This window comes from Taudactylus pleione, unplaced genomic scaffold (assembly GCF_031769625.1).
Source record: "Taudactylus pleione unplaced genomic scaffold, aTauple2 ptg000500l, whole genome shotgun sequence".
NCBI lineage: Eukaryota > Metazoa > Chordata > Amphibia > Anura > Myobatrachidae > Taudactylus > Taudactylus pleione.
Window position 1 is genome coordinate 2,728,733 of NW_028284902.1, and position 72,089 is coordinate 2,800,821.

At 43.4% G+C, this 72,089-nt stretch overlaps 1 pseudogene; it reads left to right on the top strand.

Moving 5' to 3' along the window:
* Positions 1–31,876: 31,876 nt before the first annotated feature.
* LOC148501838 (5S ribosomal RNA) lies at positions 31,877–31,994 on the top strand (annotated as a pseudogene).
* Positions 31,995–72,089: the final 40,095 nt, after the last annotated feature.

Sequence of the window (72,089 nt, forward strand, 5' to 3'; positions counted from 1 at the left end):
CTCCAAGGATATGGGGATGAGCCCCAGGCTTCAGCGTAAGCCTGTGGTGCTCGGAAGAGGGGGGACCCTTTTTTGGGGGGTCCCCGACTGCCCCGAGATCACCGGCTTGCGCTGACCGACTTGGGGTGTAATGCTTTGGACCTGGAGCCCCGGTGATTGGGTCTCCGGGCTGTGGCATTACACCCCAGTTGGTTGGGTCTGGTGCTGGTCTTAAATATAGGGGGTACCCCACGTCTTTTTTGCCCCCTATATTTAAAACCAGCACTAGTCCCTGCAGCCTGGTGTTGGTTTCTAAAATACAGTGGAACCCTACACATTTTGTTCCCCGTATTTTTAGAAACCACCACTGGCTGGCAAGCCTGGGGCTGGTTTCGCTTTTGGGGGGGACCTTATGTCATTTTTTTTGTTAATTTTTTTTACAGCTTAAAAAAAACGGGAATTTTTGGGAAATATTCTAGGGACCCCCCTAAAGATGTGTAGACATGGGGGATCACTGTTGGTACCCCCATTTTTAACTACTGAAGGGAGTCTGGGTTTCTAATAGCTGCGGCAGGGAAAAAGACCTGGCAAAGCTATTTAAAAACCTGACTTTCTTTTGCAAGTAAAGACAGGGGTACCCATAGTGATCCCCCATGTCTGGACATCTTTAGGGGGGTCCCAGGCATATTTCCCGAAAATTCCCATTTTTTTTTCATAAATGGGGTCTAGGGTCATTTTTAAAAAACAGGGATAATTTTTTAATTAACTATAGCAAGTGAAATAAAGTTTAGATTTGGGGTTTAGGGGTGCAGGCTTATAAAAATTAGTCTGTACTTTTGGCAATGCCCCCTTAAACCGAAATGTTGCAAAAAAAGAGGGTGACAAAAAAAAATTTCAAAAAGCCAAACTAACGAAATTAATACTGGTGGGGTCCCCAAGTATGTGGCAGGTGTTTTTTTTTATTGCGCAGAGTAGTGGCAGGTGTATTTTTGCAGAATTTTTAAAATTACCTTTAGGGACTTAAAAATATGCTAGAACCCATTTTCATGTACCCAAAATTTGATGGGACCACTTTTAAAAACGAAAAAAAAAAGCTAAATGCTCTTCTGCATCACTTCTTCAGTGTCGGGAAAAAAAAAACCCAGCCGCAGCTATTTAAAAATCCCGACTTTCTTTTGCAGGCAAAAACGGGGGTACCCATAGTGATCCCCGAGGTCTGGACATCTTTAGGGAGTCCAACAATTATTTCCCAAAAATTCCTGTTTCTTTTCGCCAATCCAAGTATCTCCGGGTCCCGTTTTCGCCTACTTTCAAATTGAATATGGGGATACGCGGACAGGTGCGCGATACTTTAACGCCTGGAAAACAGGCGAAGCCAGCGTTAAGTTAACACGGCTCCGCTCAAATTGAATACGGGCCTTAGACTGAATTATAATGAATTTGACTTATCTTTGTGAAGATACCAAGTTGTTTGGAATATAGCATCTTACAGTAATATTTATATATGGTGATAATCTTTTCATTACATGTCAATGCTTATATAGTCACATGTATTATATCATATTTATGCTTATACAATTAAAGTATACTTATGCATTACTTTTCTTGAATCTGCATTTTATTAATATATTGGACTTTCCCAATGGTGACAGTGCTACATTCGTACAATTTTTATACATAATAAACAAAAAGTAGCGCTAGAAATGTTAGAACATAAAAATTATGAAAACAAGGTATAGCAATCGTCTAGATATAAAAAAAATTACAATTTATTCATATACATAAATGATTGTGCCAAAGAATTAAAAATACAGAAAATTAATTTCTGTACAGTAGAAAGGACACTGATCTCACCCACAACTTTTTGTCCATACTTTACTTGGGTATGCACAGCTTCTGAATGAAAACCACTTAGGAGGCCAAAATAAACAGCATAGGACAGTCCGCTGCATATAGATGGTAATATTCACCGATAGAGGGATGTCCCTTTTAGATGTTGATCATCCGGTAATAGTCTGGGTCCTCAAAAGATACCGTGTTCATATGTGATAATGTCCCAAATTGTAGTATGCAGGCTTACTCCCAGTGTGCTGGTCCTTTAAGGCTCCATATGATTAGGATAGTGCAATAGTCCTTTAAGGTTCCTCCAATATGTAGTATAGAAAAGTTGGGGTGATGATCCTTGGTGGCACTAACGCGTTTCTCTGCCCCAAAGTGCAGCTTAATCATAGGTACCATAATCATATTAGTTGGTTTTGATTCTGTGCAGTATCTATTTTTGTCTTTTTGGCCCATTTTCTGCTTTGTCTAATGGGTCATTTGAAGTTGCTAAATATTGAGCTCGAATATATATGTATACTGAAGGCTTCTCTGAAATACAAAAGATATGATACTTGAAACTCGACAAGACACTGCATACAATTACTATATGGTTTTGATAAAAACGTGTTCATTAAAGAATATCTTATTTATATTTTCACACAAGCTTTTGATGACCTTATCAAGCACGATGAAAAAGCTTTTGACATCTTAAAATCTCAGTATCAAGAAATATTTGCAGCCTTGCCATTTGCTGACAAGCAAAAGTAAGACTGTAATCTGTATCATCTATATAATTAGCGAGAAAGCGTATCTGTAGGTCTGTCTGTCTATCGGTCTGTCCTCTATGCACGGCCAGAGTTTCGGATCTAGCTCCACTAATTTGACATGGTGGTTTAGTTTGACCAGGATTAGGTTTTTGCCTAGGTTAGAACTTCGTCAGGGCCACACACTGTTGCACAATCCCTAAAAATGTGGACGCCAAATTACACAGGTTCCAGGGCTGGCTCAAGTGGAAATTGGCAGTATGACAAAAAACAGTATGAGAGTTACAAATGTATCCTTTTAATCCTTTTAACCTCATAGTCCTAGCAAGTATCAAACTTTATGACTCATGCAAGTTCATAATAAATCCAGAGTTAGTCCTTTTTAAAGTGACCATATATATTAGTCAGCCATCTGAGTTTGCATGCAAGGGCATACATAGAACTTTGTGGGCCACATAGCAAGATCTGCCCCCCCAGAGATAAAAATAAACACATACATTTGCCCACACACAGAGGGCCTGATTCAGAGCCGGACGCTATTTGCGGCCGCTCGTTCAGAAAAAGGGGCTGGCTATTTAAATTAAGCGCTCGCTCTTTGCGGTCTGTAGACGCCTCTATGTCTGAAAGAACCGAACGAAACATGCGCTCACTATTTTGGAAAAAACGCCCCCTGGCTGCTCGCATCCTACGTCGTCTCCGCTATTTATTTGATTAATCGAGTACATCGAAAGGCGTATGAACTGCTCGCAGTGCTTGTGGTTGGATTTTCCTACCAAAATCATGCGAGCATTTCAGGCTAAAAGACAACCAAGTGACGTGGTCAAAGACGCTGCTTTGTTAATTATGCACACCCTTAAAATGCCCATTTTGACCGTTTGGCATGCCTGCATTCGGATCTCCACTCCCCCGTTTTCAAGCACCTTCCCCTGTTACCACCCACAAATGCCTCATCCTGTCACTCAAATTTTGCGAGCACACGATTTTCGACTGCACTGACTGGTTCGCGCATGCGTACTAAAACCCATACGCATGCGCAGATGTGCGAACATCGCTCGGAGCGAACGAGCGGCCGCTTACTGAATCAGGCCCAGAGCCCATTCATGTTATGCCCCACAGTAGTACCTCTTATACACATTATGCCATGCAGTAGCAGTGACCCTTATACATAATGCCAAACAGTAATGTCCCTTACACTCCATAGTAATGCCCCTTACACATTATACCACACAGTAATGCCCTTTACAGATTATGCCGCATAGTAGTAGTGCCCCATATTACTCCACACAAAAGTAGTGGTCCTTACACATTATGCCGCACAGTAATGCCATTATAACATTATGCCACATAGTAATTCCCCTTAAAATTATGTCCCCCAGGGCCAGACTGGGACTAAAAATAGGCCCTGGCATTTACAGCACACAGGCCCACCTCACGTTAGCACCTAGCATAAACTCCTCCCTTTACTATTCCTGAATGCTCCCACTCTATGCACTAAGAATTATAATTAATATTAGAACAACATACAAGTGTACATCATTCTGTGTTAAAATACACACAACAGAGTTTACCCTGCAGTGGATTCAAACAATTTCCATAGTCAGACATACGGTTGGATTAATTAGGTAAAGTTGGCACTTCATTAGTGGAGGTCATAAGGTTTTGCTAGGCTGCGGGAATGGCAGAGTGCTGGGGGTTTGCCGGCCATGAGGGGGTGTCCCTGGGACAGGCATCCAATTTGCCCTGTTTGGGGGTGTGTGCAGAACTTACTAGTGTTCATGCTAGGTCTGGCACCAGACCTAGAAAGGGGCACTCCTGTGCGTGCTGAAAAAGGGGACATGCCCACAAGAAAAGGGGCATGTCTTTAAGACGCACCCCCTTTCCATCATTCTTGGAGGCATGCATGACACTTACGGACATGCCGGCTGCCCCAAGCGCTCCTATCTCAGTGAATAGATGCCGGGTGTTTACGCCCCACATCCATTCACCGGAGGTGATCGCTGCACCACTATTTTCCCCAGCCGTGGGACACTGAGGCCAGTGGGTGGGGACGGCACCCGCATGATTTTTTTAATGGGGCATCTCTAAGAGGGGCAGGGTCCCGTTAAAACATCCTTGGAACGCTACTTACAGAGGTGATGGGCTTCCCCCAAGCTCTACCAATTATGGTGAATAGAGGCCATGCGCATAGCATCTATTCACCTGGCAATGACCAATCACAACTTTTCCCACCAGCGGGACACTGCGGCCCGCGGGTGGGGAAGGCTGAGGGCATGCTGTTCTAGTGGGGCGCCGGTAAAAGGGCAGGACACATTTTGCACTTTTAAAATTTGGCAGGGCGCGGCCCCCTGCTAAAACAAGCTAGCGGGAACACTAGGTCATACACACAAAGTAAAAAAAAAAGTAATTTTCCCAATTGACAAATCCCTATCTTAGCATCTGTAGTGTCACAAACCACTGCACTACGAGTGCTGTGCGAGGCAAACGCCGGGTGAACGTTCGCTGAATCTTCTGCTACCTCCTTTCCATCATTCTGGGATTACTCCGGATTGGCTCCTGCATCTATATCCTGCTGGTGCGAATACTGCTCCGATGCCGGCGATAGAGTTGTCGTGTTTCCTATTCTGGCTTTGTCTCCTGTCACACAGTCGAGCTCCAGTTGTCCTGCCTTCTATATTGTTAATAGTTAGTTTGTGTAATCCAGGCGGCACAGTCCACAAATCTGTCCTCTGCCGTTCATGTCATCCAGGTGGCACGGACAGTACTCTGCGTCCGGAGTATGCACTACAGCATCAGCTGCTTGTGTCAACCTGGCGGCACAGGCCGCACTACATCGTTAGCCGCTTGTGTCAACCCGGCGGCACAGGCCGCACTACAGCGCCAGCTGCTTGTGTCAACTCGGCGGCACACGCCGTACTACCGCGTCAGCCACTTGTGTCAACCCGGCGGCACAGTCCACGCTACAGTGTCAGCTGCTTGTGTCAACTCGGCAGCACAGGCCGCACTCCAGCTACTTCAGTGTGCAATCCTACGTACCAACACCAGTGACTTCATTACAGCACTGCCCTTCTGCTGATGCACCTTGCCAAGTTACTTCAGCCCTCAAGGCTGCTGCACGGCCCAAAGGCCGCTTCATAATCTACGGCCCACAAGCCACAGCTAGCCAAGGCATACCAGCCCTCAAGGCTGCTGCACGGCCCAAAGACCGCTTCATATTCTACAGCCCACCGGCCACAGCTAGCCAAGGCATACCAGCCCTCAAGGCTGCTGCATGGCCCAAAGACCGCTTCATATTCTACAGCCCACCGACAACAGCTAGCCAAGGCATACCAGCCCTCAAGGCTGCTGCACGGCCCAAAGTTCGCTTCATAATCCACGGCCCTCAGGCCCACTTACATCATACAGTACTTCTTGAACATCCACCATTATTCCACATTGTGCAAGCATATAATGACATTTGGCATATTCAATTAGAACATTCATCAGATTAGACATAGTTTATTCTTGTTAGCCTCTTTCTTGCTTGGCAGTCAAATAGAAAGAGATTCCTTCATGAGATGCTTATTGTTTGGCTTCACTATATTTGGTCCATATCTTTCTCTTAGCCCACAATTATACGTACTTGGTCAAGTTCTTGTACAATTCTTCAGATAAACACTTTTATAGGGAGTTGTCCTTAAAGACATCTCAACTCATTTTACTTGCTAAGTTTTACTAAGCAGCATGGCTGTACAAAGGCCTTACTGAATTGCATGAGCTGCATTCACTATAAAGCATATGTAAATATGGAATTATGTAAACTATAATGTTTCTTATAAATTAAGCTTCCACACCACCTGTGGTAAATTGAGTTGATTGCACATGATTTTGAAAGGCATTCACCTGTCTATATAAGGTACCACACTTGACAGTGCATGTCAGAGCACAAACCAAGCATGAAGTCCAAGGAATTGTCTGTAGACCTCCGAGACAGGATTGTATCAAGGCACAAATCAGAAAAATATCTGCTGCTTTGAAGGTACCAATGAGCACAGTGGCCTCCATCATCCGTAAATGGAATAAGTTCGGAGCCACCAGGACTCTTCCTAGAGTTGGCCGGCCGTCTAAACTGAGTGATCTGGGGAGAAGGGCCCTAGTCAGGGAGGTGACCAAGGACACACTGAGGTGGTCACTGTGTCAGAGCTACAGCATTCCTCTGTGGAGAGAGGAGAACCTTCCAGAAGGACAACCATCGCTGCAGCAATCCACCAATCAGGTCTGTATATTAGAGTGGCCAGACAGAAGCCACTCCTTAGTAAAAAAGCACATGGCAGCTCACCTGGAGTTTGCCAAAATGCCGCTGAAGGACTCTCTGGTCTGATGAGACAAAGATTGAACTCTTTGGTGAGAATGCCAGGCGTTATGTTTGGAGCAAATCAGGCATCGCTCATCACCAAGCCAATACCATCCCTACAGTGAAGCCTGGTGGTGGCAGCGTCATGCTGTGGGGATGTTTTTCAGCGGCAGGAACTGGGAGACTAGTCAGGATAGAGGGAAAGATGAATGCAGCAATGTACAGAGACATCCTGGATGAAAACCTGCTCCAGAGCATTCTTGACCTCAGACTGGGGCGACGGTTCATCTTTCAGCAGGACAATGACCCTAAGCACACAGCCAAGAAATCAAAGGAGTGGTTTCAAGACAACTCTGTGAATGTCCTTGAGTGGCCCAGCCAGAGCCCAGACTTAAATCCGATTGAACATTTCTGGAGAGATCTGAAAATGGCTGTGCACCGATGCTTCCCATCCAACCTGATGGAGCTTGAGAGCAGTGGCGGAACCAGGTGGGGGCAATTGGAGCAATCGCCCCCCCTAGCACAGTTTGTCCGACCTTTATCATCTCTTTCCTCTGCATCATTAAGTTCAGAGGAGAGAGATGATAATGGCTGCCGGGCTGTGCTGTGATCGGAGCTCCCGTCTCCCAGTTAGGGGGATGTGTCAGTGACAGGCTGTCACCTGACCCAGGAGCCGGGGAGGAACTGATCACAGCCGGCTCCTCACACCTTGTGATCAGCTGTGTGGTCTAAACAGACCACATGCTGATCACTGCTAAAAAAAAAAAAAACTTACCTCTGTCCAGGGACCGAAGATCGGGGCTGCGGTGATGTCCTCCCTCAAGTCAGCTGGTCTCCCGACTACTGCACTGTGACCCTGGTCAGCTGCTGCATTAAACAGCTGACCGGGTCACAGTCCAGGATGGGAGAGCAGCTGACCGAAGCCCGGAGGGAGAACATCACCGGAGCAGCGGAGGTGAGTGAAATTAAAGGGGGGGAGGGGGGTTGCCGTGAGGGGTGGTCGCGGGGGGGAGGGGGGGTTGCCGCGAGGGGGGTAGGTCGCTAGGATGGGGGGGGCGGAATTAATCATTAACTCGCCCCCCCTAATACAACAGTCTAGATCCTCCCCTGCTTGAGAGATGCTGCAAAGAGGAATGGGCGAAATTGCCCAAAGATAGGTGTGCCAAGCTTGTGGCATCATATTCAAAAGTACTTGAGGCTGTAATTGCTGCCAAAGTTGCATCAACAAAGTATTGAGCAAAGGCTGTGAATACTTATGTACATGTGATTTTTTTTATTAAATTTGCAAAAAATCTCAAAAAAACTTTTTACACATTGTCATTATGGCGTATTGTGTATAGAATTATGAGGACAAAAATGAATATATTCCATTTTGGAATAAGGCTGTTAACATAACAAAATGTGGAAAAAGTGAAGCACTGTGAATACTTTCCGGATGCACTGTAGCCATCATTACCCTACTTCTTATGTTTATTGGGCAGTAATTCACAGTACAGTGTATAATCTTATTCTACATGCATGATGTACCTTGCCCTGCCACTTGTCTTGTTCATTATGGTTAGTGTAACATTGGTGCACATTTTCTGGTCTCACAGTCTGTTATGCTGGTGATTTCTGTATTATGCATTCTATTTTTCAGGCTCAATGAAATTACAGAAATGTATCACATGACCCTGAAAGAAATCTTGGATTATCTCAGGGCCACATTTATGTACCACATATTTCTGGCAAAGGATAGGGCTGGAGCCATTAGTTTCATGCAAACTCTGGAGAAAAGGTAAGAAAATGAGAAACATGAGCCGAGATAAAACAATGTTGAAAAAGTAAAGTGTGCCCAACATTTCAGTCTAATGGGGAAGTTATGTATTACTGAGATGAAAGGGATAACTGAAATACTAAATGATGTATACACTTATGCCTTTCATGCCCATTATCTTACCCCATAGAAAAAAGACTGTATGAGGGTCTTTGTAATGTCTAAAAACTGTATTTCATGAGCATACACCTATCATTTGTAATTTATCAAACATTAACACTGCAAAGCAACATATAGAGATGATTAGTTTATAGGAGCATTGGTGAGCAGACCTGGGAGGGTCTGAAAAAACAATATCCTGACCCGAACACTCTCTCAAATTACCGTCCTATCTCCCAGCTCCCATGCTTCTCCAAGCTACTTGAGAGACTTGCCTACACTCGCCTCACACACTTTCTAAACTCACACAACTTATTGGGCCCACTTCAGTCTGGCTTTCGTTCCCAACACTCCACAGAGACAACACTAAGGGCCTGATTCAGAGCCGGACGCTCTGACCAGAGCGCTTGCTCTGAATCAGGGCCCTCCTCCATGAAAATGGAGCGGCCTCCTGGCCGCTCGCATAGCTGTGGGTGACCACCCACAGCAGATGTGAGCGGCCAAAAAGATGGTCGCGATGGTCTTGACCATCGTGACCATCGGATTTGCGACGGAGACCCTGCGGTAGGGTCTCCCTGCCACAAGCCCTGGAGTGATTTTGGCTCTATCAGACACTAGTGATGTCAGTGGGGCCGGCTTCAGACGGTAGGCTTTCCCGCCACGCCCCCGGCACGCCCACCAAAGGGGGCGTGCTGTCAATCAAAATCGACAGCACGCCCCCTTTGGTGCGAGACCCGGAGCGATGGAAAGCCCGCTGCTCCCCGGATCTCGCACATGCACACGAGGGAGCTCCCTCCGTCGTGCGCATGCGCAGTGGGGAACATCGACCCGCTTGCGAGCGTACTGCCGCTCGCGAGCGGGTCTGAATGACCCCCTAAGGTAGTTAATGATCTGGTCACTGCCAAGGCTAAAGGCTGTTGCTCACTCCTAATCCTTCTAGATCTCTCTGCTGCTTTTGACACTGTTGGCCACTCTCTTCTCATACAAACACTACAATCCCTAGGTCTTAAGGACACAGCCCTTTCTGGATTCTCTTCCTACCTATCTGATCGCTCTTTTACTGTTCATTTTTCTGATTCTGCCTCCTCTTCGCTACCTCTATCAGTTGGAGTACCACAAGGCTCTGTCTTAGGTCCTTTGCTATTCTCAATCTATACCACCTCTCTTGGCAAACTAATCCGCTCTTTTGAATTTCAGTACCATCTGTATGTGGATGATACTCAAATCTACCTATCCTCCCCAGATTTATCACCATCTGTATTGGTCCGTGTCACTGAATGTCTTTCTGCCATTTCATCTTCGATGTCATCTCGCCACCTGAAACTTAATATTTCTAAAACAGAATTAATTATATTTCCACCGGCCAATAACAGTTACCAACCTGATCTCTCTATCACTGTTGATAACTCGACAATCCACCCTGCCCCACAAGCTCGCTGCTTTGGTGTCATCCTTGACTCTGAACTCTCCTTTGTTTCCCACATTCAATCTGTCTCAAAATCATGTTACATACATCTAAAAAACATATTCAGAATTCGACCATATCTCACACAAGACACCGCAAAAACTTTAATCCAGGCACTCATTATTTCCCGCATTGACTATTGCAATTGCATTATGAATGCAGCTGCAAGGCTTATCTTCCTTGCCAAACGTTCATCGTCTGCTGCCCCACTCTGTCAGTCCCTCCATTGGTTGCCGGTTTCCTACCGTATTCAATACAAAATACTTTTACTTACACATAAGGCCATTAACCAAACCACACCAACATATATCTCTTCACTCATCTCAAAACATTTATTATTATTATTTATTTATTAACAGTTTCTTATATAGCGCAGCAAATTCCGTTGCGCTTTACAATTTACAATTGAAAATATCTCCTAACCCGACCTCTGTGCTCAGCACAAGATCTGCGTCTCTCATCCCCACGCATTACTTGCTCCCATTCACGTTTACAGGACTTTCTTCGGGCTGCACCCACTCTGTGGAATGCCTCACCAAGTACAATATGACTTACTTCTAGTCTCCAATCCTTCAAGCGTTCCTTGAAAACTCACCTCTTCAGGCAAGATTATCAGATTCCAGTACCGCCCACATAACCTTCATAACTTCCATGTCTAATTTCATCCCCTTTCACAGTCCACACATAACCTCACACATTGGTCCTGATTCAGAGCCGGACGCTCTGACCAGAGCGCTCGCTCTGAATCAGGGCCCACACACAGCATATACGAGCGTGCAGGATTATGGTCGCGATGGTCTTGACCATCTCGACCATCGAAACAGCGAGCAAAAGCCTGCGGTTGGGTTTTTCAACCGCAAGGCCAGAAGTGATTTTGGCTCTATCAGAGCCAAAATCACTCCCACTGACATCACTAGTGATGTCAGTGGGCCGGCTTCAGACGGTAGGTGTTCCCTTGGGGGGACCATCGACCCACTTGGGGACCATCGACCCACTTGCGAGTGGACAGCCGCTCGCGAGTGGGTCTGAATGAGGGCCATTGTCTTTCTTTCACATCCTCCTGAAATTTGGCCAACATTCCTGTGTGACTGGATCATGCAGCCAACCAAGAAACTCTGCATTCTGGCTGGACCAAATTGCAATATACAGCACCTATCCTTATGTATCAATGCCTATTTCCCTATAGATTGTAAGCTTGCGAGCAGGGCCTTCCTACCTATATATCTGTCTGTTATTACCCAGTGTTGTTCTATTTATGTTTCCAATTGTAAAGCGCAACGGAATATGCTGCGCTATATAAGAAACTGTAAATAAATAAATAACATAAAGAGCATATTTACTAATAAATAATGCAGTCCCTGCTGATCAATGATAATAGCAGTATAAAATGTAATCTAATGAGGAAATGCTGTACTTGATACATCAGAATTGTTTGACCATTGGAAGACAATTACGGTTATTTCTCCCTCACAGGATGGCTGACACCATGGGAGAACTGTCTGGTAAAGAAACCCTGGAGTTCCACATGAATTTCTTCTGTATCCTGGCCTGCAAATCCTAACGTTATTTCTACCATTATTGTTGTATCACTGTGGGTCATATAAACAATGATGTTTTACATATTTTACTTATTGGGTGTCTACTGATATTAATGCTTTTAATTATATTTGCTATTGTATAACAAAGAAATTGTAAACTTAAAACAGGGGAGTTATAAATATATATAGTCTGTTCTCTAAATACCATTTTTTGGGGATGATCCAGAGCTGGCTGCGATGTTTGGGGCATTGGAGGCTGCATGACTTCCTAAGTGACCGTTATATAATCCTGTGATATTGTGAGTTCTCAGTTATTGTCTGGCTGCCCCAAAATATCAGAAATGCTGGGAAGATAGAACCCAGTATCGCTGTAAAATGTAAAATTTCCCTGCTGTTCCTTTAGAACTGGCAGCAGGGAAACCATGTTTTAAGAGCTGGTATCTCCAGGAAAAGAATGGTTAATAAAATGTGGACACGAATGACCAAACAACTTCACATTCTGTTAGGCGAAAGCTGTATATGCTTGAGAATAGATGAGTCCTGGGTTTTTTGTTGATTGGCTGGCTTGACAGCCTTGTTACTAGATAGATTAGCTGCTATTGGTCAGGTGGTTGATTATCTGACCAATGAGTGAATTGTGGGTGTGTTTAAAAGGTATGTATAAAAGAGGTGGTTGTGCATGTAATCAGCCTCTGTCTCATTTCTGGAGCCCACCTTCCCGCCCAAAACTTTGTTTGCTATGCTAACTTTTTATTCCTTGTTCAGGGAAGGTGCAGCATGGCAGGAGAACGCTGCATCTCAGTGGCTTTATTGTGGCGCAAGAGAGCGTTGTAAGGGCGCTGGACATCGATGTATATGGCGAGTTTGTCCTTCTCTGTGCGAGGGGACCCGAGCGCTTTTATACGGAAGCGCTCGGACTAGGCTCAGGAGGGAGGCGAGTCCTTCGCAGCGTAGGGGGAACGTTTCAGTCGTTCCCCATGTATGTCTCCAACTAGAAAGCTAGAACTGAGGACCTGATTCAGACCCGCTTGCTAGGATGCGTTTGCTTGTAGCTGGCCAATTTTTGCATTGTGCGCATAAGTATATATCACAGTGCGCCTGCGCGAACTAGTGCGAGAGATCGGGAAGTGTTCACTCACTGTGCATAGACAGCCCAGCAGAGTGAGTGATAGGAAAAGCCATTTGTGGGTGGTAACAGGGGCAGGCCACTAGAAACGGGGGAGTGGAGGTGCGAACGCATGCGTGACTGAGTTTCTTAACGCCGTTTCAGAGACGTGCATAATTAACAGGCAGCGTCACAGTACATGTCACTTGGTTGTATTTCCCACTGAAGTGCTCGCAGTGCTTGCAGTAGGGTATAGTCAACCACAAGCATTGCATTCGCTTCCGATGGTCCTCGATGTACCGATGGTTGCATACACTTCCTGGAGATGACATGCACAACTGGGCATCTTAACACAGGCTGGTGGGCATCTGCATACACAAAGCGATCGCACACCAAGAACCAAGACATAGTGGGCGTGCTTATGCCTTGCCTTGCTGTCACTTAGCTGAAAATTTCTAGCGAGCGAATCTGAATCGAGCCCTGAGTATGCAGCGTCTCCTGGCCACCTCGTTTAGGTGAATTTATTAATTGGTAAATAAAAGCTGTGACCTTTTAGCCAAGCTGTTACTGTGTCCATCTCTTTATTTATTAGTTAAGTTAAGTGTTAAGTTAAGTAAGGTTGTTTAAGGGATTAATTAGCAATAAACCAATGGAGGTCTTAATATAATTCATTGGTTTGACTCCAGATATAAATATATTTAATTTTTCATTTTTTAATCTGCATAACATGCTTTCTAAAACAGATTCATAGTATAATACAGTGAATATATTTGCATTCAAAGAAACAAAGACACACTAAAATTAATAACATATAGACTAGTACAAGGAATCTGTAAATGTTGCAATATTGCTAAACTGGATTTATTCCATGGAAATAAAATGAAATTCTCAGTAAAAAGTGATCATGGGGACCATTATTTATTACCTTGTTTCTTATCGCCAGTTACTATGGCAATTGTCACGATCTGGCTAAGGTGATTCTCTGCCACAGAATTAGAAGACGTGGACCCAGGTTGAGGAGGATACAGGAGGCGAGGGGCCTAGATTAGTGATTTCCTCATCCACCAGTACTGGATGTTGGCGAGACCTGATCAAAGGCTCGGAGTCTAAGTTACTGGGAGGTGTTCACCAGTGACCCCTCCAAGCGGGATTTGGGTTTAAGTTGCACCCAGTAAGCAGGTCGTGGCCCTTTTGTCAGGTATCCTGCAGTGGGAAAATGGAAGAACACTATCACAAGGGAAAGCACAGGAGAAATGTATTGGAGGTTTGTACTTAAGTGGTGTATTAAGTACACACAGTGGTTCCAGTAGCAATGCTGGCACAGGAGATTAGCACTAGGAGATAGTACTTTGATAATGTACTGAGGGCCTGATTCAGAGCCGGACGCTCTGACAGAGCGCTCGCTCTGAATCAGGGCCGTCCTTCTTGTTTTTTAGAGCGGCCTCCTGGCCGCTCGCATAGCTGTGGGTGACCACCCACAGCTATAGCGAGCGACCAGGAAGATGGTCGCGATGGTCAAGACCATCGCGACCATCGGGCTTGTTACGAGACCCTTGTGGTAGGGTCTTGTTGCCACAAGCCCCAGAGTGCTTTCAGCTCTAACAGAGCCGAAAGCACTCCCACTGACATCACTTGTGATGTCAGTGGGGCCGGCCCCAGACTGTAGGCATTCCCATGGGAACGCTTCCATCTGGGCAGCCACGCCCCCGGTCCGCCCACCAAAGGGGGCGTGCTGTCAGTCAACATCAACAGCATGCCCCCTTTGGTACGAGACCCGGAGTGACGGATTGCCCGTCGCTATCCGGGTCTCGCGCATGCGCATGACGGAGCCGGCTCCGTCGTGCGCATGTGCACTGGGCCACCATAGACCCGTTTGCGAGCGCATAGCGCTCGCGAGCGGGTCTGAATCAGGCCCTGAGTACACACTTGATCGCTTCAGATGCAGAGCTGGCACTGGAGAATGATATTAATAGATGGCACTTCGATGATGTACTAAGGGCCTGATTACAGACCCACTCGCAAGCGCATAGCGCTTGCAAGCGGGTCGACGGTGGCCTGGCACACGCCACGCACGTGCGCAAGCCCCGTAGCGAGTGAGAACTTCACGCACTCCGGGGCTCGCAACAAAATGGGGCGGCTGCCCATGTTGATCAACTGCTCACCCCGTTTTATAGGCGGGGAGGAGGGGTGGCTGCACAAACGGAGGCGTTCCCGATGGAACGCCTGCCATTTGTGGGCGGCCCTACTGACATCACTCGTGATGTCAGTAGTGGACTTCTAGCTCTAGAGCAGGAAGTCCACTCAGGCTTGCGGGAGCCGAGACCCTACCACAGGGTCTCGTCGCAAGCCCGATGGTCGTGATAATCGCGACCATCTCCAGCCCATTCGCACAAGCTGTGGGTGGGCACCCACAGCTTAGCAAGTGGGCAGGAGAAAAAAAAACGCCCTGATTCAGAGCGAGCGCTCGCAAACAGCGAGCGGCTCTGAATCAGACCCCAAATACGGACACTGTGGCTTCAAACGTAGAGCTGGCACAGGAGATAGGTATTATGAACTGGTACTTGGATGATGTACTAAGGGCTCGATTCAGACCCGCTCGCTAGATGAGTATGCTCGTTCTCAGAGTATGCAAATTCGGCTAAGTGATGGCAAGGCAGGTGAACGCACGGCAAGGCATAAGCACGCCCACTATGTCTTGGCGTGCGATCGCTTTGTGCATGCAGACACCCACCAGCCTGTCCTTAAGATGCCCACTTGCGCACGTCTTCTCCAGGAAGTGTATGTAACCATCGGTACATTGGGTACCATCGGGAGTATTCGCAGGGCTTGAGGTTGACTAACCCCTACCGCAAGTACTGCAAACACTTCAGTCGCATTGAGCGATTTTGCGCAAACTTGCATGCGTATAAGTTGCAGTGCGCATGCGCGAATCAGCGATGGCAAAGTGCTCGCTCTTAGCCCGCAGACAGGAAGCTATTTTGAGTGATGGAATGTGCCCTTTGTGGGTGGTAACGGGAAGGTGCTTGTGAACGGGGGAGTGGATGTGCGAACGCGGGCGTGTCTGACCGTCAGAATGGAGTTTAATGGGTGTGCATAATTAGCAAAATAGCATCATTACACACGTGATCAGTGAGATCCGTGAAGGCTTCTGTCTCCCCAGAAACATAACCAGCCCCTGGCTCTGTACAGCCTGTGCTGGTTCAAAAAATACAGGGGCCACAATGCCCTGTATATTAAGTACCTGCACAGGGCTTTTCTGATCCGGTCCTGGTTGTGGAAAAACAGTGGACAAAATGAGTAGGGTTCCCATGTAATTTCCATAATCAGCATCAGACTCTTTCTAGCGGGGGAGGGGGGGGTAATTCCACAACCAGGGAAACCCTTTCACCAGGTTCCATGGCCAAAGCATTACCCCTGAACACTAGTCAGCCCAGGCCGGGGATCCCTGGGGAGGTGGGGACCCCCCCAATAAAGGCACCCCAGGCCTAGGCTGATAGCCCGGGGCTATCCCCGGCACCCCTTTCTGGTGGGTGCCGGGTTGATAGTGTAAATGTGTTGTGTAAAATAGAAGTGTTAATGTTGTCTTTTGCTGTGGAACTACACATCCCAGCAAGCCTCCCCCGCTTGCTGGTACTTGGAGAACCACAAGTACCAGAATGCAGGGCATTACGGGCCCGCTGGTACCTATAGTTCCACTGCAAAAGAAATATTAAAATAAAGACAAGACACACCGTGAAAGTACAATTTTATTTAAACACACATGTACACTCACACTCACTGTCACACATATTCACCAAGTATTCCTGATGCCATCATGTACCCTTCTCCAGTAGGAATCCTTAGGGGTACCTTTAATAAAAAATCCATACTCACCTCTCTGATGCAATGTTCCTGTCCTCTTCAGTCCCAGTAGTCATCCAGGGGGTTAAAACAGGGGCCCCCTACATATTTTTGCCGCTGTATTTTTAGAACCAGCACAGGCTGTACAGAACCCAGGGCTGGTTATGCTTCTGGGGAGAGGGTGCACGTCTTTTTGTTTTTATATGCTATGAATACCTTAATAACGCTAAACAGAAATAATTGCTTTCCAATCTAATTGTGGTTCCAAAACACAAAAATTTATATTGCAAGAAAAAGAAAGTTACACGCTTTGATCTAACTCAATTAGCGCAAATAGCTAATAAATACAAAGGTACAGCCGATACATACGCTAGCGCTCTGGATCCAGATTCTCAGCATCAATCCTGAAGCCTCCGTCACAAAGAAAGAAGATATGACTAACTAACAGGATCGAGAATGCTAAGTTATATATTTTACAGATAGTGGACACAACAATAGAAATGAGTTGGCATAATTCCATTGGTTCTTGCTCTTGGTCATTTTGGTACGATGCAGGTCATAGGTCAGTTTGTCCTGTGTCACCAGGGGTATGGTTCAGCCCTCCAACGGCTCCTGTGTGAATCTTTTCCGCTGAAGAACAAGTTTAAACTGGCTAAGACACTACATACAGAGATATACATTCTAATCCATAACTCTCTATAATCCATAGTTTGCAGTCGCAGGGTGCGACTCCTTCACCGATGGTAGCGGTTCTGCAAATAAAGAGGGATTTAGAATGATACCAAGCATGACATGTCCACTACGTTCTAAACCTTAGATCGTACATTTCACCATCCAATTGATAGCTAATAAAACCTCTAATATTAACCTTAATGCTAGGGTACCTTGTTATAAGTGATTGCATTTGTGAGTGTGAGATTATTGTGTAATTTCGCTAGTATGCGTTCTGCGTATATGTGTTTTGTGCATATCTGTATGTATTGGTGCACAGCGCAAATGTGCTTTGTGCGTGTAAGTATATGTGGACTTTTAACAGTATGCAGTAGCACGGCAGACACACGACGCTAATATCCAAACATAGCGCCGTACACAATGGTGTCGTGCAGACAACGCAAAATGGCGCACTGCCCCACATTCTACACGCTTGCGAGCGGGTCTGAATCAGCCCCTCTGTTCTAAATCTGTTTAGCCATGCATGATAATGTATTATTTGATGGTATATGCGGTATGACACATCTAGGTCATTGAATCGTCCATAATGCGTTGTGCGTATGTGTTTTGTGCATATCTGTATGTATTGGTGCACAGCGCAAATGTGCGTTGTGCGTGTAAGTACATGTGGACTTTTAACGGTATGCAGTAGCACGGCAGACGCACAACACTAATATCCAAACATAGCGCCGTACACAATGGTATCGTGCAGACAATGCAAAATGGCGCACTGCCCCACAATCGACCCGCTTGCGAGCACATAGCGCTTTGCGAGTGGGTCTGAATCAGCCCGTCTGTTCTAAATCTGTTTAGCCATGCATGATAATGTATTATTTGATGGTACATACGGTATGATACATCTAGGTCATTGAACCGTCCATAATGCGTTGTGCGTATATGTGTTTTGTGCAGACAACGCAAAATGGCGCACTGCCCCACAATTGACCCGCTTGCGAGCGCATAGCGCTTGCGAGCGTGTATGAATCAGCCCGTCTGTTCTAAATCTGTATAGCCATGCATGGTAATGTATTATTTTATGTCATTGAACAGTCCATAATGCGCCTCTGGAAGGGACATAAAACTGCCCTTATACGCACACCGCGGATCTCCAGGGATCATGGGAAAGAAGTGGGGATGCACCTAACCTACAGTATAAGGGAAGTCTTGAGGGGGAATTCAGACTACATTATCTAGGATGTTTAAAATGACATTAACAATATTTTTATGCATGATCAAACCGATCTACATTTCATCATCTGATGGTACATTCTAGTTCAGGATTGTAATACAGTTCTTCCTTGACCTTGGTATCCATTCTATTACCACTCACCACCATCATAATTTCAGTCTCCCTGTTTGTCTTAGTAGTACATTTTCCACACTTCAGTACAGTAGGAACTAGGGGTGAGCGGGTTCGGATTTATGAAATCCGAACCCCCCCGCGCCCCCCCGATCCGAGGCCGATCCGAGTCAGGCTCGACTTTTCCCGCCTGACTCGGATCTGAAATCGAGGCAAAACGTCATCATCCCGCCTTCCGGGTCTCGTGGGTTTTGGATCCTATATAAGGTACCCGCGTCGGCGCCATTTTCTCACTCAGCTGTGGACAGTGAAGAGGGAGGGTGGGAGTTAGGGCTGGCTGGGCTGTGTAGTGTAGTGTAGAGCAGAGTAGTGTTGTGCTGTGCTGTGCTGTGCTGCTGTTGTCCATAGGGGCTGTGTCCACTACTTCAAAGTCCATAGGGGCTGGCTGTGTTGTACTGTGCTGCTGTTGTTAATAGGGGCTGTGTCCACTCCAAAGTCCTGTGCAGTGTCCCAGTCCTAAAGGGGCTCTGTAGTGTTGTCCAGGGGGTGCTCTGTCCTTCAGGGGTGCTCCCCCCAAGTGCTAAAAAAAAAATATTTTTTCTGTGTTTGTGAATTGTGTGCGCAGTAGCCGCACGTGCATCAACAAAGTAGTGCCAATCGTGCGCCTGTGTCATAAGTAAAGGGCCGGCTGGCTTGACCGTTAAAGGGTGCTGTAACCCCCAAAATACACTCCAAACCAAATAAAAAAATATTTTCTGTGTTTGTGAATTGTGTGCGCAGTAGCCGCACGTGCATCAACAAAGTAGTGCCAAGCGTGCGCCTGTGTCATAAGTAAAGGGCCGGCTGGCTTGACCGTTAAAGGGTGCTGTAACCCCCAAAGTACACTCCAGTCCAAACCAAATAAAAAAATATTTTCTGTGTTTGTGAATTGTGTGCACAGTAGCCGCACGTGCATCAACAAAGTAGTGCCAAGCGTGCGCCTGTGTCATAAGTAAAGGGCCGGCTGGCTTGACCATTAAAGGGTGCTGTAACCCCCAAAGTACACTCCAGTCCAAACCAAATTAAAAAATATTTTCTGTGTTTGTGAATTGTGTGCGCAGTAGCAGCACGTGCATCAACAAAGTAGTGCCAAGCGTGCGCCTGTGTCATAAGAAAAGGGCCGGCTGGCTTGACCATTAAAGGGTGCTGTAACCCCCAAAGTACACTCCAAACCAAATAAAAAAAAATTTTCTGTGTTTGTGAATTGTGTGCGCAGTAGCCGCACGTACATCAACAAAGTAGTGCCAAGCGAGCGCCTGTGTCATAAGTAAAGGGCCGGCTGGCTTGACCGTTAAAGGGTGCTGTAACCCCCAAAGTACACTCCAAACCAAATGAAAAAATATTTTCTGTGTTTGTGAATTGTGTGCGCAGAAGCCGCACGTGCATCAACAAAGTAGTGCCAAGCGTGCGCCTGTGTCATAAGTAAAGGGGCGGCTGGCTTGACCGTTAAAGGGTGCTGTAACCCCCAAAGTACACTCCAAACCAAATAAAAAATATTTTCTGTGTTTGTGAATTGTGTGCGCAGTAGCCGGACGTGCATCAACAAAGTAGTGCCAAGCGTGCGCCTGTGTCATAAGTAAAGGGCTGGCTGGCTTTACCATTAAAGGGTGCTGTAACCCCCAAAGTACACTCCAAACCAAATAAAAAATATTTTCTGTGTTTGTGAATTGTGTGCGCAGTAGCCGCACGTGCATCAACAAAGTAGTGCCAAGCGTGCGCCTGTGTCATAAGTAAAGGGCCAGCTTGCTTGACCGTTAAAGGGTGCTGTAACCCCCAAAGTACACTCCAAACCAAATAAAAAAAAATTTCTCTGTTTGTGAATTGTGTGCGCAGTAGCCACACGTGCATCCACAAAGGAGCAGCGCCAAGCGTGCGCCTGTGTCCCATAAGTAAAGAGCCGGCAGGCTCATTTCTTAAAGGGTGGTGTAACCCACAAAGTGCACTACTCTCCAGCAAAAATAAAAAAATATTTTCTGTGTTTGTATGCGCCTTCGCCGCACGTATATATCAAATCGATATAACATAAATGGAGGACCAAACTTTCTCCGATAAAAATAAGATAGAGAAAGATCAAGAACCACTTCCTCCTAGTGCTGAAGCTGCTGCCACTAGTCATGACATAGACGATAACATGCCATCAACGTCGTCTGCCAAGGCCGATGCCCAATGTCATAGTAGAGGGCACATACAATCCCAAATGACAAAGTTCAGGAAAATGACCTTGAAAAAAACATTTAAATCATCTGAAGAGAAACGTAAACTTGCCAATATGCCATTTATGACACGGAGTGGCAAGGAACGGCTAAGGTCTTTCCCTATGTCAATGACTAGTGGTTCAGCTTCACATGACGATGGAAGCCCTCCTCCCACTAAAAAAATCAAAAGAGTTAAGCTGGCAAAAGCACAGCGAAGAACTGTGCGTTCTAAGAAGTTATCACAAATCCCCAAGGAGAGTCCAAGTGTGGTGGTGGTTGCGATGCCTGACCTTCCCAGCACTAGACGGGAAGAGGTGGCTCTTTCCACCATTTGCACGCCCCCTGCAAGTGCTGAAAGGAGCACCCACAGTCCACTTGCTGATATGCAAATTGAAGATGTCACTGTTGAAGTACAACAGGATGAGGATACTGGTGTAGCTGGCACTGAGGAGGAAGTTGGTGAGGAGGATTCTGATGGTGATGTGGTTTGTTTAAATCAGGCTCCAGGGGAGACAGTTGTTGTCCGTGGGATGAAAAAGCCCATCACGGTCATGCCTGGGCAGAAGACCAAACATTCCACCTCTTTGGTCTGGCAATATTTATATCCAAATCCGGACAACAACTGTCTTGCCATATGTACCATATGTAAAGGTGAAATAAGTAGGGGTAGGGACGTTAACCACCTAGGAACATCCTCCCTTATACGGCACTTGCAGCGCGTTCATAAAAAGTTACTGTCAAGTTCAGAAACTTTGGCTAAGACCATAAGCAGTCCAGGGACACCTAAATCCCGTTGTCCTGTTGTATCCAGGCGCCTGCAAACCACACCGTCAACTCCCTCCTCGTCAATTTCCTCCTTAGTCAGGATCGGAAGTAGTCCTGCAGGCCATGTCACTGGCATGACTGGTTCTCCTATCCGGGATTCCTCCGAGGATCCTGCATTGCTACGCCTCCTGCTGCCGCTGCTGCTGTTGCTGCTGCTGGGAGTCGTTCATCATCCCAGAGAGGAAGTAGAAACACCACTACTTTTACTAAACAATTGACCCTCCAACAGTCCTTAGCGAGGAGGATGAAGTACGACAGTCATCAGTCATCCTGAAGCAAAACGTATAACTGAGGCCTTGACTGCTATGTTGGTGTTAGACGTGCGTCCGGTATCCGCCATTAGTGCAGTGGGATTTAGACAATTGATGGAGGTAGTGTGTCCCCGGTTCCAAATCCCGTCTAGATTCCTCTTCACTAGGCAGGCGATACCGAGACTGTACAGAAACGTCAGAAAAAGTGTCCTCAGTGTCCTGAAAAATGCCATTGTACCAAATGTCCACTTAACCATGGACATGTGGACAAGTGGAACAGGGCAGACTAAGGACTATATGACTGTGACAGCCCACTGGGTAGATGTATCACCTTACGCAGCAACAGCAGCAGCGTCACCAGTAGCAGTATCTCAGAAACGCCAGCTCGTTCCAAGGCAGGCTACGCTGAGTATCACCGGTTTCAGTAAGAGGCACACCGCCGACAACCTCTTAGAGAAACTGAGGAAAATCATCGCCCAGTGGCTTACCCCACTTAGACTCTCCTGGGGATTTGTGATATCTGACAACGCCACCAATATTGTGCGGGCATTACATCTGGGCAAATTCCAGCACGTCCCATGTTTTGCTCACACAATAAACTTGGTGGTGCAGAATTTTCTGAAAAGTGACAGGGGCGTGCAGGAGATGCTTTGGGTGGCCCGAAAAATTTCTGGCCACTTTTGCCATTCAGCGACTGCATGCCGAAGACTGGAGCGCCAGCAAACACTCTTGAACCTGCCCCGCCATCACCTGAAGCAAGAGGTTGTGACGCGGTGGAACTCAACCCTCTATATGCTTCAGAGGATGGAGGAGCAGCAAAAGGACATACAAGCCTATACATCCACCTATGACATAGGCAAAGGAGGGGGTATGCACCTGACTCAAGTGCAGTGGAGAATGATTTCCATGTTGTGCAAGGTTCTCCAGCCCTTCGAACTTGCCACACGTGAAGTCAGTTCAGACACTGCCAGCTTGAGTCAGGTCATTCCCCTCATCAGGCTTTTGCAGAAGCAGCTGGAGAAAGTGAAGGAGGAGCTAAGACGGAGCAATTCCGCTCGGCATGTGGGACTTGTGGATGAAGCCCTTCATTCGCTTTGCCAGGATTCCAGGGTGGTCAATCTGCTGAAATCAGACCACTACATTTTGGCCACCGTGCTCGATCCTAGATTTAAAGCATATGTGGTGTCTCTCTTTCCGGCCGACACAAGCCTGTAGAGGTGCAGAGACCTGCTGGTGAACACACTGTCAGCTGAAGCGGAACGTGACACGTCAACAGCTCCTTCTTCATTTTCTCCCGCAGCTGGGGCTGCCAGGAAAAAACTTTGCTATCCTAAGCAACCCGCTGGCGGTGATGCAGGGCAGGCAGGACCAAGTTTGGACATCTGGTCCGGACTGAAGGACCTGGCAACAATTTCTGACATGTCTACTGTCACTACATATGATACTGTCACCATTGACAGAATGGTGGAGGATTACATCGGTGACAGCATCCAAGTAGGCATGTTAGACAGTCCATACCTGTACTGGCAAGAAAAAGAGGCAATTTGGAGGCCCCTGTACAAACTGGCTCTATTTTACCTGAGTTGCCCCCCTCCAGTGTGTACTCCGAAAGAGTGTTTAGTGCAGCTGGGAATCTTGTCAGCGAAAGGCGTATGAGGTTGCTTCCACAAAATGTGGAGAAGATGATGTTCATCAAAATGAATTATCAACTCTTCCAGGGAGACCAGCCTCCAGAACGTACAGAGGGACCTGTGGTGGTGGATTCCAGTGGGGACGAGTTAATACTCTGTGAGGATGAGGATGTACACAACACTGAAGAGGGTGAGGAATCGGTGGATGAGGAGGATGAGGACGACATCTTGCCTCCGTAGAGCCAGTTTGTGCAGGGACAGATTAATTGCCAGCTTGTTTTGTGGGGGCCCAAACGAACCAATCATTTCAGCCACAGTCGTGTGGCAGACCCTGGTGCTGAAATGATTGCTTTGTTAAAGTGTGCATGTCCTGTTTATACAACATAAGGGTGGGTGAGAGGGCCCAAGGACAATTCCATCTTGCACATCTTTTTTTTCTTTGCATTATGTACAGTTTGGGGCCTAGTTTTTCAAACTGCCATCCTGTCTGCCACTGTCACTCCTAGATGGGTCACGTGTTTGTGCCGCCCACTCGTGTCGCTTAGCATAGTCATCCAGCTACCTCGGTGCAACCTTTTGGACATAAAAACACTATTGTGAGGTGTGAGGTTTTCAGAATAGACTGGAAATTAGTGGAAATTAAGGTTATTGAGGTTAATAATAGCATAGGAGCAGAAAAACCAACACATTCTGTGATTTTAGCTGTTTTTATGCTTTTGTTAAAAAAAAATACAGATCCAAAACACAAAACCCAGAACCCAAAACACCCAAAGGGTGGTTTTGGCAAAACCAATCCAGATCCAAAACACGAAGAAAGATCCAGATCCAAAACCAAAACACAAAACACGAAAAGTGGCCGGTGCACACCCCTAGTAGGAACACACCTGACACATAAGTCAATTACTAGGATGACAATAAATATGAGGATCAGGAACTTACCTGCACTAGCAACCATTTCCTGGGCCCACTCTCCTAGACCGGAGAACCATTTTACAGGGTTCAACCACGAGAACCACTCTTCTACTTTTTCCTCCACCTCTGTCAATTAGGTATGGTTCTTTCGAAATTCCCATTTCAGCTGCAGAATTTCGTCCATCTTCCGGTATATTATCTCCTTGGGGTCACTAGTGTTATTGGTGATGTACGTGCAACACTTGACACCAAATTGGGTGGCCAGAGTCACACAGTAGCCACCAGTAACAGCTGTTAAATAATTTAACACCAACCTGTGCTGCATAAGTTCTTTCTTGTAGGCCTGCAACTCCCTACCTGTGTACCTAAACGTGTCATCATACATCTCGGTGATATTATCTATCAATTTGGCAAGATCTTGTATGTATCTAAAATTTAAAGTACCCCGAGCGATCCTGGTGGGATCCAATGCTACTAAAATTTGAAACCCAGTTGTTTCACTAATCAACTGTGTGGCTTTATGTACATCACCAGGTACCATGTTTCTTTTGTATTGATATTCATACTGTGTATGAAGATATGGTGAGGGTGTGTCTTTATGGATACCAAGCATTTCACCATGTGTAAGTGTCATAACCTCTGGGACTATTCTTCCAAGGTAACATAAACCTTCGGAACTCGGAGAGAGCCACTTGTACGCCTTCCTTCCACATATAAAATATACATTGTCTGGGAGTACATAAGGAATAGAATGCATCATTACTATTAAACACATTTCTCTAACAAATGATCCTATCCCTGGTTCTCCCATTTGACTAAAACACGTTTCTGGCTGTATAACCTCAGCACAGTACCCTACTGGTACTCTGCCAACCATTAACTTAGTGACACTACTAGTATACCTATACCGGAAGTATCTCCCGCTAGTAGTAATATTACGTACAAGTTCTATATTGATTCACTATCAGCTCTCTGTGTGAAGGTCATTGTCTGGTTGTTCCTGGTCACCTCCCAATTTCCTGGTTTATTGAAATTGGTGATGTTAAAACATTCAAGGGATCTATCCACCTGGTACTGGTGGAGCTTAAAATTTGGAGGCTTGGACATACCAAATTTCCCGTCCAGCATTTTCCCTTTATGTAATTCAAGAACCTCAGAGACATTTAATGGAAATGGCACTAACCCTACATTATGTTGTCCCTGAGGCACGTGAGAGCATACTCAACAGTCAGTGTTATTTTAGACTTTGCCCACTATGGTATGATAAACCTCTAAAGGATGCCCACCCCAATACTGGTTATACTTGGGCTGGCACCGTTGGATGCTTCTCTCATTAGGGACCCACAATACTCACAAATACAATATTCCTCAGACAATAACCCCTCACACTGTCTCCGAGTTTCTAGGCTAACAGATCGTTTAACAATCCCTGAACCGAGTTCAACCATAGTTTGCCCTGGTAGTTGTATCGTTCTCTCCTCCAAATCTGTTCTGTCGATATCACTACCAGCCTCCCTCTCCATCATCTGTCCTCCATCACAGAAACAAGATATCCTGAAACAAATAAGCATAAGTACAATCCTGGAACGAAAAAAACACAAAAAAACACAAAAACAGCTAACCACTCCATTTCTGGAATGGAAATCTGCACTCGTCTCTGGCTCAGGTGTTTCCACTGCGGTCTTTAGCTCTCCCGAAACAGGCTCGCAATCGAGGTCCAAATTATCTGACTTGATTCCGCCTTGTAACTCCTTCGGATGGCTGACTTTCTTACAGTGAGTGGAATGGACCCAAGTATCCCTTTCTGCAACTTTCAAAGATGTGGTACTTGTCATCAGCACCTGATACAGTCCTTCCCACTGGTCTGTCAAACAACCTGAGCGTAAGAAATTACGAATCATAACATATTCTCCAGGTTCAATGTCATGACAGTTTGTTTCAGGCATATCAGGCAATAACATTTTCAATTTCTCCTGTTGATGTTTCAGCTGCCTACTCATTGTTATATCCTGATTAAACCTTGGTACAATCCTGCCTATAAACCTCTAGACAATCCTGCTTATAAACCTCTAAACATAGATGGCGCTAAGTAGCGCTATGACCAGTCGCACACCCCAATAAATGCTCTCAGACTTTGGCACTTGTGGCCCAACACACAAAAGTTATTATTCAAGAAAAGTACAGATAGTTACACGCTGTGATCTAATATAATAAGCGCAAATAAATCATACAGACCCAAGGTACAGTTGTTATATACGCACGTGCTCTGGGCCCAGATACCGGCATCAGCATTAGAAACCTCCGTGAACAGCACAGCAAGAAGACTCAAGACTGGGGTCAGAGAGCGCACATATATACTCTTTCAGGAATTGGCATTACAATGGACATGAGCTGGTATTGTTTCATTGGTTCTTCTTCTTTGGTCTTCTGTTACGACATAGTTCATTGGTCTATTTGTACTTGAGAAGTTCAGCCTCGCAGTGGCCTTTGTGTACTTTTTCCTGCCGCATAACTAAGCAATGAACACTTCATACATTGTACATTCTATCACCTAATTCACTATAGTTCATAACTTGCAGATGCTTGTAGCGATTTCCCAACCGATAGTATCGGAGATCTGCAAATACACAGCGGATCAGAATGGCACCAAACATGATCTACTTATTATGTACTAAACCATAAATATCATATAACATGCACTTCACATCATTGCAAATATAAATAACACTTTGGTAAATAACCTTTATTAATGCGGAACCTTTTTTTATGTAATTGTGTAATATGTGAGCATTAGGAATATGAGGAAAGGACGCTAGTTAGCGCTGTGTGGGTATGCGTTCGTGTGTATGAAATAGCAACTGTATATATATATTAGGGGTGTGCACTGGCCACTTTTCGTGTTTTGTGTTTTGGTTTTGGATCTGGATCTTTCTTCATGTTTTGGATCTGGATTGGTTTTGCCAAAACCACCCTTCCTTGTTTTGGGTTCTGGGTTTTGTGTTTTGGATCTGTATTTTTTTTTAAAAAAAGCATAAAAACAGCTTAAATCACAGAATTTGTGGGTTTTTCTGCTCCTATGCAATTATCAACCTCAATAACCTTAATTTCCACTAATTTCCAGTCTATTCTGAACACCTCACAATATTGTTTTTATGGCCAAAAGATTGCACCGAGGTAGCTGGATGACTATGCTAAGCAACACGAGTGGGCGGCAAAAAACACGTGGCCCATCTAGGAGTGACACTGCAGTGGCAGACAGGATGGCAGTTTGAAAAACTAGGCCCCAAACAGTACATACTGCAGAGAAAAAAAAGAGGTGCAAGATGGAATTGTCCTTGGGCCCTCCCACCCACCCTTATGTTGTATAAATAGGACATGCACACTTTAACAAACCAATCATTTCAGCACCAGGGTCTGCCACATGACTGTGGCTGAAATGATTGGTTCGTTGGGCCCCCACAAAACAAGCTGGCAATTAATGTGTCCATGCACAAACTGGCTCTACGGAGGCAAGATGTCGTCCTCATCCTCCTCATCCACCGATTCCTTGGATAAAACAGGAAAAAGGGATTTAGGTGTCCCTGGACTGCTTACGGTCTTAGCCAAAGTTTCAGAACTTGACAGTAACTTTTTATGACCGCGCTGCAGGTGCCGTATAAGGGAGGATGTTCCTAGGTGGTTAACGTCCCTACCCCTACTTATTTCACCTTTACATATGGTACATATGGCAAGACAGTTGTTGTCCGGATTTGGATATAAATATTGCCAGACCAAAGAGGTGGAATGTTTGGTCTTCTGCCCAGGCATGACCGTGATGGGCTTTTTCATCCCACAGACAACAACTGTCTCCCCCGGAGCCTGATTTAAACAAACCACATCACCATCAGAATCCTCCTCGCCAACTTCCTCCTCAGTGCCAGCTACACCAGTATCCTCATCCTGTTGTACTTCAACAGTGACATCTTCAATTTGCATATCAGCAAGTGGACTGTGGGTGCTCCTTTCAGCACTTGCAGGGGGCGTGCAAATGGTGGAAAGAGCCACCTCTTCCTGTCCAGTGCTGAGAAGGTCAGGCATCGCAACCGCCACCACACTTGGACTCTCCTTGGGGATTTGTGATATCTTCTTAGAACGCATAGATCTTCGCTGTGCTTTTGCCAGCTTAACTCTTTAGATTTTTTTAGCGGGAGGAGGGCTTCCATCGTCATGTGAAGCTGAACCACTAGTCATGAACATAGGGAAAGACCTTAGCCGTTCCTTGCCACTCCGTGTCGTAAATGGCATATTGGCAAGTTTACGTTTCTCTTCAGATGATTTAAATGGTTTTTTCAAGGTCATTTTCCTGAACTTTGTCATTTGGGATTGTATGTGCCCTCTACTATGACATTGGGCATCGGCCTTGGCAGACGACATTGATGGCATGTTATCGTCTATGTCATGACTAGTGGCAGCAGCTTCAGCACTAGGAGGAAGTGGTTCTTGATCTTTCTCTATTTTATTTTTATCGGAGAAAGTTTGGTCCTCCATTTATGTTATATTGATATATACGTGCGGCTAAGGCGCACACAAACACAGAAAATAATTTTTTATTTTTGCTGGAGACTAGTGCACTTTGTGGGTTACACCACCCTTTAAGAAATGAGCCAGTCGGCCCTTTACTTATGGGACACAGGCGCACGCTTGGCGCTGCTCCTTCGTTGATGCACGTGCAGCCACAGTGCACACAATTCACAAACACAGAAATTTTTTTTTATTTTGTTTGGAGTGCCCTTTGGGGGTTACAGCACCCTTTAGCGGTCAATCCAGCCGGCCCTTTATTTAAGGGACACAGGCGCACGCTTGGCACTACTTTGTTGATGCACGGGCGGCTACTGCGCACACAATTCACAAACACAAAAAAGCATATTTTTTTATTTTGTTTGGAGTGCCCTTTGGGGGTTACAGCACCCTTTAGCGGTCAATCCAGCAGGCCCTTTATTTATGGGACACAGGCGCACGCTTGGCACTAATTTGTTGATGCACGTGCGGCTACAGTGCACACAATTCACAAACACAGAAAATATTTTTTTATTTTGTTTGGAGTGTACTTTGGGGGTTACAGCACCCTTTAACGGACAAGCCAGCCGGCCCTTTACTTATGACACAGGCGCAAGCTTGGCACTACTTTGTTGATGCACGTGCGGCTACTGCGCACACAATTCACAAACACAGAAAATATTTTTTTATTTGGTTTGGAGTGTACTTTGGGGGTTACAGCACCCTTTAACGGTCAAGCCAGTCGGCCCTTTACTTATGACACAGGCGCAAGCTTGGCACTAATTTGTTGATGCACGTGCGGCTACTGCGCACACAATTCACAAACACAGAAAATATATATTTTTTTTTGGAGTGTACTTTGGGGGTTACAGCACCCTTTAATGGACAAACCAGCCGGCCCTTTACTAATGGGACACAGGCGCACGCTTGGCGCTGCTCCTTTGTTGATGCACGTGCAGCCACAGTGCACACAATTCACAAACACAGAAAAAATATATTTTTTTTTTAGCACTTGGGGGGAGCACCCCTGATGGACAGAGCACCCCCTGGACAACACTACAGCACCCCTTTAGGACTGGGACACTGCACAGGACTTTGGAGTGGACACAGCCCCTATGGACAACTGACTGCTCAACACAGTCCAGCCAGCCCCTATGGACTTTGAAGTAGAGGACACAGCCCCTATGGACAACAGCAGCACAGCACAACACAGCCAGCCCCTATGGACTTTGAAGTAGTGGACACAGCCCCTATGAACAACAGCAGCACAGCACAGCACAACACTACTCTGAACTACACTAAACTACACTACACTACACAGCCCAGCCAGCCCTAACTCCCACCCTCCCTCTTCACTGTCCACAGCCGAGTGATAAAAACCCACGAGACCCAGAAGGCGGGATGATGACGTTTTGCCTCGATTTCAGATCCGAGTAAGGTGGGAAATGTCGAGCCTGACTCGGATCGGCCTCGGATCGGGGGGGCTCGGGGGGTTCGGATTTCAGAAATCCGAACCTGCTCACCCCTAATATATATCTCTCTCTATGAATTTCTTGCCATTTTCACACACCGCTGGACTTTCAGTCAGTGCATGGGCTGGTTGTCTCAGAGACTGGGATGCAGTAGCGGTATCATATATATTTACACGCAGTCACTACAGGACCTCCGTGTCCTTGAACCTGCTTCCTTGCAGGGATCTGGATGCAGGAGACTCACTTTCTATACTTACATTGACACAGCAGGACCAATGTGTCCTAGGATTTGTCTATATTGATCATCTATTGAACCATATGGGATCTTTCCATAATCTCTGCTGATTACAGCACAGAAAATACCCATATATGTATATACATATTTTAGAGATCATCTGCCGATTCTGACTAGATTTCTATGTTTTGTCAAAAATCTTTCTCTGCTATATGCACATGACCACATGCTAATTGATATATGTGATGATTGGTTATGACTCACCATTTATTTTTCTATGTGCATCTTACTTCTAAGCTAATTTATAGCTACACACCTTTTCAATTATCCCTCTTGCCTTGGAGAGATAATATATATTATTTATGATTCTACTATTACCTCTGTTTCTTCAAAAACGTTCACCTCACCTTTTTTCATTTTGGGTTCAATTATACTAATTGACCAATTGACACATATGCATTAGAAATCTTTGGTTCAGAATTTGATGTATATAATTCATATGGACCTATTATTATTAAGCACTTTAAAATTCTTACCGTGAAAGTGATTTTGATTCCTTTTTTCCATCCATTTAATGGTCTGAATAGACATTGGTTGTGTCATTTATCATTATACTAATTAGAAACATCAGATTGTAACAAATGTATGCTTTCATTTGTTCTGCATATATAATACCGTTCTAACTGTGATTAATGATGTTATTGCAGCTTACCACATGATATTACAGTTTATTATAGGATACTCTGCTGGACTAACTCTATCTGCTCTGCATATGGCCTAAAATGTACATAAATGGTCATAATTACTTGAATGATGTGGATTTAGAAGTATATGATATTATATGCAGATCAAGTCTGGCATTTTCCTCAGATTGATTTATGTGGTACAACTAAGGCTTGCCTGTGCATTCCTTTTTTTTGTAAGCTGCAATTCCTTATAAAATGGACTATCAACAACGTTAGTCCTACATTTATTGTCTTGACCTGATGCTTATGCAATTTTCCCTAAACATTACTACAGCCATACAATACGTGATTGCCCAAACTCGTCTGATCTTGGAAGCTAAACTGTATTTGGCCTGGTTAGTACCTGGTAGGGTGACCCCCAGGGAATACCAGGTGCTGTAGTTTAAAATATACTTTTGGGAGTGATTTTGCATCAGGAAAAGCAATACTAATTTGATATCGACTGTACAATATACCTAATTTCTGAGTGTGTAATATATTGTTAATTCGCCTTCAGACTTCGTTATGATACACGGAGTCTTTCTCTCTAAGATGGATTTAGACCATCTGAATGTTTGAAGAAAAAAAGACAAATATGGTACATGATTAATATTTTAATGTCGGAAATAAAAGTTATGTCTTAAATTAACCATTATTAATTATAAAGAGTGCCCCAGACAATAGCCACACTTTTTTCTCTTTTGTTGTTTGACATTATTTGTCTGGATTTACAAAAATGACAGGCAATGGGGTTTACACAGATGATCAAACGATGTCTAATGAAATCACAAAGGCAAGGCTAATTTGTTAAGCCTCAGACATAAATACACTGGTTTATTTAGCTTAAACCACATCAGATACTAACGGCCTACAATGGCTATCGATAACTTAAATGCCTAACAATGGTTTCCTAATTCACTCTGTCTGAGTATATCAATGTCTGTATTGTAGTTCAATTTTCATAGGCATACTGTTCTGTGTGCAGAGCAAATGCTCACTGTATCTTTGTTTATTCTTCAGTCATCACAGACAAATCCACAAAACCTGTCTTGTCAACCCTGAATGTTTAATGTAAGGATTTTATTTTAGTTATAGCTAAAAATGGCGTTTTGCGACTAGTTGTAAAATGGCGTCTAGTTTGCCATTCGCAAGATGGCGTCATGCAGATTCCGATTGTAAACAGATTCTGTCTTAGCCAATTATCTGGCTTCGACATCATTTTTATAAGATACTGCACAGTGACTTCGCTATTACTCTTTAAATCATCCTGTGGACTTACAATCAAATGAGGCTGCCTACCAAACAGTATCTCAAAGGGGGACAGATTAAGAGGCAGCCTGGGGGTGGTCCTGATACTATGAAGGACTAGTGTTAGGGTGATGAGGCTTCCTACCCCTGGATCACGGTATGCAAAACACTACTCCTGTTCTTAATTTTCCTTCCAGCTGGCTGGGGAGATGATGAAAACTCAACACACACTGTGGTGAATCCACTCAGCTCTCAGAGGCACATCCCCTTTGAGTTGTCTTTTATAAGTTCAGAAAACTGCTGTCTCAAACATTTGCCAAAAATGGTTTGACAGTAAAGAATACATATGATTGATTTCACAAGTACATAGGACGTATCAATGCATCTTCAGTATATCTTTTTTTTCACAGTGTCCAGACTTGGTATCCGATTCTGGGATCCATCAGCTGCTGCTTTCTTGTAACATGCTCGTTCAGTATAATGCTGGCTTGATCTCATGATATTTGTGTAAAGGAAAATGGCTTTTTCTGATAAATCATACAGTATGTTTTAAATAAACACTATAAATTATTATAGACTCTCACAATCCCCTCTTTTTATTAAAACATACTATCATTCCCTTACTGGAGTCATGGCTTTCATAGTAACTATATTACTTCCATAGGCACCCTATGCAAGTAGATGCAAGCATCATTCATCACTAGAATACCAAGAATCCCGGCGCATCTTTCCCTAGAAAGAGGGGTTTCTTCCGACATCAATACTACAGAAAACACATTTCTTCTCAGGTGTGATCAATGTAATTCTTTCACACGCTGAACACTTTTCCCACTCGTAGGCACTCTTCTTATGTGTGACAAAGAGAGTCCCTACCGTTGCAGATGCTTTATTTACCATTTTCCTAAAATTATAAGATAGATAGCAATTCCACAAAATTAGCAAAATTAATACAATGATTATAATGATTACTGGATGAATGAGACCACTAAACATCCTTTTGACTGAAGGTGAGTTACCTGTGAACACATCCCACCAATGGTGCTGTAAATTATCTTTTAATTGTGTGGCTACTTCCACCAATTTCTCTGCTTCTACAATTGTCTGCATTTGTGCATGATGGGCAGAATAGTTTACTTTCTGTAAGTGGTGAGCAAGTTTTTCTGTATTATTAATGGCATTAATGATACTTTGGAGATTAACTGTAAGGTTATGGGGAGGTATCTCAGTCACCTGAAATTCAAACTGTACATCTTCTTGTCTCTTCGCATAGAACACATAAGTAGTGTTCTTCCACCTGAGGTGTGTAACGTTAAATAAGCATCCAGAAAAAGGATTTGGTAAATTATAGAGGGAAGTTGTATTCATATCATATGTGACTAGGCATACAACCTGAGGCTCTACCTCTATAAACATATCCACCTCTTTATCATGCAATTCCCAGTTGCATACACTGGTTGGGTGTTCTAACTTACAAGGCTCATATAGCTGTGTTTGCTGAGGACATACTAATCCATCATCAGTATCAGTACATAGGGATAAGTCATGTGTCCTATTACTGGTGTCTATGTGTGTACCTTTCATCTGGGGAGTCCACAACTGAGTGCCTCCAGTAGTTGTCCACAAGGGGACTGGTAAGATGAAGTACTTACACATAACCTGTTTCTGTGTGACATTATACACATGAACTTCACCCGTGCAAAAGTTGTCAGTACACAACATCTTCTTTCCCTGAACTTGTATCCATAACAAAGAAGATATATTAAACATCCTTCTGTATACTTGTTCGTTACCTGTCATTAACTGTGTTTGTGCTTTACCCTTTTGCATATTTTGATGCATGGTTCTGAGAGAACATTCAGTCCAATTAAACAGTTCAGAAACATTTGTTGACAGGTAAAGTGTGTTAAACAATGTGCTATTGAACACCTGTAAATATTCATTATCCCAAGATATACTGGCCTGTAATGGGGTAAATACTGTAGGCACCCATGTAGCTTGCATTGTAACTAATCTTCTCATATCTTCTCCTGCATTACTCATTTTGCTGGCTAAAGTTTCTATATCTATACTATTAAGTAACCCTATACCTGTACCTGATGCTCCTAACAATGTATCATACCATTCTCTCTTTTGTCTGCTATAGCATTTTGATCTGGGGGGAAAGATATATTAAATCTTAATATAGTGGTTTGTCTTTGGGTACCCACATTTACACAAGTGGAGGGAACTTTAACTAGTGAGTCATTCCTTATAGTGGGCTTGCTATTTAGAACATACATCCTTGTCATTATTACTGAATTATTTGGTAATTGCGTGGTATTAGTGCAAACTAGCACTACACCTCTTTCTATAGTTGTTGGGCTTCCTATGGGTATACCAGGGTCCGTACTATTGACACATTGAATACCCTGTGCCCACGTTTTCTTAAATCCTTTATAGCCCGTAAACTTATCAGTACAACACTTAATTTTTATTCCACTTATGATAGTAATGTTATCATGCTCCCTTGGTGCCCAATAGAGATGCCTTATATTATACTGTCCCAAACTTTTTACATATATCGAACTTCCTGACCAGGTTACATTAAATCTGTGTAACTGGTAAGTTTGGTTACCATAGACTACCCTAGAGTACTCTATTTGTCCTCCTGTTGTCCCCTGGTGTGTGTGCAATACCCTTAGACTAAGTATAGCCAACATTATCACACAAAAAGGATTCATGATGGTGGTTCAATCTTGACCGTCAACTTCTTGCAATGTGAGGCGTGTACCCACGTGCTCTTTCCTCCAATTTTCACTGAAGTTGGTGTAGTCAACAGAACCTGATATGGACCATCAAATCTTGGCTCCAGAGACTTTCTGACGTATCTCTTAGTGTATACCCAATCGCCCGGTTCCAATGAATGTACACCAGGTACTGCTTCTGGGTCTGGAAGGGAGGAGAAAACTAAAAATGGATGTTATTCACTTGATTACAAAGAGTAGATACATAGTCTGTTAAATCTGCATGATTGTGCTGCAACTGTTGGGGGAAATAACACCCTGTCTTAGGAGGTCCTAAGAATAATATCTCATAAGGTGACAACTTATGTTTCTTACTGGGGGTGGTTCTTACTGAATATAAAGCTATGGGCAGACAGTCCACCCATGTCTTGCCTGTCTGTGCCATCATCTTTTGTATCTTTAGTTTGAGGGTACCATTTAGTCTCTCTACACGCCCACTGGCCTGAGGCCTATAAGGGGTGTGAAAGGCTTGTTCAATGCCCATATCCTTCATGATATGCTGCATAATTTCTCCTGTAAAATGTGACCCTCTATCAGACTCTATAGTTTCTGGTATACCATATCTGCAAATTACTTCACTTATTAATTTCTTAGCTGTTGTTTTTGCAGTGGCTTTAGCAACTGGCCAGGCCTCTGGCCAATTAGAGAAGAGGTCTATACAAACGAGGGCGTACTCATATGTCCCCACCCTAGGCAACTGAATATAGTCTATCTGCAGTCTCTGAAATGGGTATAATGGCTTTGGTGTATGTTTCTGTGGTACTTTTACTGTCTGTCCTGGATTGTGTTTCCCACACACCTGGCATGATGCTACGTACGCTGTAGCTGCTGCATTAAAGCCTGGTGCTATCCAGTGCTGGAGGACCGTGTTTACCATGGCCTCCTTTGAATTATGCACTAGACCGTGGGCCAGCTGGGTCATCAGGGGATATAAAGCCCTGGGGAGGCACCACCTGGTGGCTTTAGCCCAATGCATATTAACACAGGTGGCTCCCTCTTTTTCCCAGCCTCTCTTTTCGCCTTCTGTGGCTTGTTCTTGAAACTGGTGTAAAGCCTGTATGTCCAAGGGGTCTTTCTTTGTGTCTGTTTCTATACCATAGAGGGCTGGGATAGGTAACAGGGCAGCTTGCTTAGCCGCAGCATCTGCTTTGGCATTCCCCTTGGCCTCAGCTGTTTTCTCCTTGGTGTGTGCTTGCACCTTTAAAATGGCTACTCTACTTGGAAGCTGTAAGGCTGCAAACAATGATCTAATGAGCTCAGCATGCTTAATGGTTTTACCAGCCGAGCCCATAAAATCCCTACTCTTCCAAATAGGTCCAAAATCATGGGCCACACCCCAGGCATACCTGGAGTCAGTGTAAATGTTTGCTGTCTGATTTTCAGCCATTATACATGCCTCAGTGAGTGCCCTCAACTCTGCTTCCTGTGCTGAGCAGGAAGGTGGGAGTGGTTGCTGAATCAATACCTCATCTAAGGTGGTGACTGCATTCCCTGTTTTTGGGGACCCTTCATGATAATATCTAGAGCCATCTACAAACAATTCCCAGTCTGGATTAGATAAGGGAACATCTGTTACATTCTCTAGTTCCTTCATTTCCATTTTCATAAGTTCAAGACAATCATGGTCAGAAAAATTTTGATTTATATTTTTATGTGACTGTATTTGCAGTACATTATCCCCCTCATCATCCTCACTGTTGTGTTCCTTATTGCCATTACCTGATATGTTATCAACAGGTGTATGTATGCCTCCCTCACTATTCCCCTCTTTTGAATCCTGTGTTGGAAGCAATGTAGCAGGATTCAACACTGTGCACCTCTTAATTGTCACATTGGTAGGGCTTAGTAGGGCTACCTCATACTTGGTTAACCTGGCTGCAGAAAGATGCTTAGTTCTGGCCTGGTTAAGTATTTCTGTTACTGAGTGGGGAACCTGTATTATCAATGAGTGGTCCAGCACTAAATCTGCTGCCTTGTCTTTAAGCATAGCTGCAGCTGCTACTGCCTTTATACAAGAGGGTGCTCCTTTGATTACACTATCAAGCTGCAATGAATAATATGCCAGGGGCCTTTGTTTACCACCATGTTCCTGCACTAATACCCCTTGAGCATGTCCTTGTGTTTCATGACAGAATAACATAAAAGGCCTGTCATATCTGGGCAATCCTAGTGCTGGTGCTTGGGTAACTGCAGTTTTTATCTGCATAAATGCTTTCTTCTGTTCTGATGTTAATGTTACTGTTTTGTCTTTTGTATCTGTCAACGCATCATAGAGGGGCTGCATTATGAGGGATGCATTGGCAATCCATTCCCTGCAATACCCTGTTAATCCTAGAAATGCTCTGAGTTGCCTGGTGGTAGTGGGCTCTGGCACTTTCTGTATAGCTGATATCCTATCTTGTGTCAAATGTCTTGTACCTTGAGAAATACAATGTCCTAAAAAGGTAACCTGTGTTTGAGCCGTTTGCAATTTTTCTTTTGACACTCTGCAATTTTGTTCACACAGAAAAATAAGTAATGATTTAGTTTCACTTTGACACTGTCCCTCTGTATCTGCACATAGGAGCAAATCATCCACGTACTGCAACAACTGGGTGGTCTCAAACTGTGGTCTCCATCCTTGCAGTATGATGGACATAGCCTCTGTAAATGCAGATGGAGAGGTTGCCCTTCCTTGGGGTAATCTTGTCCAGCAATACTGTTTACCCATACTTGTAAAAGCTAAGTAGAGCTGACACTCTAATGTAAGAGGTACAGAAAAAAATGCATTAGCTAAGTCTATTACTGTGAAATGAGTTGCTGTTGCTGGTATTTGGTTTAGCAAGGTGTGTGGATTAGGCACTATAGTTACATCCACCACCAACCGTTTGTTTACCTCTCTTAGATCTTGCACCATCCGGTATTCCTGTTTACCATCTACCCCCACCTTCTTTTTCACTGGAAATAAAAGGGTGCTCCATGGGGACCTGCATTCTCTTATAACCCCTGTTTTCTGATATGCAGCAATCTGCTGCTGTATGGCCTTTTCCTGATCTCTGGTCAGTGGGTATTGTTTAATCTTTACTGGCACTACACCTGGTTTTAAGGTTAGTGTAACCGGTTGTACATCCAGTAATCCCACATCTGTTTTACCCTTAGACCATAATTTTTCAGGGACTCCTGAAAGCCAGTCAGGGATCATTACTTCTATCTGTGTCTGGTGTTGCAGCAAATATATTGCTGCTGCTAGCTGACATTGAAGATCCTGCCCTGTACTTCCTTTCAGTATTACATTACCATCCCTGTATTCAATGGTAGCTTGTAATTCACTAAGGATATCTGCTCCTAACAAATTAACTGGACAGGATGTGGAGGTCAGGAATTCTACAGGGACTTTAATTTCTGCTGACCCCACTGCAACTTTTATGGGCTTACTAACATGTAAGGATACAGTATGTCCTGTTAGTCCTGTTCCAGGAATTGTCTGATTTGTTACATATTTCTTGGGAACATCTTCTGCCCTTAAAACGGTACGGCTTGCGCCAGTGTCTATTATACAGTCAATTTGTTCCCCCCCAGGTAGTGTCAATTGTATTATTCCTTGGGACCTGAGGTATTAATAATGGATTGTGGGGGACCTGACACTGGACAGCCTATTTCCTATGGGCTGTGCACTGTTTGAACCCTTACTCCAAATTGCTCCCTTTTCTCTGCCCATTCCTTATATTTCTGACAATCCCTTTTCATGTGACCTGCTTTATGACAGAAGAAACATAACCCTCTCCTTTTTGCTTCTTCAGGTGATACTTTCCTATTATCTCTGGTCTGCCTAGGCTTTGGTTCATTATAGGGACCATCCTGCATCAAATGAACTGTCACTCTTGGAACCTGACCTCTCTCTCTCTTACTTTCCTTTTCTTTTCTTCTTCCTGATCTTCTATAGCTCTTAATACATCCAGTACAGCTGGAAGTGTCATAGTACCTGCTTCTGGTCTCTTTTGGTATAGTTCCACCCTCAAATTTTCAAGTAAGCCTCCCAAAAAAGCAGTTCTAAGCAACCACTCATGGGTAGGATTATTATCTTGGAATCCCCTATCTAAGTGTGACTGGTGTGTTTGATCATAATAATCCTTTACTGACTGTCCCATTCTCTGCCTGCCTTCAGGTACAGCAGGCATACGCTGCTGTTGCTGCTCACACCACCTTCTTAACCTAGTAACAAAGAGTGTCCCTGACTCAGGAGTTTTTCTGTTATCTGCAGCTGGGATTCCCACTACCCCTGCTTCACCTATTGGCAGAGCTAGTATTTCTGTCAGGCTGCCTGCTCCCACTGTCATCCTACATATTTCCTCCAAATCTGCCCAAGTAGCTCCCCAAATAGCTACTAATCTCTCCACATATCTGTGGAGGGCCATTGGATTCTTTCTGGTGTCTGGGGCTTTATTTACAATATCATTCATCGCTGCTGCTGTCCAGGGTCTATACTGATTTTGGGTTCTCACTCTTATCATAACTGCTGCATTCTGGGGATTTGGTTCAAACACCTCATTTGTAGTTACAGGATAAGCCTCTACAGATGTGTTTTGGTATGGGGGTGGACCTGTCCCTTTCTGAAAATACATCTGTTCACCCCCACAATGTTCACAGCCGCAAGGTTCATCATTATTGCCTGTGGCTTGCTTCTTGCACACCCGTGTCCTGTGTCTGTTTTTATTAAACATCCAAGGCATTAAGGTACCTGCCCACCCTTGTATGGGAATGGGGCTGAAATTTCCTCCTGCATAAGGCAGTGGAGTAGCTGGTGGTGTAACGGGTGATAAGTGTGGAGGTGATGGATAATGAGGTGATCTGGTTAAGCCTTGTTGATCACAGGGTTCCCCTGGCCAGGCCACTTGATTCCCACAAAATGGACAATTAGTGTTGGCATTAGGTACACATTTACCACATCCTGGGCATTTCCTGCCATCCCTTACTGGTGTGGTAAATGGAGCCAAACTTGGGTACTTTGGGCTTAAATCAGGGGCTGTTGGTGATGCCTGTTGATTTACAAAAGGGATCACTGGGACAGGCCTCACAATATTTGGACCACAATCTTCCATAAACTCAGTGTCTTGTGTTACCTCCTGTTCTTTATATAGTTCTTTGGCTACCTTTAACCAAGCCTGTACTTGCTTGCCTACTTTCTTACACTCTATCCAAGCCTTGTTTTCTTTTGCAAAGGTTTCCCATCTTACAGGATCTAGGGAACCCACACTGGGCATCCCTGCTTTCTGTAGTATCTTTTGAATATCTTTAAGTGCACTTTTCCCCTCCCTGGATTCGACTAGATCCACAGGAGCACATGGTAATTCTTTTACCATGTCTTTACTGCCCTGAGCCCCCATTGTGGGTTTTTTAAGCTCCTAGTCTTTCCTGAATCCCTTGAGGAATCTTTATTTTATTCAAAAGAACAGTCGCTACTTATTCTGTGTTCCTACTGGGTAACCATACAACAATACCTGTCTTATCAGCTTCAAATACCTATCAGCTGGCAACCCCCTAATAACTAGACAAGCTACTACTGAACTATCCCTGCACAAATTACTGGCTAGCTAATTTATTAGTCCAGCCCAGTCCTTATCTATCCTGGTAGCCAAATATGTTAACAGCCTATGAGACAAATATATATATCACAGAGATCCTCTGATTTATTACAGCTATTAGATCAGGACTTATAAATGATCTGGTTTTCTGTAATACCACTACACAAGTACACCCCTCAAACTTTAGTTATATGTGGTTCATATATCAGACTCTGGAGACCTGTTATCCCTGTCCTTAAAAAGACAATACAGTATTCCCAATGTCACTATAACACTCCCACAGATTATGACCCACTGTTCTAATCTTTCTGGCATGCTACACAGATGAATAACATGTACATCCCTTCAGCCCCAGGCGCCCCTAGGGGTACCAATGAGGAAACGTGAAGGACCCTATCCCGAATCAATGAGCACCTTTCTCTGCACTCCTAAACACTTTTACCGTGTTTAGGTGCTAGGTGTCACTTATTACAGCTACTATGAGAGCAAGGAGATCAGTGAATGTCTCAACCCAGGGATCACACATCTCAAACGACAGGACAAGCCTCTAATAGCAGGTGAGAGGTGCAGTCTTTGGTTGATTATTTAAAGATCTGGTTCCTTTATATACATCTCACAGTTAGCACACATACAATCACACTCCTTTTACTCACTTCAAGACAAGACAACTTATACTTTAAAAGAGCAGGTTTGGCATACAATATATTCATAGATCCCTGATTAGCCCATCCATACTGAACCCCACAATACTAATCAGGAAGCGCAGAAGAGAGCATTGAAAAGCGCAAATGCGCATTTGTTTTTCAATACTCACCCGGGTTTTGCTTCTGCAGTTCCAAATTTTCAAGTGGACATCCGTCAGTATAGACAGGCAGTTGGGGATCCCGGACGTTTGCCCCCACAAAATGTTAGGGTGATGAGGCTTCCTACCCCTGGATCACGGTATGCAAAACACTACTCCTGTTCTTAATTTTCCTTCCAGCCGGCTGGGGAGATGATGAAAACTCAACACACACTGTGGTGAATCCACTCAGCTCTCAGAGGCACATCCCCTTTGAGTTGTCTTTTATAAGTTCAGAAAACTGCTGTCTCAAACATTTGCCAAAAATGGTTTGACAGTAAAGAATACATATGATTGATTTCACAAGTACATAGGACGTATCAATGCATCTTCAGTATGTCTTTTTTTTCACAGTGTCCAGACTTGGTATCCTATTCTGGGATCCTTCAGCTGCTGCTGTCTTGTAACATGCTCGTTCAGTATAATGCTGGCTTGATCTCATGATATTTGTGTAAAGGAAAATGGCTTTTCTGATAAATCATATAGTATGTTTTAAATAAACACTATAAATTATTATAGACTCTCACACTAGCGGTAAGGCTTCCGGCCACCCCAAGCCAGTTTCAACCATGATCTTACTCAGTTTATTCTTAATAGAACCTTTCACTCTCTCCACCTTCGCACTGGCTTGTGGTCGATAGGGGTGTGAAGTCTATTATTAATTCCCATCAACTTACAAATGTTCTGGAAGACATCACCAGTGAAATGAGCACCCCTATCACTTTCTATGATTCTAGGGATACCGTACCTGCATACAAATTCCTGAACAATCTTTTTAGCAGTAAACACAGCAGTATTAGTGGCAGCTGGATATGCCTCTACCCAATTAGAAAACACATTGGTACAAACTAATACATACTTAAGGTTCCTGCAGGGTGGTAATTGGATGAAATCAATTTGTATTACCTGAAAAGATCCATCTGTCAGAGGGATATGGGATGGCTCGGTTGGTATTGTCTTTCCAACGTTTTTCCTCAAGCAAGTCAGACAGGACATTGCTCTCTTTTCAGCTTGAGAAGAATACCCTGGTGCACACCAGTATGCTCTTACCAACTTGCACATACCTTGTTTTCCCAGGTGAGTCAGACCGTGTACTGCCTCAGCCAGGCTTGGGTAATATGCCTTGGGAGCCACCGGCTTACATTGTCCATCTCTCCAGAGTCGAGAGGACTCCTGCCCACATCCCTTCGATCTCCAGACTGCCTTTTCCTGAATGGAACACAAATTTAGGGCTTGATTCAGACCCACTTGCGAGCGGCTGTCCGCTCGCAAGTGGGTCGATGTTCTGGACTGAGCATGCGCACGATGGAGGGAGCTCCGTCGTGCACATGCACCAGACGCGACGAGTGAAGGAAAGTCCTTCGCTCGTTGTGTCTGATCAAAGGGGGCGTGCTGTCGATGTTGATTGACAGCACGCCCCCTTTGGTAGGCATGCCGGGGGCGTGCCTCCCTGACGGGGGCGTTCCCACGGGAACGCCTCCCGTCAGAAGCCGGCCCACTGACATCACTAGTGATGTCAGTGGGAGTGATTTTGGCTCTGATAGAGCCAAAATCACTCCGGAGCTTGCGGTTGAAAACCTCAACCGCAGGCTCCGGCTCGCAGTTTCGATGGTCGCGATGGTCAAGACCATCGCGGCCATCAAACTGCACGCTCGTATAGCCTGTGGGTGGTGACCCACAGCTATACGAGCATCCAGGAGGACGCTCCATTTTTTAGGAGGGCGGCCCTCATTCAGAGCGTGCGCTCTGCTCAGAGCGTACGGCTCTGAATGAGGGCCTTAGTATCTCAATTAATTTCTGGGTGTCAATCATTTGAAAAACCATCATTTTATCAACTTGCATGTTTATTTTTAACCCTGCTGCCCATTTGGCAGCTTTGTCTGCTCTGTTATTGCCCAGTGACACCGGATCTTCTTTGCATGTGTGGGCTTTAAATTTAATAATGGCTACTGCCTTTGGTAGTTGGATTGCTGTCAACAGTCCTTTTATGTGCTATGAGTGTGTTACTGATGTGCCTGCTGCTGTCAAAAAATTTCTAAGATGCCATAGAGCCCCAAAATCATGTACTACCCCAAAGGTGTACCTAGAGTCAGTGTATGTGTTAGCTGATTTGCCTTCTGCCAACTCACACTCTCTCCTTAGTGCCACTAGCTCCGCCACCTGTACCGAGTGAGGTGGACCAAGGGGTTCGGCTTCTATAACGTCCTCGTCATTTACAACAGCATAACCTGTGCATAACTCTCCTGTGTCAGTTTGTCTATGACAATTCCCATCCATGTAAAATGTCAAATCTGCATTTACCAATGATGAATCGCATATGTCAGGCCTAGCTGTAAAGGTTTGATTCAAATAATCCATACAGTCATGTGTATCAGTGTCCCTGCAAAACTTACTTTCTACTAGAGGCTCACCTTCCACCCTTTGTGCATCTTGAGGCACATATGGTGATGTTTGCAGCTGCTATCAGGGCTAGTTCCCATTTTGTGAACCTAGCTGAGGAGACATGTCTGGTTTGGGCTGAATTCAACAAAGCAGATACTGCATGGGGTGTATAGACAGTTGTATCATATCCCAACACTACGTCTTCATTCTTTTCTACCAGAAGAGCATTTGCAGCTACACTTCTTAAACATGTTGGGAGTGATCTTGCCACAGTGTCCAATTGTGCACTGTAGTATGCTACGTGTTTACTGGCATCACCGTGTTTTTGTGTGAGGACACCTGCTGCGCAACCATCAGCTTCCGTACAATATAACTCAAAAAGTTTTTCATAATCAGGTATTCAGAATGCAGGTGCTCTTGTCAGACTGTCCTTAAGGTTAAGGAAAGCCTGCTCTTTTTCCTCAGTGTGTATGACACGATCAGATTTTGAGGAAGAAACTAAGTCCTGCAATGGGAAAGCCAAAATAGAAAATCCTGGGATCCACATTCTGCAGTATCCACACATTCCCAAGAAGGTATGGATTTGCTGTTGGTTTTGTGGCAGTGTCATGGTCTGTATGGCCTGTATTCTGTCGGTAGTCGAATGTCACAGCCCCTGGGTTAGACAGTGTCCCAAATATTTGACCCTGGTCTGGCATGTGTGTAATTTGTCCTTTGCAATCTTGTGCCCTGTTTGCGAGAGATGAAGCAACAAAAGTTTAGTATCATTTAAACATGACAGAGCACAACAGCAAATTGTCTACATATTTTATTATAACTGATCCATTGGCTGGTTGAAAAGATTGCAAACAGTCGTGTAAGGCCTGGGAGAAGATACTGGGGCTGTCTATGAAGCCCTGGGGCAAAAGTGTCCATGTGTATTGTACCTCCCTATATGTGAAGGCAAATAAGTACTGACAGTCAGGATGAAGAGGGACAGAGAAGAAGGCAGAACACAGGTCAATGACAGTGAAATGGGTTGCAGATGGTGGAATTTGCATAAGGATGACAGCTGGATTTAGCACTACAGGGAATTGGCTCTCAACTACCTTATTAACCCCTCTAAGATCCTGTACTAACCTGTAACCCCCCCCCCACCACTCTTCTTCACTGGAAAGATGGGACTGTTGGGTACACTAGCTGTACAGACTAAAATCCCCTGCTGGAGCAATCTCTCAATTATGGGATACACCCCTAGCTCCACCTCTGTGGATTTTAGGAGCCTGTCTTCCTCTTTTAAGTTGATCATTACAGGAGCTACATTTGCCATTAATCCAGTGTCCTGTCCATCTTTGGTCCAAAGGCAACCCAGTATTTGAGATAACATTTTCCTTTACCTGTGATGGACTTTGCTCTAAAATGGTAGAGTGAAGCATTGACCTTTGTGGTGTGTCCAATATATCCTTTACCTCATATGCAACTCTCTCTGGGATATCTAAAAATATACCATCAGGGGTACAGTAAATGACACATCCCATTTTACACAACAAATCCCTTCCCAGTAGGTTAGTATAAGCCGCCACTGCCAGGAGAAAGGAATGCCTGGTATGCAATGGCCCGATAGTAACCTCTGCAGATTTGGTTAAAGGATAATGCTGCACTTTACCCGTTACACCCATTGCTGGTATTGTCTTGCTGGTCACCTGTAAATTTGTTGGAGAATTTAACACTGATCTGGTCGCCCCTGTGTCTACAAGAAAAGTATGTTTAGTACCAGCTACATCAACCGTCATTATTGGTTCTTCCCTAGTACTCCCAGTTAACCTGACTGGCTGTAGACTACAGGTATGATCTGACCCCTATCGCTGACTGTCATTCTCCACTAAAGCATTCAGGGCCACAACTTGAGCAGGTGACGGTGGGAAATTCCCTGCATTCTGTTGATGTCCTTTCTGTGGGTACCTAGGTGCTCCCTGGTTAGGTGGTCCCACCCTTTTCACATTACAGTTCCTACTTATGTGTCCCCTCTGGTTGCAGAGGTAATGCCTTCGTGGGTCGTATGTATTAAATGGTTGTTGTTGTATGGATTGGGGTACATGAAGAGGTTGTGGCTGTGTGTGGTATGTGTGCTGAGGCAAGGTAAGTTGATGTGTTTTGTGTGTGATATGTGTGGTATGGCTGAGTTGTACTAGAGAACATAAAAGACAACACACACCACAGAGAAGCTAATGGCAGTAAGCATTCAAGCTCTAGAAGGAATGTACACACAGCCACAACACACATACCACACTCAGCAACAATACACATATCAACATACCTTGCCACAAAACACATACCATACACAGCTGCAAACTCTTCACGCACCCCAAACCACACAGCAACAACCTTTTAATACATACGAATCATAGCATTGCCAAAGGTACAGGTATTAGCGCATGCGCACCTCCGCCGCCCTATGCGGCTGAAGGTGAAGGTACAGCCGATACCAAAAATTATAAAAATGTAACAAGCAATTTGTACCCTATCCTGAGTAATCATAAGGAAAATGTGTATGTAGATGATGAACCTGTTGTAGTGTCAACCATTCCACATGCAGTTAATCTGTTAGCGACAGCACCGAAACAATATAGTGAAGTAACCACACCAATTGTAGCAGCAGTGGAGATTGCCGAGGGCGGCGGAGGTGCGCATGCGCTAATACCTGTACCTTTGGCAACGCTACCTTGCGGTGCATACGCGTTCCCTTGCTCCATGCACCTGACGCTATTTAGCGTCGCATGTGCGCTCCCTTGAGGTGCGTGTGCGATGCTGTTTTGCAATGCGTTCCCTTCATGTTGCCACAACTTTAAACAGTCATTGAATTTTACACGTTTCTTTAGAGATTTCACCACACAGATGTTATCTCTAACATTATTCAATACCTCCAAATCAAAACTGCCAATCTTAGGAAAAGGTTTCACACACCCCTTGGTCATCTTAACCCATACATCACAGTATGCAGTAGCATATGCACCATACTTTGTATACATTATTGTATACATTATATGCCTTGCCGAACATGTCAACCCTTCCATGAGCAGCCAATCATAGACCATTACTAGCGTCTGCATCGCACTCATCTGCGGAAAACGCTCTGCAGCTTATCAATAGAGAATTTCGACCGGTGAATGATTTCATGAGCTACGTTCACGCACTCCTTCCTGTTGTGCACACACGGCCCACTAAGCGTGATAAACAGCGGGCACAATGAGGAGCAAAATAGCGCCTATGCGATTATTCTGCTTTCAGATGAATTCAAAAGCTCCGTCTAAGCTTCTTCCCGTTGTGTGCTACCAAACGCTAAGCGTGATTGCCAGCGCACACAACAAGGAGCAGAATAGCGCCTATGCACTTATTCTGCTTCCAGACTAATTGACACAAGCTTCGTCTAAGCTTCCCTTTTTGAGTTACTCTCCCCTGGTAGAATTTAAGTTGTTCCAATAACACTTACCCTTTCCAGTGATTTCCTCCACCACTCCCCAAGTTACAATCACGGTCTACCCAACCGTGTGGTCCAATCGCAGTGCCCAGAGAACCTAACTGATCAATGGACTTTGCAATTACTATTGGGGAGCCGATCAAGAACTACTGTAGGTAAGCGGTTTGTATTTTCTGATTTGTTGCATGTCTATCTTGAAAGAGGAGTAAATTCTGAAAATGTCAATAGTGATATCTGTGTTATGATGCATCATTTCCACGTCCACATGAGTGTAATGCTGTTCCCAACTGATTGTTTATTTTATTGAGTTATGCACTGTGGAAGTTGCCTATGGGAATTGGAGTGCCTGTCTTCTATATACTGTATATACAGGGCCGGCTCTTGCCCAAATTTTTTGTAAGCGAGTATATTTTTTGGTGTGCCCCTTTTACAGTGCCCCCAGTAATGGTCCCCCCTGTGTAGTGCCCCCAGTAGTAAGCCCCTTATATAGTGCCCCCAGTAGTAGTCCCCCTATGCAGTGCCCCCAGTAGTGGTACCCCCTATACAGTGCCCCTTATATAGTGCTCCCAGTAGTAGTCCCCCCCATGTAGTGCCCCCAATAGTGGTACCCCTTATGCAGTGCCCTTTAAACAGTGGCCCCAGTTGTAGTTCCCCCCCTACGCAGTACCGCCAATATTGCCCTTTATATAGTGTCCCCAGTAGTGGTCCCTTGATGCAGTACCCCCAGTGGTAGCCCCCCTATGCAGTGCCCCAGTAGTAGCCACCCCATTGTAGTAGTCCCCCCTTTGTTGTGCCCCCAGTGCAGTTTCCCCCCCTCTGCAGTGCCCCAGTAGTAGCCACCCCCTGTAGTGCCCCAAGTAGTAGCCCCCCCCTTATTGTGCCCTCAGCGGAGGTTCCCCCACTATGCAGTGCCCCAGTAGTAGCCACCCCCTTTGTAGTAGCCACCCCCTTGTTGTGCCCCCAGTGGAGGTCCCCCCTATGCTGTGCCCCAGTAGTAGCCACCCCCTTTGTAGTAGTCCCCACCCTTTTTGTGCCCCCAGTGTAGGTCCCCCCATGCAGTGCCCCAGTAGTAACCCCCCCTTAGACACAAATGTAATGAAAATAAAAACACTTACCTGAATCCCCGCTCCCGCTCCGGCCACCGCCATCTGCTCCACAGTCCAGGCCGAGCCGCTCTGCATTATGGGAGAGATGTCATGACGTCTCTCCCATTACCCACTGTGGGAGCTGGAAAGCTACAGCCCAGGTCCGGCAGTGGGCGCTGTAGTCAATGAGAGTCTGACAGACTCTCATTGGCTGCTAATCAAAACAAACACACAGCTGCCGGCGCCGGCGGCTGTGTGTTTGTCACTGTGTAGTGCTGACCGAACTCCTTCTGCATGGTCGCAGCTGAGGCGCCCTCCACTATGTGGCACCCTACTCAGCTGTGTACCATGTGTAATGGTAGAACCGGCCCTGTATATATTATATATATATTAGGGGTGTACACCGGCCACTTTTCGTGTTTTGAGTTTTGGTTTTGGATCTGGATCTTTCTTCGTGTTTTGGATCTGGATTGGTTTTGCCAAAACCACCCTTCCGTGTTTTGGGCTCTGGGTTTTGTGTTTTGGATCTGTATTTTTTTGAAAAAAAGCATAAAAACAGCTAAAATCACAGAATTTGTGGGGTTTTCTGCTCCTATGCTATTATTAACCTCAATAACCTTCATTTCCACTCATTTCCAGTCTATTCTGAACACCTCACACCACACAATATTGTTTTTATGGCCAAAAGGTTGCACCGAGGTAGCTGGATGACTATGCTAAGCGACACGAGTGGGTGGCACAAACACGTGGCCCATCTAGGAGTGACACTGCAGTGGCAGACAAGATGGCAGTTTGAAAAACTAGGCCCCAAACAGTACATAATGCAAAGAAAAAAAAGAGGTGCAAGATGGAATTGTCCTTGGGCCCTCCCACCCACCCTTATGTTGTATAAATAGGACATGCACACTTAACAAACCAATCATTTCAGCGCCAGGGTCTGCCACATGACTGTGGCTGAAATGATTGGTTCGTTTGGACCCCCACAAGACAAGCTGGCAATTAATGTGTCCCTGCACAAACTGGTTCTACGGAGGCAAGATGTCGTCCTCATCCTCCTCATCCACCGATTCCTTGGATAAAACAGGAAAAAGGGATTTAGGTGTCCCTGGACTGCTTACGGTCTTAGCCAAAGTTTCTGAACTTGACAGTAACTTTTTTCTGACCGCGCTGCAGGTGCCGTATAAGGGAGGATGTTCCTAGGTGGTTAACGACCCTACCCCTACTTATTTCACCTTTTACATATGGTACATATGGCAAGACAGTTGTTGTCCGGATTTGGATAGAAATATTGCCAGACCAAAGAGGTGGAATGTTTGGTCTTCTGCCCAGGCATGACCGTGATGGGCTTTTTCATCCCACGGACAACAACTGTCTCCCCTGGAGCCTGATTTAAACAAACCACATCACCATCAGAATCCTCCTCGCCAACTTCCTCCTCAGCGCCAGCTACACCAGTATCCTCATCCTGTTGTACTTCAACAGTGACATCTTCAATTTGCATATCAGCAAGTGGACTGTGGGTGCTCCTTTCAGCACTTGCAGGAGGCGTGCAAATGGTGGAAAGAGCCACCTCTTCCCATCCAGTGCTGGGAAGGTCAGGCATCGCAACCGCCACCACACTTGGACTCTCCTTGGGGATTTGTGATATCTTCTTAGAACGCACAGTTCTTCGCTGTGCTTTTGCCAGCTTAACTCATTTGATTTTTTTAGCGGGAGGAGGGCTTCCATCGTCATGTGAAGCTGAACCACTAGTCATGAACATAGGGAAAGACCTTAGCCGTTCCTTGCCACTCCGTGTCGTAAATGGCATATTGGCAAGTTTACATTTCTCTTCAGATGATTTAAATGTTTTTTTCAAGGTAATTTTCCTGAACTTTGTCATTTGGGATTGTATGTGCCCTCTACTATGACATTGGGCATCGGCCTTGGCAGACGACATTGATGGCATGTTATCGTCTATGTCATGACTAGTGGCAGCAGCTTCAGCCCTAGGAGGAAGTGGTTCTTGATCTTTCCCTATTTTATTTTTATCGGAGAAAGTTTGGTCCTCCATTTATGTTATATTGATATATACGTGTGGCTAAGGCGCACACAAACACAGAAAATATATATTTTTTTGTTGGAGACTACTGCACTTTGTGGGTTACACCACCCTTTAAGAAATGAGCCAGCCGGCCCTTTACTTATGGGACACAGGCGCATGATTGGCGCTGCTCCTTTGTTGATGCACGTGCAGCTACAGTGCACACAATTCACAAACACAGAAAATACTTTTTTATTTTGTTTGGAGTGCCCTTTGGGGGTTACAGCACCCTTTAGTGGTCAATCCAGCCGGCCCTTTATTTATGGGACACAGGCGCACGCTTGGCACTACTTTGTTGATAGACGTGCGGCTACTGCGCACACAATTCACAAACACAAAAAAATATTTTTTTATTTTGTTTGGAGTGCCGTTTGGGGGTTACAGCACCCTTTAACGGACAAGCCAGCCGGCCTTTTACTTATGGGACACAGGTGCACGCTTGGCGCTGCTCTTTTGTTGATGCACGTGCAGCCACAGTGCACACAATTCACAAACACAGAAAAAAAAAATTATTTTGTTTGGAGTGCCCTTTGAGGGTTACAGCACCCTTTAGCGGTCAATCCAGCTGGCTCTTTATTTATGTGACACAGGCGCACGCTTGGCACTACTTTGTTGATGCACGTGCGGCTACTGCGCACACAATTCCCAAACACAAAAAAATATTTTTTTTTATTTTGTTTGGAGTGCCCTTTGGGAGTTACAGCACCCTTTAATGGACAAGCCAGCCGGCCTTTTACTTATGGGACACAGGTGCACGCTTGGCGCTGCTCCTTTGTTGATGCACGTGCAGCCACAGTGCACACAATTCACAAACACAGAAAAAAAACTTTTATTTTGTTTGGAGTGCCCTTTGGGGGTTACAGCACCCTTTAGTGGTCATTCCAGCCGGCCCTTTATTTATGGGACACAGGCGCACGCTTGGCACTACTTTGTTGATGCACGTGCGGCTACTGCGCACACAATTCTCAAACACAAAAAAATATATTTTTTTATTTTGTTTGGAGTGCCCTTTGGGGGTTACAGCAGCCTTTAGCAGTCAATCCAGCCGGCCCTTTATTTATGGGACACAGGCGCACGCTTGGCACTACTTTGTTGATGCACGTGCCGCTACTGCGCACACAATTCACAAACACAAAAAAATATTTTTTATTTTGTTTGGAGTGCCCTTTGGGGGTTACAGCACCCTTTAACGGACAAGCCAGCCGGCCTTTTACTTATGGGACACAGGCGCACGCTTGGCGCTGCTCCTTTGTTGATGCACATGCAGCCACAGTGCACACAATTCACAAACACAGAAAAAATATATATTTTTTTTGCACTTGGGGGGAGCACCCCTGATGGACAGAGCACCCCCTGGACAATACTACAGCACCCCTTTAGGACTGGGACACTGCACAGGACTTTGGAGTGGACACAACCCCTATGGACAACTCACTGCACAACACAGTTCAGCCAGCTCCTATGGACTTTGAAGGAGTGGACACAGCCCCTATGGACAACAGCAGCACAGCGCAGTGCAGCACAGCACAACACTACACTGCACTACACTACACTACACAGCCCAGCCAGCCCTAACTCCCACCCTCCCTCTTCATTGTCCACAGCCGAGTGAGAAAATGGCGCCAATGCGGGTACCTTATATAGGATCCAAAACCCGCGAGTCCCGGAAGGCGAGATGATGACGTTTTGTCTCGATTTCAGATCCGAGTCAGGCGGGAAAAGTCGAGCCTGACTCGGATTGGCCTTGGATTGGGGGGGCTCGGGGGGGTTCGGATTTCAGAAATCCGAACCCGCTCACCCCTAATATATATATATATATATATATATATTCATATTTTAGATGTAATCTTGTCCCTTTGAAAGCACTTAAAAAAAATAATTACCATATACTATGAAAGAAAGACCTATCTATCCCAGATAGCATCTTATGTAGATTTTGAAATAGATTTTGAAATAGAAAAAAAAAAGTATTTGCTGACAAACCAATGATTCACATTAGTGTGACAATTGGTTTAGTTCTTCCAGCTTTTGTATTAAATAGATCTTTCCTGGAAATGCCATATTCATCTGTTTCAGCGCCAGGGCCGGATTATAGGCAGGGTGAAGGGCGGTCTTCCTGGGGCCCCCACATATAGGGGGACCCCACACACTGTCCCCAGCCACATCTCCCTAGTCATTTTTTTTTCTTTGAACGGAGCCTGCTGGGGACCGCGAATAAACCCGCCACAACCGGCATTTTGCACAGTGGAGCTTGGCTTTTCGTGTGTCACTGTGTAGCTCTGCCCCTATAGCTCCTCCCCTCATTGAGAAGCATGACATTTCTTGCTACTGGCGCCCACATGGGGTGCAATGCCTGCCAGTTGAGCACTGCTCCCCTTCAGCTAATGCCGGACTCAGCCAGGGAGAGACAGCTGAGCAGCAGCGGCCACAGCGCTAGTGGCTCGGGCAGTCCAGAAGTCACAGGGTGATTTCAGCATCGCGTCCTGTGCGGAGAAGCAGGAGATGGGGCTGGACGACTCAGACCAATGTGCAGCCGCTCTCCATAACTCGGAACTGGACCCACCTAGAGAGCAGAGCAAAGACTTCGGCCAGGACCATGAGGAGGGCAGCCGGAGAATGTAGCGGAGCCATGGGAAAGTGACAGGGAGCAGCCACAGCAGGAGGTGGAAAAAGGTGACATATATGTATATCACTGGCCTATCTTTTACTGTGCACATACTGTCTGCCCTGTCACTACGTCTGCACTGTCTCCCCTCCCTGTCCTCCTGTGTATATACTGGCCTCCCCTTCCTGTTCCTATGTGTATGCTGTCCTTCATACATTGTGTATATATATATATATATATATATATATATTGTCGAATCTGGATTAGTGGCTGAGACGGAATCAGCGTAAAAATTAGCATGCGCGATGCCATCTTGTGAATGGCAGCTAGACTCCATTTTAGAAACAAGAATCTGCAAAATGCCATTTTGTGACCAGCGCCATTTTAAGTTACAACTCACGAGCTAAGTACAGATGGCAATGTTTTTGATAATCTTTTTAGAAGCCATGACAGGCCCATTCTGGGGACAACCTTGCATAGAGAAATACCAAAAACAACTAGAAAAACAGTCCCCTGAGAGAAGTAAATAGAATAGACAATACACCAGAATACTGTGAATGTTTTACATACAAATTGGGAATCCCTGTATATAGACAAGTACAGTTGTGGCAATTGTAATATAACCCAGACATTGATGTACACAATTGAATTTGTCTGAATCCCAAACAGGTTTTAGTCTCACTCCCAGACAGCATGGCCCCAGCTTCACAGCTGGGGGTCTCCACCTTGTTTGAGAAATGAAGCTCACTACCCATAACACATTTGCATTACAGTTTGAACTGTTAGTAAGGAATGAGATATGTGTGTGTATGTGTATGTATGTATGTATATTGTCAAAGACTAATTTACATAATTCCATATTTACATATGCTTTATGCTGTATAATGAAGCAGTACATGAGATATAATAGGGCATTTGTACGTCCATTTTGTTTCTCTGTCCAAACACACATTTCAATGGAAATTAGTGTGTGCCTATAAGGCCGCTCCCAAGGAAAACTGTTTATTTAACACAGTGAAAAGAGAATGTCCATATATGTATACTTGTGTTGAGAACACCATTGAGTACTATATATGGGGATGCAGCAAGCAATGAGTATCTCTTAAAAGAATTCAGTTGCAGTTCTGATTGCAAAGGAGGAGCTAGCATGAACAAGCTTTGTCTATCTGATAATGTTAGTGGGTGTATAAAGGGGGCGTATTACTTGAATATTGTAATAATGTATAAGTACTGTGTGATAATGTCAATTGGGGTTGTTTTGCTGCTTCAACCCTGGGAGAAATGTCCCAGTTAAAAGGGCTTGATCTATTTATTTAATTAATTAATAAAATGACAAATTCTTAAGTATACTGGATTGGAGTCTATATTACTTATTATGGAACAACACCTGGTTAAAGGTAACTTAAACAGCTGGAGGCACTTGCTATTGCTTTACGACATCCATCATCTACCTGTGCACCTGACAGGTTTCATCACTACCTCAACAATGGGAGAGGAGTGGCTGTACCTGCTGTCTGGCCAGCAGCTGGGATATCCAATCTCCAAAATCTTCATGAGTATCAGAATTAATTATATATATACATTATGTGTGTATATATATGTATGTTTCTGTGCTCCGATATATTATGTAAGAATGAGAGGAAATGGGTGACCACGTGACGATGGGGTGTAGCTAAAGTTGAACTCAGAAATGATTTTATATTGTGTGTTGTTGCATTTAAATAATATTGCTAAAAATAGAGTTAACTGTATTAAGATGCTTTAATAATTTTAGACTGTGAACTGATCACTCACTGGTCAAGGTTTATTTAATATTTGTATAGTGAAGAATGTATGAATTATGAATGTACGAAATGTGGAGATGTACCTGTTTTTCGACAGACAGACGTGTCCCAAGAGGTAAAACTTTAAAAATGTGCTGGTATTTGCTTGGAGAAAAACAGGTGATCATAGGAAGCTTATTCTGACTGTGTGCGTTTCTATGGTGAGTGTTAAAATGGCAAGAGATTATAAAATGTATATTCCAGTGGATGGAAATAAAAAGCGCAGCGTAAAGTGTGAATTTGTAATGTTTACATAATTGGTATAAGTAATTCTAAATTAAGTGCAGAGATCAGCCCGTGTGCTTGCGTAATTCATGTCTTTAAACTTTACACCTTCTTAAACAAATGTATGTTGTTGGGAACACAATGGCAGGCTGCAGCTGCTATTGCTATTTCTATAATTGTGTCAGTAATGTTTAAAAATATTCTTAAAATCTTTAAAATAGTGTTTAGTATCTGTGAAAAAAAACGCTGTCATAGTATCTGAAAAACAGTACAGGCTATTTTACTTTATTGGAGCCAAAAAGAAGAAAAAGTGCTTAGAAGTTCAGAATGTCCCAGACAAAAGACAGTTTACAAAAGCAAGAGAACTATAAAGGCTTATAGATTTATTACATTATCATTGTTACATAAACCAATAGAGAAAGTTTGGAAACAGCTAATGAGAAATGTGATTTTTGAGATAAATAGTACTGATGTTATTACTGACCATAAGCCAAATGTTTAATGCTACGTTATACCAGACTAAATAAGAAACATTTGAGACAGTTGCTGATAATCATAAAGGATTCAACATGATTACATGCTTAAGGGACTTTTAATGCTGGAAATAATGACTGCATGTGTTAGATTTGTTGCATTGTCTTGCGTAAGAGATGGTCGAATATTGGCTATGTTTTTTTAGATGTATGTAGCAGGATTTAGAGACAGATTGAATGTGAGGTTAATGGGACAGTTTATAGTCAAGAATGACACCTAGGTAGCGAGCTTGTGAAGTGACGTTGATTGTCGAGTTGTCAATAGTTTAAGAGATATCAGGATGGTAACTACTTTTGACAGGTAAATATATAATTAATTCTGTTGTGGATATATTAATTTTGAGGTGGCGAGATGACATTCCGAGATGTAATGGTGGAGAGATATACAGTGACACAGATGAGCGCAAATAGTGACAAATCTGGGGAAAATAGGGAGAATTTGAGTATCCTCTGCATACAGATGATACTGAAAACCAAAGGAGCAGATTAGTTTGCTAAGAATGGAGGTAGAATAAAAAAAAGTGCACAGTATAAGAATGATTATATAAGTAGGATGTCAATCAAGAAGGGATGTGTCTTGAAAACCTAGGGATTATAGTGTTTGCATAGGAAGAGAATGCTGTTTCTGTGGAGTATTAGGAATGAGATGAGAAGAGTGTAGATACTTCATCTATATTAGAGGGGTCTAATAAATATGATCTTATATACTTCCTATGTTCAGAGCAGGATTGCAAACTTTTGTAATGACAAACTGTTTAACTTGTTCTTTCAATATTTTCAGAGTGGAAAGAACTGTCGTCTGTGTAACTAGTGTGTCAGTGTGAGTTTAACTCTCTCTGTGTACCCCTCCCAGATCGAGAAGCTGCACCGAGGAGAAGTTTTGTTTCAGAGGAAATGCTTTAACTATCTCAGAGCATGAGACTGTGTCTGTATTCTTACATCATAGGTTTCTTTTGTACCTCAGTCAGGGTACTAATAAAAGAAGGTTATGAAATATACTTTTTAGTAGATACGCAGTATCTACATAATATTTTAATAAAGCAAAAGGATATATTCTGAAAAAGTTTACAAACAGTCTACAATATTTGATGAATAATCTGAAATTTGTTTTGTTCTTACAGATGACTCAGTCCTTATCTAACAGTGATCTGTGGTTATATTAAAATTCAATAAGAGATACTAACAAACAATTATGTTTCTTTTGCAGAAGCAAGTTAAAAGTTTAATGGGACAAAATCCAACTGTATACTGATAATTTTAAATATACAGGACGTTGTTTTCCACCAGCTCGAAGACATTTATATCCTTAAAGGGTGGCATTAATTGTTAAGTTGAATTGCATCTATTTGTTTACATACTGTTATGCAGATATTTAATAATGCTCAACTTAAACATGTTCCTACAGACGGATTTTCTCGATGGGGGATAATATTTTAGACTCATATCAATTTTACATATGTCATAATTTCAATTGTGCTACATTGATCTTCTTTATCCTCAACAGGGGGGAATATGGTTGATCATAGTTAATGGTGAGGAAAAAGGAAGACAATGAACATGTTTGCAATAATGAAATATAACAATATTTTTTTCAGTAATGGAAAGTTTCATTAGATAATCCTGACATAGTTCTCTTTACTGATCATAACTGTTCCAGACAGATACATAATGTTTTTTTTGGTTACAGGGTATGCGTTACAGTAACTACTACAATCAACGTAGTTAGCTGAATGTAATGTACAGTATTGATTATAGTATAGGGGTTACCGCATAGCTTCTGGGAACTACAATTTTACATGAACAAACAGTTAAAGAACTGAAAGAAGCAATGTTTAGTAAAAAATAAGTGCAGTAATTAAGTGTCAGGTACAAACTAAAGAGATTGATATTATTTTCATGGGTAACATATTAGCTGACAGGGTAGTATGAAAGGTAATTTTAAGTACATATGATGAGCCAGTTATAGAAACTCAGTTGATGTTGTTTAAGGATATCACATTTGACCAATTAAGACAATATCAGGAAAATACTTCTCACAATGAGGTCAATGTCTGGAAATTAAAGCATTGTTACACGAGAAGATGATAATGGGTAATAATGGGTATTTGAGTAGAATTAAAATTATTACAAGCCATATAGAGGTTGTTCATGGGTTAGTACATTTAAGAGCAGACAATATGAATTGCATTGTACAATCAAACTAGTATGCTCGAGCCAGAGATAAAGAGAAAATGTGAATGTTTATGTAATTTGGTTGATAAATAATGTAGAGAAAATGATACCTACTAAAACATTTTCAAAGTGTTATTGGTAATTGATTTTATTCAGTTACCAATGAAGAAAAAAAGAAGGATTGAAGTATGTTGATTAAGAAGGATTGAAGTATGTCGATTAAAAAAGGATTGAAGCATGTTGATTAAAAAGAGGATTAAAGTATGTTCTTGTTAAGGTTTCGGGATGTTTTAAAATATAGTGTTAGCATGTTTTTGGAGTTTACTGAATTTATACCTCCATAATGCTAAGAGAAGAGATTTTGGAGGAATTTGTATGTAAGGTATAGTTTGCTTACTGTAAGTGTTATTGAAAGTTACAGGGGAAGTTTTTCAAATAAGTGAAATGATGGGAATTGAATTAAAGTTACACACAATGGTGTTATAAAAAATAAATGAGTTAAACTTACAAAAGAGACAGGAATGGCATTGTTTGAAGGCCTACATTTGGTGCTTCATAGTAATAGAATCACACCTGAGCCTTATCTCAATCTCTCCTTATTAATTGTTTTTCGAACTACAATCAAGATGTGTTAATAAACCAAAGACTGATTTGAGATTACAACATGATTTGACTGTTCAATATTTTATACAATTGTCTAAGCAGCTACAACAAGAAGACTTTTGGGGAAGCTCAACAGGATATTCAACCAACACCAGCATTTGATACAGAAGATGAAATGCAGTCTAGAGACTATGGCCCTGATTCAGACCCACTCGCAAGTGGGCGTACGTACGTTCGGCGTACGTAAAAAAATATTTAAATTCAAGCACTCGCTCGTATTTTCGTATGCAGCTAAAAATCCGCCCCAAACTCAGGCGACCCCTCCTCTAACTAATGAGCGTGCCAAATAGCGAGCGTACATCCCCGAAATGGCTTGAAGGGAACACACACACAAGTACAAACCGGAAGTGGGACTGTCAGATTCCGATGACCTGCTCGTTTTTTCTGCCTACCTCCCTCAATCGTATCATGGCAATCAATGTATCAATTAGCTTAATTGTTTTTTTTTTTTTCAACACAATGCAATAAACTTTAATCTTGTCCGTGTTTGTATTTGCTCACAGAATACGTACGGCTGAAACCTTCGCTTTTATTGTTCAAAAGACATGTTAGCCCCAATTAAACAATTGTTCTATTTGTTTGTCTCCCCACAATTTTTCTGTGGCTCATTTCTTTATTTAAATTTGCTTACGCATGTCACTGCATCAAGCCTATCATAACCCTCAAGAGATTTGTGGCCCTGTCGAACACATGACTCATACACTAACCAATAGAATTTGTCCTGTTAATTTCCCAAATACATTAGCCAATCAAATTTTTTTGGGGTGCTTTATTAAAAATATTTTGCCAAAAAACACCATTGCCATCATGAGATCTGCCGCATTCACCAGGAGCGAACTGCTGGTGATGACGGAGGTGATGGACAGGCGGATCACCAGTCAGCCTCCACCCATCTCCAATAGGCGCAAGCGTTCCGCATATGCGGAGGTACGTCGACGCCTGCGCTCCTTCGGCTCATGCCGACATATTGGTCAGCTGGAGCGCAGGTGGTCGGACCTGCACCGGCGGACGCCCCGCTTGCTGGCATGCTTTCGCATGCAGATTGCGGAAAGTAAGTGTTCTGGACTGTGGTTTTCAAGTTTATCTTGTGGGCCCTAACTGCGTGTGCATGTTTTCATGTCTGTCCTATTGAGTCATTGTAGTCATATCTGCATGTGCATGTTTTCATGTCTGTCCTATTGAGTCATTGTAGTCATATCTGCATGTGTATGTTTTCATGTCTGTCCTATTGAGTCATTGTAGTCATATCTGCATGTGCATGTTTTCATGTCTGTCCTATTGAGTCATTGTAGTCATATCTGCATGTGCATGTTTTCATGTCTGTCCTATTGAGTCATTGTAGTCATATCTGCATGTGCATGTTTTCATGTCTGTCCTATTGAGTCATTGTAGTCATATCTGCATGTGCATGTTTTTATGTCTGTCCTATTGAGTCATTGTAGTCATATCTGCATGTGCATGTTTTCATGTCTGTCCTATTGAGTCATTGTAGTCATATCTGCATGTGCATGTTTTCATGTCTGTCCTATTGAGTCATTGTAGTCATATCTGCATGTGCATGTTTTCATGTCTGTCCTATTGAGTCATTGTAGTCATATCTGCATGTGCATGTTTTCATGTCTGTCCTATTGAGTCATTGTAGTCATATCTACATGTGCATGTTTTCATGTCTGTCCTATTGAGTCATTGTAGTCATATCTGCATGTGCATGTTTTCATGTCTGTCCTATTGAGTCATTTATTTATTTATTTATTTTTTTGGATTCCTGTTGAAACTAACCACAATATTTTTTTCATTTTTTAGGGGCACAGCAAACACTACGGCGGCATCGCCAGACAAGACGCCGGTCCCGGCCCCTCTCTCCAACCCCCAATTCGTCTATTACCCCCTCCTCCCCAGACCCTGTGGCCGAAATTTCAGGCCTACTTCCCCTCCAGCCCAATTCCCCCTCTCCTCCATCCGTCTCTCCTCCAAATACCCCCTCCCAGGATTCCTCAAACACCTTGCCCCTAGGTTTGGGGAATGTAGCCACCTCCGAGGTGGTCCAGGGAGTGGCTTCTGGCTCTGGCGTTTTGGAGAACGGTATGTTTTGAAATTTTATTTTGGACACCACAAACTGTTTGTATGTAATCATGTGTCGTCCCCATTTTTTTTGGCTTTCTGTCGCCTTAGGGTATTTTTGGGGGTTGTCTTTACCTGTTCCTGCTGATGTCACCATACACATATCACACGTGTGTGCCTTTTTTTAGGGCCCTTGTATTTTTGGCCTACGACATTTTGGGGTGCTGGGTTTTATCCGTGTAATGTTTTTTTGGCCCACAAGCTTGTAAGTTTTGGTTTGCTTGTTTTGTGTTTTTTTAGAATGTTGCTTCATTATCGATTTATTAATCCCCAAACTTTTGTCACCCACAGAGGAACAGAGGCGTCGGGAACAAATATTGAATTGTGTGGGCCGTATGCAGGAGCAGGTCACCGGGCTTATGCAGGGCCTTGACCATCTGTTGGTCCTCCTTAGGAATTAGTTTTTTTTTTATTTTATTTTCTAATTGTTTCATAATAAATCAGTTTTAAATCAAGCTCTGTCTCATGCGTTTGGAGTAAATCCAAGATTCTTTACACTGACATAAGTAGACTCTTCAAGCAAGGATTGCCACAGAATCTCACTACAGATTGTGTGTTGTATTTTGAATGCAAACAGGCACAAGAAACACCTCCCAGTACCAATGTCATTTTCCTTTTTTGTGGTGGTCAACATGATAGTTTACACCATTTTTCAGGTTCCTATTTGGTGGCCAAACTGCTTAGGACAATCTTACGAAGGCAACTGATTGTACAGGATTCCTTGTTGTGTTGGTTAGTACCCCGAAAACATATTACATTTTAGCTCCACTTGCTTCATTACTGGGTTACCCCTTAGGTAAAATTAACGTTTGGGAGTTTGTTTACACTTGCTTCTAACTTGCCCAAAAAGGAAACAAATTACACTCTCCAAATATTTATTCACAACAGAAATCAAAATACAAAGTGGTCACTCACAAACAAAACACACAGTGATAATCAGAAATACACCACATACCAAAAACACGAAACAAACACACAACAAATCAAGAACTGGTTGACGAAGGTCCATGCCCACATGATTTCAAAAATATGGCGTTGCAATATTGGTGTCAGAATATATTCCCGAAGTTTCCACATAAAGGTTTTTGAAGGGTAGCAGGAAGTAGTCATCGTGGGAGTGCCAAAGATTATGCAAACAAACAGAAGATGGTGCAAGATTTAATATCAAAAAAGATGAACGCTAAAAAACTGTAACACATTGGGTATACACACTGTTGTTTGGTCAATAATTACCTAAAATATCGGGCCACCACATCATCGCGTATGGCCCCCCCACATACTGACCTCCGACCAACCTCGGGGGGGCCATCCTCAGGTAAGGCATCCTCTGGCTGCATTGGAACACCACTCCTTATGGCGATGTTGTGAAAGATCCCACACAGGACCACAATTTTTCGAAACCATATCCGGCAAATACATGAGCTCGCCACCAGAGCGGTGGAGGCATCTGAATCGGCCTTTTAAAAGGCCGATACAGCGCTCCACCACTTGCCTGGTGGCTGTAAGTGCGGTATTAAACTCACTTTGTGGACCTGGTGTGGGAGCCAAATAAGGAGTGAGCAGCCAGGGCATGCAAGGGTATCCACTGTCTCCTGTGAAAAAGAAAAGACAACATCAGGATCACTGTGTATCAAGCTTAACATTGTTATGTACTAAAGGTCTACACTTACCCAGAAGCCACCCATCACTAGCTTGTAGGTTGGTTAATTTGTGCCATATCCCTGATTGCCGGATGACGAAGGAGTCATGTGCACTTCCTGGTAATTTTGCATTCAGGGACAGGATCTGGAGGGAGGCATCACATACCACCATTACATTCAGGGAGTGATAGTGTTTTTGGTTGCGAAATATTGCCTCCAGCCGTGCTGGAGGCTGAAGTGGTATGTGAGTACCATCCACAACCCCTATGATGTGTGGGAAGCCAGCTATTTGGTAAAAATTGGCCTTGGCCACACTAAGGGCACCCATATCCAAAGGCATTTTAATAAAATGATGGAGGTGCTTGAAAAGTGCCTCCATCACTTCCCTCAGGATCCTGGAAAAGGAGGATTGTGAGATGCCCGCCACTATTCCCACCGTTGTTTGAAATGATCCTGAGGCACAGAAATGTAACACCGCCATAAATTGCGTAAGTGGTGGTATTGCTGTTGGACTGTCAATTTGCCGCTCAAGATCACTCTCTATTAATGAGAGAGTGTCTATGATGATTTTGGGAGGAAGACGGTAGCGTCTTAAAACCTCATCATGGGGCATTCCAAAAAGGGTGACATGTGTTCGAAATATCTGGGGCCTTGCACGCCTACGATGCCTACGCCTGGGACGAGATTGAGGTTGGTCGGCTTCCGGGAGCATGGCCAGAACAATCCGCCCAAGATCAACCTGAAATGGCAAGATTGGAATGTAAGGCTTTGAACCCACCCCAAAAGAAAATTAAGAACAACTTAGCTTGATGATACCATAGATTGCTGCTTACATGCCGGGGTATTGTCATGATACGGCCAAACTGAAATTAATCCCAAAAATTAATTGAAAAATTTTAGTGTGTGCATTTATGATTCTAAATTTTGTGATAGACAAAACTTAAAATATGCGAAACACACATTTGGCCAAAGAGCAAAACGACATTGCACACAGTACATCAAAATGGGTTGAAATGTAAGCCAAAAAAGCCAATGGGCAACCACCAAAAATTTAACAGGATTAATAAGCATTTAAAAATGCACTAATTAGTTCGCAAATACAAGTTAATAAACAAACAGAGAAAAGTGCGCTAATTAGTTCGCAAATACAAGTCACTATACAAACAGAAAAATGCGCTAATTAGTTCGCAAATACAAGTTAATAAACTGAGAAAAATGCGCTAATTAGTTCGCAAATACAAGTTAATAAACAAACTGAGAAAAATGCGCTAATTAGTTAGCAAATACAAGATAAAAAATGGACTTACCAAGAGCAAATATATAAGATTCCAAATCAAAAGGTCTTTGGGTCCGAAATTAAAAAAATGCTAAAAGATATGAAATTATGGATCCAAAAATTAAAAACAAGAAGAAACACAATGAGACACCAATTGAACCAAAGGTAGACTTCACAAAACTTACCAAATCAAGAAACGAGGCCAAAAAAAAAAATAACCAAAAAAGAGAACGGAAAATAAAAACGCAAATCTAGCAAACAAAATAAACTCCAAACGCCAACTCCTTTATCCGCAAACAAGAAACTCCAACCAAGGTAACCTCCAACAATCCAAAAACGCCACCTCGACTCGAGACACACCAAGACATAAATAGTGTTTCGTTTCCCGCACAAATTAAGGAGGGATCATAGGAACGCACAATCAATGATGCGGCCACAAAATAAGGACGCATGTATAAATACGTCACCAAAACACATTTAAATTCTGGTGTATTTCTTGTTTGGACCTCAGACATGGCTACAGACCAGGGAAACAATGGCCAAGAGTCAGGCGGTAAGTCTTTCATGCATTTTGTATCAATGATTAATTTGAAACATAAGATTGGGCAAGTTGTGAATTTGAGAAATCTGAATATTTACACAAATAGGTGAGGAGGCTGACATGGAAGAGGCTGCTGGGCCCAGTATTCCGGCCAAAGCGGCCAAAAAAAAAAGGCAGCCACATTTCACAAGAAAGGAGATGGAGGTTTTGATTCAGAAGTGTGTGGACATCTTGCCACAGGCAGACAGGAATATGAGTATAAGCCAGAAGTGGAGAATGTGGGAAGAGGTAGCCGTTGCTGTCTATAGGGTGGGTGATTATGTCCGTCTAGCCCGGGATGTCAAACGGCGGTAAGTAAACACTTGCCCCCCCTAAAAACAAACACCATTTTAAACAAAAGGATAATGGCTTCCATTTTTTCCCACAGATGGGCCGACTTCAAATATCGCCTAAAGCAAAAACTCGCGGACAGGGCTAGGCATGCAAGGGGGACAGGTGGGGGTCCCACCCCTGTGTCATTGGAGTTGATTGATTTAGAAGAGCTGGCACAGGGGTGTGTGCAGCCTGTGGAGGTGTTTGGCGTGTCCAACATGGATACGGACATGCCAGACTTTGCGGCTCCTCATGTTGTCCCAGGTAAATCTTTTGATGTCACCAACTCTGAAATGTTAGTGGGCCAATATGTAGATTCTAATGTGAGTCTTTTCTCATTTTTCCTAACAGAGACACAGGCGGATGAGTCTGCTCCAGAGGGGAGCCTTGGCCGCCGAATTTCTGCTGGCTCTGCAGGGGAGGAACCAGTACATCCGGCTGAGGACCCTGCAGAAGCCAGTCCAGGGCAATCCCCCTCGCAGGCAGTGGCCCTCCTCACAGAACTCAATTTCAAATCGGATTCCCATACGGAGATTCTGCAGAGGATGGACGCCAGTCTGCTACGGGTGGCTGAGGCCCTGGAGCAAAATGCTGCGGCCAACGTGACCATTGGTCAGGCCCTGGCGGAATATACCAGGGCCAACATCCGCATCGCCAATGCCCTGGAGCAGCTCATTCGCCAGCACATGGTGGAGCCGACCTCCCTTCCTGCTGGAACATCAGGATCCTCCACCTCTGGCACAACATCAGCCAATCCTCCAAATGTGTCTAGCCCTGTGCCTAGTCCAGAGGCCACAACATCTGCCTCTGGACAGGCCAGCCCAATGACATCCCGGACCCGGTCTGGCGCCCTCCCTCCCCCATCCAAACGGGTGAAAAAACGGTGACAGCAATGGCGATTTTTCCCACACTCCTTCTGTGCTTGGCTCATATTCCTTTCTGGTCAAAACTTCCCTCTCCTTTCTTGTGAAATGTTTTTAATTTTTTGTTGTACGTTTATGTCTACAGTTATGTTGGGCCAATTTGTTTGATTTTGGAAATAATCTTTGCCAAAAAAAGATGTCCCCAAATTTTTTATTAATTTAGTTTTGGTTTGACCAATAAATTTACGCCAAAAATCTGACATTGTATTGTGACATTATTGTACAAATGGGTTACATTTAATCCTGGCCCAAAAGGCAAAAACTTGCAAAAAAAAAAACAACAATTTTTTTAAAAAAAGGGCTCTTTAAGGAACGTTTAAAAAATCACATAACGAGGCAAATTCAACAGGCAAAAATAAAAAGGTGAGAAAATTAAAACATGATGACATTATTGTTACAATAGGCCCTAACCACCAAATTGAGGCCAAAATAAACCCCCACAAATGTACGCAAATTGATTGTGTCATCCTGACATTAGCAGCTATGATTTCCACCTGCCTACGCTTTTGTGCAATCCCCAAAAACTGATTTCAAAACACATACCAAGCCGGTTTTCAATCCAACACTAATTGCTTTTCTGACCACCCGCGATTAATCGCAACAACATCGTGGAGTCCCGGGACGGAGGAGAAGGTCATCGCCAATGTGGTCGAGTAATCCAGACCCTAAGCTGTGTGAGCATTTTGAAGGGAAAGAGGATCATCCAGTGACGTATGAGTTGGTCCGAACACATTTTACGCTCGCATCTGCTAATGTATGTACGCCCCAAAAACCCCTCGCCACGCCTGCGTTTTTCCATCTCCACCCCGTCAACACCCAAAAACGCCCTGTTCTGTCAATCACATTTGACATGTCACTTCCTGTATGCTATTTGACGAACGAGACCAAAAAAACTCACAATCTGCTGTACGCACATGCGCAGTGTTACACCGACGCATGCGCGGTTAGTCAACATCGGAACGCAACGAGCGTACTGCTGTTTGCGAGTGGCTCTGAATGAGGGCCAATGATGGTATGATGAGAAGTTTATTACATTCTGGTTCCCTTACAGATCAATGGAATGGTCCTTGGAATGGCAAAGTGATGCTGACAACAGATACAGCTATAAAGGTTGTTGAGAAGGACACCTGGATCCATGGCTCGCATTGAAAAAGGTCAGAGAGAGGTCGAGCTTAAAGGGGATTTATTCTCAGACTCAAGTGCTGATATAAAGACTGTGATATAAGACTATGAGAACTCTTCAATCAAGATGGAGATTATTGCTTACAATAGACTATGATATAGACTGATGACAAAGGAACCATAATTTTTCTTAGCTGCGTGATGGAAACAATCGTGTTTATTGCAACATTGAGACTTATTTTTATTTTGGAGAGAGGGCGAGCAAGGGTTCATGGTCTGGTATGACTACACATCCAGTAGTGTGGATGATGGGGTTATTCTAATAAGTCCTTTCCTTCCTCTTTTCTAAGCAGGGAAAATGATCGGTATCAGACATCTGATTTATCATCTATTGAAAAGTGCATTTGCATTTACTGTACTAAACCAGAAGAAATGTGTATACTATGGTGTATGGATATTATTCAAAAGAGTATCCAATTCTACAAAAATATTCATTGATGGGTAAAGTATTAAATGCTACCATTCTTGAGTTGAAATATACTGAAAATACTAAGATAACTAACATAAAAACATGTGAGAATTGTGTAATTAAAAAAAAAAAATTGAAAAGGAAAAGGGGTTACTGATAACTATAACTTGGCAAAACTGCTAGTAATTATGTTATTTTCATATGTAAGTGAACGCATTCCATTTTGTTTTAATAAGAAAGTATATGAAATGAAGCAGACTACACTTCAGATTTGAATAACTGTAGGAATGTTTACTAGTCCAATACAAGTAGAAAATGTTGAGACATAATATTGTAATAAAATCTTTACTGTGTACAAACCTTAAATTCCTTGCTATAATGAACAATGTAAGGAAGATTTTAAAAGGTCTGAATGCTTATTATGAACAATGTATTTTTACAATAAGGCATTTGATTATACACTGCTAGGGATTAGTTCCAACATTGAGTGTTCCAAATAGTGATACAGATCATATAGCTCAGACATATTAGGAATGTTAGTTACTACCATGATATTTGGGTTTGATGTTATTTTCTTGTTACCAAATAATCTTTATTACCTATGAGGAAAGTATGCTTACAAATTATTGCCAATTAATTCAGAAGATATTTCTTTTTTAGGCAAAAATGATACCACAGTTTTATGTTATAACTCATAATAATTTGTGATAAGTTCTTTTGCAGGATGCCAGACATTTTACAAGATATATTGATCCAGTGAATAAAAATAAATTTCCCTGATTGATACTCCAGTGAGACATCATGTTGGAAACAACTTTGCTAACATCCTTACGTATGATAATTGGGGATATTTCGATAATCAACATGAAATTATTGAACTGGACAAATTTATTGACAATGATACTGGACTTTATATGATAAGACATTCATATTTGTTGGACATTTATTAAAATATTCCGGAATGAACAATTACTACAACACCGCCATAATTGATTGCTTAATTGTACAGACTGGAGGATATTATCGAACTTTTATACAAATCTTGGAATTCAATGTTGAAGTTATTTGACCAATGATACTACAGATGAAGAAGCCATTATTATCAATTGCATAAATGAGGCTTATACTATAAAAGAAGAATTTCTATGAATACATTATGATAAAGACTCTAATGATGATCATGTAGTGATTTATGATGATCATGATTAGATACTAGTTTTGATTTTCAAGTTTAGAAATGTTTTTTAACATATTTTATGTACAGACAAAGTTTATTCTTGAAATCTTAACCCTGATTTTTTTATAGTTGGCCTATGCTGTATTCATATGGCTACTTTAAAAAAAATGAATGAAAACATACAAAAAATGGAGATGAGATATAGCACATGTAATTAATGTGGTCATCTAAGGGTGGAGCTGTCAAAGACTAATTTACATAATTCCATATTTACATATGCTTTATGCTGTATAATGAAGCAGTACATGAGATATTTGTACGTCCATTTTGTTTCTCTGTCCAAACTCACATTTAAATGGAAATTAGTGTGTGTCTTTAAGGCCGCTCCCAAGGAAAACTGTTTATTTAACACAGTGAAAAAGAGAATGCCCATACATGTATACTTGTTTTGAGAACACCATTCAGACTAAATATGGGGATGCAGCAAGCAATGAGTATCTCTTAAAATAATTCAGTTTCGGTTCTGATTGCAAAGGAGGAGCTAGCAAGAACAAGCTTTGTCTATCTGATAATGTTAGTGGGTGTATAAGGGGGGCGTATTACTAGAATATTGTAATAATGTATAAGTACTGTGTGATGTCAGTTGGGGTTGTTTTGCTGCTTCAACCCTGGGAGAAATGTCCCAGTTAAAAGGGCTTGATCTATTTACTTAATTAATTAATAAAATGACAAATTCTTAAGTATACTGGATTGGAGTCTATATTACTTATTATGGAACAACACCTGGTTAAAGGAAACTTAAACAATATATATATATATATATATATATATATATATATGTATATATATATATATATATGTGTGTGTTAAGTCCATCATAGATAGAATCTCATGCATAAACACCGCACATTACGCACAGTTGCGCTGCTAACATGACGCTCAGTAGTGAATGCACAATAACCTGCATGTTTATTAGCTGCATGCGTGCACATCTGCCCCAAATCAAATAAACCTAACTAGCGTATTTTCTCATATCCCTAATACTTACATAATGCACACTTACACAAAAGGTTCCATAGCTATAAAGTATAAGATCAAAGTTTTATTAATTTATTACAAATGCTGTGAAATAAAGACTATTTTGGTATCTAAGGTGATAAGTAAGCCATGTTTGATATTATACTGATCCGCACTTTATCCACAGCTTTCTGGTATCATCGGTGTGAAGATCGGAAAATGCGTTCGCAACTTATGGACCATAAAGACATAAAGAACCAAAATGTACTTTGTAAAACCAACAGTCTAGATTTGCATGAGGTGGGAAAACGAATGCAACCAGCTGTTGGAGGCTGGACTGTGGCCATTTGAATCAACCTGTTAAATGTCCTGTAACAAATGCACCCGCCCTGGGAACCAATGGGATCAGCAACAAACTCCTCTATTGTGTTGTCTATTTCTGGGGGGTATAAATATGTGTGCTCTGACCCTGGGTTTCTAGTCTTCTTGCTGATTGCTGATTGACGGAGGATTCTTGTTGATGCCGGTATCTGGTACAGAGCGCGTGCGTATGTATGACTGTATCTTGGGTCTGTATAATTCTTTGCGCTAAATTGTACTTAGATCACAGCGTGTAACTGACTGTACTTTACTTGAATAATACTTTGTGCTTTGGAACACATGTTCAAGGTCTAAAGTCTTTATTTTACTGTATGACTGCGTACGCAAATAGCGTCAATTTTAGAGGTTTATAGGAAGGGTTTAGAAGGTATAGGTAGGTGCGTATAGAGGTTGAAATCCAGAATCCTTAGTTGGGGGCTCACAGTGAAGTCACGTACCTAATCACACGATATATACACGGATATCTATATCTCAGCAAAGGGTGGATAGTGGCCACAAGCAGTCTTACCTGCAACCATTCGATGCTGAGAGATCGCTACCCATTATGGTGTGACCAAGAGACGCTGACTAGAATCCAAGGACAAGAGAGGAAGAAGTTTGTTTTCCTTTGTTGATAGTATTTTGCGTTTAAAAGGGGTGTTGCAGTATTGCGCACGCGGCTAAGTCGCATTTTTGCGTGCAATAGGGACACACTTTTGCGTACGCAGCTAAGGGTACGTCATACGGTTGTGTGGTGGTCGCATCATTGTGTATGCGACTAGTCGCACAATAGCGTATACGCATTTCCGGTTGTGCTGCCACTTGTTTAAACAAAGCCATTGAGTTAACATTATCAATTGTTGCTAATATCTGGGTTAATGTGTATTTTTCTGTGCAGGAAAAAAGTGTGTATCAGTGAGTATTTGTTTAGGGTGTAACACGGGACCTAAATGTTAAGGGTATCGTAGGACCCTTAAGTGCTAGGCGCAGAAGTTGACCTAGTGACTCAGTAGCAGCTTACCGTTTACTTTACACAAAGCAGGTGTATGGGTTGTTATTTTTGTTAGGGTTTGGCCCCCAGCGTGATGATAGCGTTCAGTAATCAATGTGCGTGATCTGTTAGGCTTATTTGAACACTATAATTGAACCGCATAATTTTGGTTAGATTATGATTGTGAGCTGGTGAGAGGGTGGACAAAATCAACTGGAACACAAAGGGTATTTTGCTGCCCCCTAGCAGTCGAAAGGTAGTCAAAAAGGGATTGCTGAGCGGAAGCGGCCTTTACTTCCGTAGGTGAGTGGAAGCGTCTAGAAGTCCTCCATAGGGTTTGCGGATACACCCTTTTTCAAAGGCGTCCGCAGGTAAGTGAAAGTATCTTAATTGTCTTTCACCAGTTTAAATTTTTATTGAAAAACGTAGGAGTTGTCCCAAGATGGGAGCCACGCAAACAATAGAAATGTTAGACAATGATGTGTTGCTAATGGGGGCGCCACTTAGATCGGCCTGTCATATTATGCATACTAAGTACGGTACTTATGCAATAAGGTATTGTGACGTATGGTTTAAAATAATGATGAAGAGTGTTAGACCGTTTCCCAGGATTGGTAGATGTATTGGATAATGTCCGGGATCACATCAGTCTGATCTCAAGAGAAAAAAGTAAAATATTATGAATGTTTAAAATTGTGGCAGCATGAAGGGGATGCGTGGCTTAAAAATGTGCAAGCGACACAAACTAGCGTTGCGAGCGCATTTCCAGCAAATACACCCACGGTGCTGGATTGCAATGCGTGCGATCCGCAAAATGGCACGCACGTGTGGCAAGAGAGCATTGTGGAAGGTATTGCCAGTAGTTCACGCGCACCACCGCCACCTTATGTGGATGGAGGTGCAGATACAATCATGAAAAAAACTCATAAAAATGTAACAAGCAACTTGTACTCTCTCTTAAGTAACCATAAAGAAAATGTTTATGATGTGGATGATGAGCCTATTGTTATGTCTGCCGTTTCCCATGCTG